General features: G+C 48.8%; 2 protein-coding genes across 2 annotated transcripts; one reads left to right on the plus strand and one right to left on the minus strand.

Moving 5' to 3' along the window:
* Positions 1-31,378: 31,378 nt before the first annotated feature.
* On the plus strand, positions 31,379-32,377 carry NPBWR2 (neuropeptides B and W receptor 2; the record flags this gene model as incomplete). Its single annotated transcript, XM_082325570.1, has 1 exon — positions 31,379-32,377. One exon carries the CDS (start codon positions 31,379-31,381, stop codon positions 32,375-32,377), a length of 999 nt encoding a protein of 332 aa, XP_082181696.1.
* Positions 32,378-45,661: 13,284 nt separating this feature from the next.
* On the minus strand, positions 45,662-56,261 carry OPRL1 (opioid related nociceptin receptor 1; the record flags this gene model as incomplete). Its single annotated transcript, XM_082325588.1, has 3 exons — positions 45,662-46,185; positions 46,466-46,821; positions 56,035-56,261. The coding sequence occupies 3 exons, from the start codon at positions 56,259-56,261 to the stop codon at positions 45,662-45,664; spliced, it is 1,107 nt and encodes a 368-aa protein (XP_082181714.1).
* Positions 56,262-71,849: the final 15,588 nt, after the last annotated feature.

Raw genomic sequence — 71,849 nt, forward strand, 5'->3', positions numbered from 1 at the left:
CTTGTTTTATGGCTCTAAAATACCCCAAAACCTTTTTCTGATGCTTTCAAGTAATTAGTTTTAGCCTCTTTTTAGTATTCACAGGGACATGAAGGGGACTAGCAGGAATGAACCAAACTGAAGACATACCCAAAACCAAATAGATCAGTCTCGTGAAACTGATAAGGAAGAAATTATTTTACATTGTAATTACAGCTGTAGGTGCCTGGGCAATACAAACTTGCTTAACTTCAAGTATCTGGGCAGCTCCTGAGAGGGGGAAAGGACTGACCACATTTTTTTAAATTAAGCACGCGCCTGCCAAGTCACAAAATCAGGGCCAAAAAACAGAAAAAGCCTCAAAGTTTCATATAGTAACAAACCCCACTGAAAGCTACAGAGATGTTCCTGATGTACAGGTCAGTGTAATTAAGAAGAACAAAAACCCAAGAATGCATTTTTTAGCTTCAGATTTCCGGAGTGCAATGGTGAAGGAGCAAAAAAAGAGAAAACATCCCAGCACATCGTCTTGCAAGGGGAGGAAATAACGCAGCGAGAAAGGGCTGATATGAGGAGATTGATTTTCCACATCACCTCTTGGCACCACATCCCTGCAGACTCGTTGCCCTTTTCTGCACCATTCCTGGATGGAAAGGCACTGCAGGGACACGAGGTCCATGCTTGGGAGCACCAAATCCGAGTGCTCAGCCTCCATGGAGCCGGCTCTGTGCTCCCAGCTGCTGCCTGCACATCTTCTGAGTCATCGCCCCCCGTTACCTTGGCGAATGTAGTCGCGGGTACTGTTAGAGGAGCTTCAACGCCAAGAGAACATGCTGTTTCGTGTTTCTCCACCAGCACAATTCTGATTCCAGAATCTCAACCTGCTGCTAATTAATCAAATATAATCAGGAGCACAGTAGCGGTTGCAGAGGGGACTCACCAGGTGGGACATGCTGCAGGAGCACAGGCAGGGTGCTGCCTCCAGCCCCTCCACAGCATCCCTGTGGAACTGAGCTCTTGCCCTCAGCGTTGCTCGGCTGGGGGTTCCCCCCCATTTTCTCCTGTTTCTGGCAGAAAGCACAACGAGCAGTTCCTTGCATTGGGAGGGGATGGGGTCTGGGCTGATTTTGGATGGGAAACTGCCAGGTGGGACTGAGGTGCCATAGGGGACCTCCTGCCCCTCTCCATGATGTCCCCAGGTGCTGCACCCTGGATCAGAGCATCTGCACCCTCTCCTCTGCCAAAACACATTAAATCCTCCACTTTCACCTTACATAACCACAGCCGCTAATTATCTCCTTGCAGGGCCTTTGATGCTGCTGAATAATTCATTGGATTCCCTCTAACCTGTCACAGCTTTGAATGAAAGGGGATGGAGGCCTCTCAGACGTCGGTGCACCGCGCGAGCCGCATCGGTGCCACCGCACAGGCAGTAAACGCGTGGCAGGATGGTCTCATCAAGGATGCCGTCCACAGGGATGCAAAGGGAACGGAAAACACCATCAAACAGCCTTGTAGCAACACGCTGTAAAATCAGGCAGAGAAATTGTCCTTGACCAGCCATCTCTCTGGGCCCTGCTTCGTGGAGCCGGCGTTAGCAAATGGGCTCTTGCGTGAACAGAGCTGTCAAAATCCATGGCTTTGCTTAGCGGTGTGAGTGATTCCCACCCCAGCCCTGCCTACTCATCAGTGACATTATTTTGGTACCTGACTACTTAAAAGGTGCAAGCATATTCTCTCTAATTTGCTAAATTGACAAATTCACTCCTCTCAGGAGACAACCTCATCTCCACCTTCACCCTCTTCAGCCTTGTACACTCAGTTCGTAACATGAAAAGGTTTTCCCTTAATTCCTTCTCCAGGAAAGAAGGAATTGATCATTTATTTGTAGCTGTTTAAATTGACATGTTGACTGCAAAAATCCACTGCTCAGCACATCAAAGGCTGATCCAATAGTGCCTATTACTCCAGTAATGGAGGTTTTCTCAGGGATGAGTGGATTACTACAAAGGGAAGCACGGGTGGGAGAGATGAAGTGACAGGACTGAAATGGATGGGTCTTCTCACTAGAGCTGTGCATCAGTGCACGGAGGCAGAGGAAGAAGCAGAAGCCGAGAAGACAGCGCTGATTTAAATTGGGATATCTGCTGTACAGGGCAAGGCAAAACATGACACATTTCTCATCTTGTCAATGGATGCAATTCAACCCACTCATCTCCAGCTGTGAAAACGTGGTGCAGAGTCTAGTCCTCACTTGCCTGGTAAATGACACAGCTGATCTAGGCTCAGCCTGGAATCCTCTGCATTGACTTCACAGACTTGTACAAGATGTAACTTGTGTGTTTGCCACGAGCACAGCATCAACCGATGGCCAGTGGCAGGTTTGCCTCTTCATCCTTCCCACTCTCCAGGTATTTGTCTAGTCAAATGTGCTCTGCTCTGTGGACCAAAGCAGTAGAGATGTAAGGTTTTGTGTGCTCCAACAAACCAGCAGCTGATTCATCCCATGGCTCTGCTGCTCATGACCATCAGCTCTGCACAGAGCAGGCAGCAAACCGGTCACTGTTTGCATTGCCCATGGTTTTGGAGTGGGAACCGTTGATCACCATCAAGCTTCAAGTATTTTCTAGTGTTAAGTGCTTCACATAGTCCCATCCAGATTTTGGGTTTGGGCCAGTCCAACACTGGGTTTTGGGAGTGTCCATCAGTGCTTAGGTCAGCAGGGTCTCAGCAGCCTGGAGTGGGGGCCTGTGCCCTCCCTCCAACTTAGAGCACTTTAAAAAAAAAAATCTGTGAGGTCACAATGAAAAATCCTGTGCTAGGCCTTCTTTAAACTGTCTTAACTCATAATTCTGATTGTGAAATGCTAGTTAGGAGACCAGATTGATCAAAAGCAGGACATTTCTGTGGATTTTTGTAAAATTTTTTTTGAAGGTTTAAGATGAAGGAGAGATTTTCACTGAACACGGTGCCTTTCTCACAATTTTTTCAGCATCCTGTTATTTTGAAGTTTCCACTTTTATCTCCTGCCAACTTTTACCTGCCCAGAGTAACTCATTTTGCTGGCAGCTGTCATCTCCATGTACCATCAAGCTGCCTGAAGACTCAGGTGCTCACTAAGGGAGAGCTCACTTCTTGCTTGCTCAGTTGAGAAGTGAGATAGTTTGCTTCTCAAACCTACTCCATATGGCATCACTGATGTATTTTTGTCTCTAAGAAATCTGCTTATTGTCTGCTTTTAAATAAAGAGCGGCTCCTGCGAGTGACACCATGGCGCAGGAAACGCAAATAGGCTGTTACTTAAACACCATTTCTGAAGGGATTGTGCTCTGCTTTTCAGATAAGATTAAGAGCTCAATTACAGTACAGAAAGGGTCTTTCATTAAAAATTCTTTCATTAAATCACACATAGAACATAATAAGGACAAATTATAAAGCTCTTCAGAAGCACATCTGTGCCAAACTGCTAGATGGGGGGCCCATCATGGGAAGCATCAGCTGTGTCTCCTATCCTTCTGAAGAAATGAGTCCCACATACCTCATCTAACCACGTTTTTGAGGAAAACGCATAACCAGATACCTATGGGGCACCCAGTTCTTTGAATGCATCTCTTCCAGTGGTGGAGAGGACCAGTGTAAGCAACCATCCACTTGTTTTTGTAATGAGCAGGATGAAGCCTCAAGTTATAACTGATGTGCACAGTTTAGCTGTTCAATAGCATGTTCAGCTAACTCAAGAAAAGCCCAGAAGCTCCGTGTGTTCACTATAGAGTTTAAAGAGCTTTTAAGCCCAGCAGCTAAGGGATGAATCAACTACCTAAAAGCCAATCACGGCACATCACACCAAAAAATGAGCCCGGTTCATTCTAGCAATCCTGCCATGCTTTCCTGTCTGCAAAGGCTTCCACCAAGGAACCTTCAGATGAGGGGGAAAACCAGGTGAAGAAGGAACAGATGCAAGCACCTCTTGCAGAGGAGAGCCCAAAGGCTCTCAGCCAGAGAGCTCTGTGCCCTAGCAGCCAGGCTGGCCAGATTTTCAAAAGAAAAGATGCTGTGTGCAAAGCCCAGGCACATGAACCACAGGCAGGAACACCCACTGGCCTCTCTGGGTTTGCAGGTGGTTGCACACATGTGAGCCTGGAGCAGAGTGATAGGACAAGTTTTCCCCCCCCACCAGCATTTCAAGGCACTGCATGGCAGAGCTCAAAGGAGATGGCAGTGAGTTACAGGGCTGTTCAGCATCCCACACCTGGGAAAGGGTCAAGACTCTCACAGAGTTGTTACTACTTGATTTTGCCCTGTTGTTATTCTGCTCTCCTGAAACACATTATGGTTAATTACCAAAGGCAGTTAGCTAATTGGATTGTAAGCAGATGCTGGTGAAAACACACCATTCCCCTTTGAAACCCAAAACAGAGACTCATTGAAATTCTCTTTGACAAGAAATCTCCAAAGCTCATAATCTGTTGATAAAGAGAGTCACCTGAAAGGAAAGAAACATAATTTTTCAGCAGGTTTCACAACTCAGGCAACTGCAACCCCCATCAAGCATTAGGATTGTCATTCCCGCACCAGAAAACCCTTCAAAGACTCAAAAAAACCTTCCTTGGGAAACAGCACCAGCATGCACAAACCGGAAAAATTATCTATGGAGGCCTAATATTTCCATCAAGGACAGGATGAGATGAGTAGGAGAGCATGACTGGGGCTCTTCAAAAGCCAGACCTCAGAGCTGAGAGGGGATTAAATCCTGACATCACTCTGTTTAGTCTGGAAAAGGAGATGAGAGAGCACTCAGAAAGCAAGAGCGCTCGTAACAAAACATTAGCATGTACATAGAGGGAGGAAGAGAAAATATGGCCGAATACATCCTAATGCTATTCTTCAGACTCACCTGATGTCTAGCACACAGTGCAGTGAGTCAGACACCTCGCCCAAAACGTGGGTGGCAGAACTGAAAAGTCCACCGATAAGCAATAGAAATAATTAAAAGCATATAGGAGTGAGCATACTGATGAGGACTCAGAGAAGAAAGAACCTAAAAAGGCTAGACATCATATAATAATGTGTATAATGAGGGTAAAATAGATGCTGCTATTCATTATGTATCAAAAGAATGACAGACTGTTCAAAGAAACAGAAAAACAATACATTAACTGTCAGGGAAAGCTATATTGAAAGCAACCTAGAATTAGAACCAAAACAGTAACTTATTTTTGATCTAAACATTTGTCAATATACAGATCAAGGCATAGATATTCATATAGGTAGCATGATATCTACATTGAGCTGGGGCAGAGAAGGACGCAAGCCTACGCCTTCCAGGCTGTTGCAATCAGCAACCGAGTAAGAGAGGGACAGTCGAGAGCCTGAGCTCAGCCCAGAGGTCCCCGTGCACAGCTCTGCTCAGGCTCCTTTGCAAGGCAGGGGGAGATGAGCACAAACACCAGTTTGCTACTGCATGGCCATGTCTCCTCAACTTCTGAGCCTGCCCTGCTCAAAATAGCTGCTAAAATTACTTGGCATACCTATTCTTTAACACTGACTGCTTTACTTGCTAGTCATCAGACCCCCTTATCCAGCACCCTCTTTGCACGTGCTCCTCTCCATCAGCTCACCTGGCAGCTTTGATATCCACAGTAGAGTCCAGAGTGGCTGGGAGGGATAGGGCAATACCTGCACTCGAGGGGACAACCGGCCCTTCCACATCATGAGCCCCTTTGCCTGTGTTATGTTGTGCCCCAGACAAGAAAATCAGCATCAGTTCCCCTGCCCGGAGCATCCTGCAGCCCCCCGGCTGCCTCGCTTAATTACCCCCGCACAGATGGCCGATGGCTTTGTCCTCTCCTCACTGATGAGCTGGGAAGGGTTGTACAAGTTTGCTTGTTAGCAGCATGACCATTCAGGCTGCCTCGTGCAAAAGAAAGGAAGCTCCAAGCACTCCAGCAATGCAAAAAAAAAAAAGTGGACACTTCCCAAAGACATCACTTTTGGGAGCAGCCAGGGCACAGTGGGTCTCCATGGGTCATCACTGGGGCTCTGCATCCATCTCCTGTTTGTTAACACTCCCTCCACTGCCTTATTTGTGATATGAATATGCTGTCCGGCACCAAGGGAAACACTAAACCAAAATCCCACCACTCTGGTTTTCCCATGCCATGCTACTGGACGTCTCCCTGCTCACCAGCTCCTGCAGAAACATTGGACTTTGTGATGCGACCCCAACGTGGCTGCATCTGGGCACACACATGTGAAACACCACCTCAGAAAGAGTGCATCACCACGTCTAAAAATAAGGCAGTTTCTACCTGAACATCCAGCAGCACTAAAATTCTCTGGAAAACTCTGGGTGCAGGATAACCAGGGACAGAAAAGGGATGTCTCTGTGGAGCCATGGTCTGGTTTAAATTCTCATTAGGTCGTTAACTGCTGGTTTCATTAGGCTGCCTACAGACAAAACATAATTGCTTAGTGGCTACTGCACAGTGAATAGCCATTTTGGTTCATTAATGTTCTCACAGCCGTAAACCTGTCAGTGAAATTATTTTAAGTATGCCTTGTAAAGTTTGTTCCTTCTCAAAGAACAGATCAGGTTGATAGACTGGTGTTTGAAATTAATTCCCCCATAAAAAGGGGTTTTAATGCAGTTCAATAGCACTTGAAAGTGTTCTGCTCTGAGATCCTGTCCCCAAAATCCAGGTGGACCTTTCTCCATTGGAGCTCTTAGAAGTCTGTGGAAGTTTAACTTCGGTGTTCATTTTATGGGAGCGTTTACAGACCAATGCCATAAAATTCTGCTCAAGCCCTGAGCTTTCTCAAACCACAGGAAAACTTGGATCTAGAGGTCTGTTTGGAGCCCAGGTCTACTAAGTCCTCCTTAGTAGAGATCTGTTTTAAAGCTTAGCTTGCAATGAAGACAGACCTTTAGCTTAATTTAGTTAATGCTCCCCCTGAGCTGGCATAAATTATAGTTGCTCTGCTAAAACTCAAACTCATGGCTTGTCCACTCCTAATTTACTCTGCCTACTTGTATGAGAGCTAGTTATCCTAGCCCTAAGCACCATCCTTACTCCTACAACAGTTTGATGGCTCCCACTTAACTTATTAATCCAACATAGGTCTGTATAGTAAAGTTTACCTGAACAAGAGCTTTATCCAGTTCCTGCCAGAGCTAATGGGGAGATATTTCAGGATACACAATGCGGCTATTATCTCAGAAAAAGGATCTTGCTTAAATTAGAATAAAAGTTCTGCCAAAATCAGTATTCCTTTGTTTCACCCAAACATTCACTAAAAGCCCTCACTCACCTAAGAGATTTTTATATCGTTTCTAGCACTCACTACATAGTCAATTAGTAAAAGAGCCACGGATCTGCAGTGCAATTTTTTTTCCTCTCCATGTTTTTTCAACAATAGCTAACCAGGTGCCCTCCCCCTTTTTATCTCCTGTTTAATCCATTTACTATCACCTTTCATGGCACAGCACATCATGTTTCCACAGCACCTCCTGAGCCTGCACCAGCCACTATTTCATGATTCACCCATAAAAGCCACCCCCCAGCCTTTATACTCCCACCTCTTCATCTTCCCATCTGTGGAGGAGAGTCAAGGTCAGCCAGATGCAAATGAGGTATTTGAAGCCGAAGCGTGACGGGGCGATGATTGCTTGATGAGTGTAAGAGGAGCAAAAGGTCTTGGCTGTACCTCATTTAATAAATCACCATCAGTTGCGCAAGGAAAATTAAGGCCAGAGCAGTGACACTGCTCTGCCCAGCTTCCCCATGTCATCGTTCCTGTCGCCAAGACAAAGACAGGCAGGTTACAGACACCCTTTTACTCCGACTCCTGCTGTGATGAAAACATTGGGAAAAGAAAAAAAATAATCAGGGATTTTCATCACATAAGCTCTAGATTTCCAGCTTTCTTACAAAAGGGGAAGATTTGGCAGGCAAAGAATATGAGAAGGAGCCTCAAATTCCCCAAAATATCAGTAAAAATATTTTTTCCTATGCAAGCCTTAGCAATCTAAGCGAAGCAGGTCAGCTTTTCAGACCCTTTTGCACACCCCATTTCCTTACGTGCATCTCACGGGGGGGTGCGTTCCCACTGCCCCAGCATCCCAACACAAAACCTTAGGGTGCCGCATAGACACGGCCCCGAGGAGCTGCTGCTGACCCTCAAAAGCTTGGGGACCTGCAACAGGCACCTCTGTGCTGATCTAAGCCAGTTCCTCCCCAAAACGAGATGGTCGATTTGTCCCTGAAAAGCTGGATAATAGCATTCTTGCCCTCTCAAGAAGAGTCATTGCTTCACACCTATGATCTCTGCACTGAGATATATCCCACTAAAGTTGTGCAAGGACATAGGCAGCATCAAGGAAGGCATTTAAGTGAGATGAGTTTAACTCAAGAGAGCTACTCACCTCCTTGCGAAAGCCAAGTCAAGCAGTAGAGAAAGAATTAAATACTCACATAACTGGCACCTAACAACCACAGGGCAAGTGAAAAGCTGAATTCAGAGAATGAAGAGAATACAGAGAAAACACTAAGTAATAAAAGGTAAGAAAAATCCATCGCTCCAACAGGTAAACAACAGGTAAATGAAGGTAAACAATTTAAAGAAACACATAGGTAGCTGGGGGGGGGGAGGCAGCCTAAAGAAGGAAAAAAATGCCTCTGCACTCTTCCTAAGCATCTAATCCATTCCTTGCCCACTAGTTTGTTTTTTTTTTTTTTTAACCCATAGTTTCTCATATCATGCCATAGAAATCCAGAAACATGAGAGTAAAGGTTAAGAGAAGCGTGGCTTATTGAGATACTCCTGCATAGTAGACAACATACAACCTCGTGCAACAGTAGGGTTGCGTCTGAGTAGTGCAACATATCAGAGAGATCAAGAAAGCAGCAAAGCGAAAGAAAAAAAGGTCTGAGAAAACACAAGAGTTCCCTCCCTCGCTCCTCCATGGGCAATTTTAGACCCACGCTTTCCTCTGGCTCAGCCTGCAACGAGCCGGGACGGCGGCTGCGCTGCCCGGTGGTGACGGCAGGTCAGGGACATGCTGTGAGCTGGGGAGCTCAAGATAGCTGCCTCATTTGCAAACGCTGAGGCTAATGATGCAAATGATTCCATGCAGCGCTCACATCTTTAATTGCTTCTTTTCCTCTTCCCGGGGAAGCCAAGTTGCCCTAGTTACTACAAGCAATATTTTCTTCCTCCTCCCTGCCAAATAACAAGCCCCCCTCTTGGCAAGTGCTCCCAGGGTTACCTAATGCTCATCACACCCGTGCTAAGGGGAAGGGAACAGGTTCATTTATCACTAATTACACTGATTAACTTCCCCAGCCGCTGAGTTCAAGAGCCCCGGCGTGCCTCAGGTTACAAACGATCACAGAATGAAAGAGCTCTGCTGAATTAAGCTACAGAGGCACCAGTCCTCTTTGCCTGCCAAATACATGCGGCTGCTCTTCTGCTGCCTTGTGCAAATCCCCCCTAAAACGCAAGTTATGAAATCCCTCAGCACCCAGGGGAGAGCACAGCAGGGTGCTGCTTAGGTCTACGTTACAAAGCTACGTGGGATATTTGTGATCTCCCCTTGCAAAGGCAACATCTCAAGAAAACAGATTGTTTGTCCTGTTCCTCCCAGACCTAAAACCATACCAAACTTATCAACAGCCTCAGAGATACATTTCTATTAAATATCTACTTTTTTCCTGAGGAACGGAATATAGCAAGTCCTCTTTTGTTTGCATCCAGCCCTTCAAAAATCAACACGAGCTCTTCAGAGAGGGCTGCCGCCCCCTTTTCTTATTTTTCCCCATTTGGTGGAACATTTTCTTTCTGTTGTTGTTTGCAGCAGTCTATTTATGTATCTGGCTGAGGCTGCTTAAAATAATACAACGAGATACCAGGGTGCTAGGAATGGAAAACTCTGCTCTTGCACATCTAGTGTTTCTGTTGTTGGAAGCCTTAAATCCCACCTCTCTGGTGGGATGAAATAGATGCTACTAATCCAATTTCTAAAATATCAGGCATCAAGCTGACACTATTTTAAGACTGAAAAAAGCCAATTTAATGAAACCTCTGCTATTTTCCCTTTTCTCTGTTCCACAGTTTATGACAGAAGACAGGAGAGGGAGATTGTTTTGGGAACAAAGTTTTCAAACCTCTAAAAATAATATAAAACTGCTCTGCCACATTCTGGGCTGTTACAGCCCCAGCCCCAAACTGGGCTAGCCGTGTTTGCTCAAGGAGGTGCAGTAGTTGTGGTGGGTCTCCTACCCAAAGGTACCGACCTGGTGGCAGCAACTGCGTGCCCACCTCCCCTATAACATTGAAGGGAACAGAGCAAAAATTGCCTCACCTTTCAGATTTCAACCCCCAAAATCTCCCAGAGGCACACGTGGAGTCAAGAACCAATCTTCAAACCTCTGCTGAAATATTTGTCATCCTGTGCTGTAGACTCCCACTCCATCACCACCGTACTCCTCTTTGCACGGAGCATTGCAAAATCAGGTTTGTCCCTTCATGTTTATTTGGCCATGGCACACTGTTCATATATCTGCAGGGATAGAAGGCAACTGGAAGCCAGATACAAGCTAGGAGTAAAGCAGAAAAGTTGTGAGTAGTGAGTAATTATTTAATAGCCGATTTCATTGCTGACAATGAGAAAATGCAACGGGGCTCCTGATGCGATAACCAGGATCTTTGTTGTACTTCATGCAGATACCACTGAGGTTGGGAGCAAAACAGCCACTGGTCTGAAAGAGCTGAGATTTGTCACAATAAACATATGGAAGAGAAACCAATTAATTCTGACTAGATGTAAAGTCACAGCCCCCTGGCCCAGGAGCAGCCTTCAAAGCAGCCCAGGGAGGCAAGCCTAGCACCTTCTGGCAGCGGTCCATCAATATCCAGGTCAGAGCACCCCTTTCCCTCCCAACAATCTATTTTTAAAGCAATTTTGTTGTATTAATGTTGGGCCACAAAAGCAATGATGGGAGCAGATGGGGAGCGGTGTCAGAGGGTGCAGAGCCACGCCACGTGTGATGGGCTGTCGCCATGCAGCTGCTTGCACTGGCTGGATGCTGCGTGGTCTGGGGCACTCGGGAACATCAACGGGGAAATGCACGGCCTCATGTGTGGCTGTGCATAAATTCCTCCTGACCTTTGCAGCTTTTGGGACTGGGATTTGTCTCAGAGATGGTAGAAGGGGAGGGCGTCCAGTGGCCACACTACCAGATTTTGCAGAGCAGGAAAGGTAACGCCATCATCCTCAGGTCTGGGTGCACAGCCAAGAGCCTGCGCTGAGCTTCACCATCCCAAAGAGGAGCTGTAACCTCAGGGGGGTGGCAAGAGTCCCTGAAAACCGGGGGTGAGCACTGGGGAATTTCTACAAGGCAAGGAGGGACTGCAGCAATTCCTGATGGTTTACCTTGTTCTCATGCACTCATCCAAACAGCAAACTCACGGAAAAAAGTTTGCTTTGAAATAAACTTTTCCAAGACGACCTAGATTTTGGGGGCTGGGTTGAGGTAGGGACGAAACACTTACTGAACAGGAGGAGAAAAAAAAAAAAAAGAGACTTTGGCAGCCCCAATTCTCACTTACCAGGGCCCAGCATCACTCCGTGGCAGCGATGCAGCCACTGTGATTTACACTCGTTGGCAGCCGCAGTCAGCTGGGGTCCTCTGTGTCCCCAGAAATGTCTGGGTGCTGTGTGACCACGCAGGTTATCTGTACACGGGAGATTACTACCAGAGCTCCCACGGGACAGACATTTATTGTTCTCCTGTGACTAACTGTAGCACTTCTGTGTGGCAAAGCAAACACGGGGCTATTTTAATGGCCCTTGAAATTGGATGCGTGAAGTGAGGTACACGAAATCAGAGGCCAGCTGAACCTGTGATCTGTGAAAGGAGTCTTCACATTCCTCCCGGGAAGATGAATTGGAATCACTGTTTTGCCAGTGAAACCGCATCAGCTGGGAATGTGGTTTAGAAAATGTGTTTCTGCTCCTTGCTGAGCCAAAATTCCTACAGATTTCTTGCCTGGTTAAATGAGGACCATGTTCATCTGAGTGACAGTGAAGTAAAATGACAATCCACCGATATATTTTTCTACACGCAGCATAATCCATATGCATGACTGATTACTCACAGGCACATGTGAATAAGGGAAGGAACCCAAACACGTCACTGTACATAAATAAAATCGTGTTTGTTGAGGGAAGAAAAAGCCTTGCAGACAGACTGGAAACCTCCTGTGAAGATCTGATTCAGGGAGAGCCTGAGCTGTCTCAAGGTTCTGGGGGTGAAGATGCTCAGGACCTTCCACGGATGCTCACAGCCAGCAGGATTGTGCCTGAATCCAGCTCTGGAAATACCAGCAGCTCAACCAAGAGCTGTGAGAATGATTTATATCACACTGAGAGGGGCCAAGGTCATGCGAGAGTCTTTCATCAGGAGCAAACAGCAGTCTGGGGGGTGGGCAGCACTGGATCTGGCCCACCCCATGCCCATCCTTCATCTTAACGCGGAGCCACCGCAGCTGGGGCTGCCGGTCGCCCCCAAAGTCACCATGTATCACTTTTTATATTTCTCCTGTCGCATTTATTTGAGCAGCTGGTATATATGGCTTTTCACGATCCTGCAGGAAGCAGCCCTTTGCAGGCTGTGATACCCACACCACTAATACCAACACTAATTCCTTTTTTTTTTTTTCTCAAAAAAAAAAAAAAAAAAAGACTGGTAAGGTTTACAATACCAAACTCAAGAAAATGTAAGCCAGGCCTGACTTACCAGAAATGACTTTTGACTGGGTTTAGCTGCATCCCCAGGTATAGCTGGGCTCAGGATCACCAATATATTTGCAGGTTTTGCTCTACAGCATCAGCCTGCCCAGGCTCTGTGTGCTCGGTGCTGCAAAAGGGAGAGGAAGACGGACACTGCACCAAGCTCCTTTTCAAATGGCAAGACCTGGGTCAGCACAACAGACAAAAGCAGGTACAAAAATAAGACAATATTAATCAGCTCAGAGCAGAGAGATCACCCCACCACCTGCCCCTCTACTTTTATTAATTTTAGACATTTAGAGACAAACCTGGGTCTAACACTACCATTTCTCCTTTCAGTTTCTGATACTATTTGCTACCCTCCAGTGTTTTCCACTGATCTAAGTCACTGCTCTCCATAGGGTGCGGAGGGGAAAAGCACCACCAGGTCCTACATGGACAGAGTTTCCCTTTGAGACCACCTCTGTCACTAGACTCTACTACAAGCATAACACCACTTGATCCTCCTAGTTAAAGGTGTGAAGTTAATTGGCATGAATTTGCTCCTTGGACTTTATACCACAGCAAATGTCAGCACTTGTAATCCCTGTTCTGCAGTCCCTGCTCAGGCACCAAAACAGATGAACCGCCGGCACATCTTTAATTAGCACCTACCTGCAGACAGCGCGGGGGGGAGAGCGTACCACCAGCAACAACACAGAGAAATGAAATACTTGGCTTTGATAGTCTGGGTCGTAGCTGAAACCAAGGAGAGAGTATTTTAACACCAAGGAGGGAGGGTTTTTTTAATGCCGAATTCATTCTTCTCCAAGAGCAATCAACTTAATGAAAGCTTTAGGTCTCCTCATCTGCCACAAATGCGTGTTGCAAAGGTTTGCTCCTGGATTACGACTGACTTTTATTAGTAGGTTCAGGACTCAATGTTGCTCCTGGTTAAGACACAGAGATAATATTTCAGAACAAGATGAGCTCAGCTCAGCTTCTGCAACATGCAACGTGAATCTTCAGATCCAGACATTTTGGCCATGCGAACTGATACTTTTTCACCCCTGTGTAAAAATAATTATTAGTACGTCACCAATGTGCCATGCGCTTCTCAGAGCTGTCCCTTCTGCCCAGCCCTCCCAAGTCCCTTCGCATTTTATTGATAACATTAAGTAGGACACAGCATTTCATCCTGGCTTCCCTTCGCCTTCTCTTCCCAAGCCATCTTCAGACACGCTGTGGGCACTGCCTGACAAGCTGATAGCAGCAGCATTAAAGCGTCACCTTATTGACACCGAGATCCATGTCACAACTTTTCGCCAAGAGCAGTGGACAAACGCTTCACGCTGGGTCCCACACAGCCCCACGGGGATCTTGGCGTGGATGCAACTCCAGCACAAGACCTAGTATGTAGATGAAACCCAGCCACGAGCACCCAAGAGACGAGGTGGGGCCTGGCCTGAGCACGATGCTGCTGGGATGAGGCTTCCACAGGTAACGCAGCCACTCCGCAGCGCGGAGCCGGAGGAGCTGGGCATCTCCTGTGGGAAACAGCCGCAATGCAAAGCTCTGCTGGAGTTTGGCAGGACCTGCATCTTGCATGCTTTTATACTGTTTTACCTACTTTTTAGCAAACAAACAAAAACCTTATCAGAAAATAGATGAATAAAATTAGGTTTTGGAGAGACAAAGATGCATATTTAAAAAAATGCTTAGAATGACCGGCTGACCCAATTGTCTTTTCTTGGTTTATGACCCAGAGGGCTCTGCCAAGACCCAAGGAACCAACCCAACTTGACGAGAAGTACAATTACGAGCCCCTGATCTCACAGAGGCAGATGTGACAGAGCAGCTGGAATTAACATCAGTGCTGGACTGCTGCTTTACACTGCATGACACTCCAAGGGCACTTCTGCCAAATAGCTTCACTATGGCCCAGTGATCCTCCTTCAGTGCTGGGCTCTGGCATGGGTCCCTGCTTGGCAGCAGTGGTTTTCCTTGCTCTGTTGTCACCTCTCCTCCTGCCTGGAACCCCAGGAGCTGCTCCCGGGCTTCTCCCAGGAAATATTACTTTTGAGCAGCAGAAGAGAAACCAGTTGGCATGCGAGTAGTTTGTGAACATATAGAAAGAGACCAAATCCACAACAGTTTTTCATCATTAATTATTTGCCCAAGCAGAGATGCTCCTTAACGAGGCCCCTGCAGCACCACAGCTCCGAGCTTGGTGCACGAGCCAAAACCCAGGGCAGCGCATCCACATGATGCTGTGCCTAAACCCAGATCCATGGCAAGGAGATGAGTCCAATTACAGCACTCTTCAGATCTGAGCTAACATCTGAGCAGAGTTCCTCTGCACGACATGCAGCAGTTCAGGCAGAGCTAGCTCAGAGCTCCCCAACACCGCAACTTACACCCATCCCAGGTCCTGAGGACTTGGAAATAAGTCAGCAGCAAGGGGCAATAGCAGGGACCCCCTTGGGACCCTGGTACAAGGTCCCAGAGCATTGCCTGCTTCCAGAAGAAGGATGACAGGAGTCCAAGACTGGCAATATTTTCACTAGGAAGAAAAAGTTATGCCAAAAATGTCAAGTAACTCTTCATCTGCAGAAAAAGAGCCAAACTTGCTCTGGAATAATTCACAGGATGAGCTGAAAACAGCCCAGGTATTTTTACCCATTTAATGTTTAGACATTTCAACTGCTTTCCAGAAGGAAGGATGTGTTAAAGGCACAAGGGCAAGGCCAAGAAAGTGATAGTCTTTAAACACACCTGGCTCAGGAGATGCTCCCCCATGCCAGCAGGATTTCATTCTCATGCCAGGCTGGGAACATCTGCTCCCGGTCACCTTCGGGCACAGGGCAGGGACAGGCCGTGCTGTTCATCAGGCTCACTTCACCACCTGCGATAACACATTCGCATCCCATTGGCATTTACGTAGGAACTTCAGGAGGAGACAACACAGGAGTCATCAATTCCCAAAGAAAAGCATTCATTTACTCGGTCCAAATCCCCACAGTGGTGCAGACTGCAGTAAGCCAGACACTGCATTTACGCTTTTGCCTGGGTACCTTATTTTCCCCCTCTCTAAAGTCACCACCAGCTCCCCCATGCTCAGATTCCCAAGATAATTAAAAGCAGCATGAGGAGCAGGGATGGGCAATATGTGCAAGTCCAAGTCTCAGCAAAATTTCTCATCTCAGGGTTGACATTTCCAGGCAAGGAGGGAGGAAAAGTCTGCATGAAAGAGGTGTGAAGTCAAAGCAATAATCAAATTCAAGTATAATGAGAGAAGCTGGAGAGGTTTACAACGTTCAGAACAAGATTAGCAGCTCCGGGCACAGAAGGAATGTGGCATTTCTCCCCCTTTAACAAGTCTGCGGTGCAAATTGCATCTGAAATCCTCCTCCCCAGTTCTGGGGCCCATTCAGCTGCCAACATGGTGCTGAATTTTTAAAGCAAAGTGCAGGCTCGTAGGAGAGATGGTTTGCAAATAAAATCAAAGGACAGCTTGGAAGCACCAGCCAGTGCAAAGAGCAGCAGAGCCTGGGCCCTAGGGTGCAGCGCAGCCACCCAACACATGCCTGAAGCTCCAAGAAATTAAGGGCTTTACCACTTGTTTCCCCCTGACAAGAGATACAGAAGGCGCTTTACAGAATCCCTGCCTCCTTCAGGCTGCATCAGCATGCAGGAGAGCACAAGGATGAAGGGTTATACCATCTTCTGCTGCTTCCATGTCCTGCCTCAAATGTCTCCAAAATCTGACACCGCTGGGTCTTCCCAGAGCCCCACATTTGCTTGGTCCTTGCAGGATTTCACTGCTGGGGAGCATGAAGGGAGATGGAGGTGCTTGCAGAGACCAGAGATGCAATTGCTGCCTCAGGTGCATTTCACTGACCTTCAAGTGAATGCCTCTCAAATCATTAAAATCAACCCCTTTGACAGCATCAAGCCAACATCAGAGCCCACAAATGGTTGGAAATGCCACTTCTTAATATTTCTATCCCAGTCTCCTATTTCGTGGTGCCATTGCAGGGGCTTATCCCATTGCTCAGCAGCCACAGCAGGGCTTGGCAATCGGCTTCTGATGGATTTTTAGTGCTGAACAAATATGAGGCAATTTTACTCAGTCCACAATAAAAGAGATTTCAGCTAAATCAGATAACCTCTGTGCTTGAAGCTGGCCAGGCAGAAACCGCTGCCAGGTCCCCATGCCAAAGCCACCTGGATGTCAAACTGCCATAATTTCAACATAAAGTGGAGCTGATGGTGTCACTTAACAGCCTGAGCCAAGTGCTGGGCTCTGGGGGAGAAGGTAGCCATCTCCCAGGGCACAGCTCCTGCCGCAAGGGGTGACCACAGCAGGAACAGCCCCAGACCTGCCAGCATCCCTCTCCTCCTGCAAATAATTGCTCAGCAAATTGCAAATCCTTCCTTTTCTCTCCATGGAAGGAGCAATTCATTCCTCCAGCCTCCCTCAGATTAAGCCCTGCCTCCAAGGATGGTGGGGACATGCCAGGTGGAAGAGTGATTAAGAAGCCTGGCCCGAGTGGGACGGGGGCAACAAGGATCCAGCTGTGTTCACTATCGATCACATCCAGCGGCAGCACGTTCACAGCCCAGAGGGCAGGGATGGTCCAGCAGAAGGACAGCTGATGCCAGGGCATCTCAGCAGGCCGCTGGGGTCCCAGGCAGCAAGCAGGCACTATGCCATTTAAACCAAGCCAGGGAGTGCTTCCCCAATCTTTTTGTCTCCTTCCTCTGCCACCAAATTATTTCTTTTCTAGATGACTTTCATGCATGGAGAGTTCCCTTCCAGCAAGTTAGACACTTTGTGTATCGGCAGGTTTGTTTGATCCTCAGGACATGCTGATATCTCCTCAATCCCTTATCTTGCCAACAAACAGGAGATAACACACACAATAGGGGCTTGAAAGCTTAAAAACAAGCATCAAAAGAAAAGTCATTCACTTAAATTCTGTCCACTCCAACAGCTCACAGAGTGGGCGATCTTCCCATAAATATTATTCCCACCTGGATCCCCTTCTTTAACATGCTTGTTCCTTCCTCTGCCCTCCATCCATGTCTGTTGGGCTAGAAAAAAATATTTGGAGAAGGGGAAAAACCCAAAGAACACAGCTCAGCTGTTGGTCCTATGGTATAGGGAACAATGAATGAGTTACCTTACACCACACTTCTCTTCCACGTTGTTGCTGCAGGGTGACCCCCGAGTGATAAATGCCCACTCGGAAGAGAAAAGCATCCATTCATTGCTGAGCCCTGCAAGTCTGTTATAAAGAACAAATTAGAGGGCAAAGGTTTATAGCCTCAGAAGGATGATGGGCAATGCCTCATCTTCCATCATTTTGTGCCAGGGAAGGATCTGCTGGGCACAGTAGTTTTTGTTTGTTTAAATAAGTGACAACAAGGCCACGAAGCAGGAATGGAAACTTGCCCAGTTAAAACTGGGCAATCCCAAACTTTAAGTTTTAAAAGCGACTTCAAAATGCTGAAAGGTTAAATTTGTTTGATTTTATGTATAAGATTCTTCCGTGTGAATATAATTGGGAGCCATAGAATTGCATTTCCAAATTCATGTAACTGCACTTCTAAATTCAGACCAGCCACAAAGACCACAAGCACAGAGGCATAACGAGCAGGCAGGAGAAGAAAGACAGCAGACATTTTCAAGGAGATGGCAATCAAAGGCTGGGTTTTCCAGCCATTGTAGAAAGTCCCACAAATTATCACCTGCCAACTCCTTCCCTTCACTTGTGGGGCCATCACAGAATACACTCACAGATAAGAAAACGTCTGTCCAGCTGAAAACTGGGGCTGGAAGTAGAAAAAGTTGCACATGTCTGAATTAAAGGACAACATAATTAAATGAGCTGCCTTATGATAAAAAGGTACGATGGGCAGCAGGAACGGCTGAAGCCAACAGATGAGTACATGAACTATTCATGCCACAAAGAGTTCTGACAAAACCCCTAATAACCCAAAGGCAACAATTTGTCCAGCGGAGCTGGTAGTAACCGTGTGCTGTAATTCAGTCATTGACAGCAAATGAACATCAGCTTGAAGCTCCTTTGGCCCACTACATTTTTTGTTTTTTCATCCAGAAAATGTAATTACATCTACTCTCTGGAAAAATATTGCTTTGAGTGGTTCGAGGTAGAGTTTCTTCCCATACCCACTTGTAATCGGTAACCCAGAGAAATATTTTCCTAGAAAATATCTTCAAAAATTTGGAGTTTTTTAGCATAAATAACTTTGTTATTTTGTTCCAAATGATAAGGGAATTCAGTTTGGCTTCATTAGCTTTAAAAATTGTTTCTTCCCGCTCCTTCCAAGAGAAGAGCAAAATGTTTTGTTGCAGAAGAATGAAGGGAGGAAGATGTTTCTTTCCCCCGGAGCTGCACAATAGCAAGAGGCAGCAAAACCCATCCAAGTTTCAGCTCTTGTAGTTTAAGGGGAAAACTCAGAGGATCAGAGCTGTGGGAAAGACGGAGTGGGAGGAGCAGGGGGTCTGCTGGGGTTTTTTGGGGGGATAAGTTGGAGAAATACCACTGTATTCTAGCAAAACCAGTGAGAACTCAAGACTCCATCCCTCAAAGAAGAAATGCATCAATTTGACCCGGATGCCTTTCAAATCCAAGCAAGTCAGAGGCTGGGGTGTTTCCCAAGCTCTGCTGAGCCACCAGGTACAAACCAAATCACCCCTGTGGGACCAGACCTGCTGCCGGCCAGGCAGCGGCTCCAGGGCAGGGATGCTCCCCCTGGGAAGATGCCTGCATTGGCCATGGGACTTGAGATCTGCCTCTACAGCCCCCACATCCACAAAGCTCCACCTTAAAAGTCTTCAGTTTGGGATTTCGCTTCTCTATCTGCCTGTTGTCACCGGGCAGCCGGTCCATGTCTGCACCCTTCTGCCAGGCACAAAGTTTCTCCTCATTTCCAGCCTAAATGGCAAGCTATTTCCATTCTTCTTCTGCAAATACTGGTTTTTGTACCTCATTTGCTCTTCCGCTCCCTGGTGTGCATTTCTACACATAGGACGCCAAGGCAGAGAGCATTTAACTGCTTAAATTATGCCATTTCTCCATATTATTTTCTTCCCAGATCGTTGCATAGATTTGGAGCTGGCTTGACACTCAGAGTCTTGACACCATGAAGTCAACAACAGTTTTCCTACCTATCTTCCAAGGCTTTGGATCAAGCCCGTAAAGAAGAAAATACAGCAAAGAAATTCCAGACAGAGGCCCTAGAAAAGCCTAATAAAATGCCACGTGCCCGTGTTTGCTGCGAGGAAGGATCAGCTTCCCTGTTTAGTGCTGCTTATTAAGTCTTTACAAACAATTAAAGCAGCGGAGAGGAGGATGACGGAGCTGTCGTTTCCAGCTCCCCAGCCTGCCTCTCTGCCCCCCGGCATGAATTTCATAAAGCACAAATCTCCCAGCGGGAATCCCTCAGCAATTGATTTCCTACTCATGAAATACAACAGGCAGACATCCTGGCTTTCCTGGTGAGAAAGGGAGATGAAAGGGGAAAATTTGCCTCGACGTTTTTTCCAAGCCACATGGCTGCAATGTCAAATCCCCCCCTGCCAGGAGGTTCCTGCAGGAACAGGTTTCCATGGGGTGACAACCCTCTGTAGATGCACAGAGAGCATCAGTGACCCCCACCAGAGCAGATCCCCATTCAGGCTCCATCTTTGCTCACGAGCAGGTCCCAGAAGAAAATCTGCAGTGACTGCATTTGCCCAGAACAGGTAATTTCCAGCCCGTTTTTCTCTTCAGCTATTCTGCCTCCCACAAAAGCAGCGTGCCTTCAGAGCAAATAGCTCCATCACCGGTAGGAACGCCAGGAAGCAGTGAAACGCCTAACAGCCAAGACAATACAAACCCACTTACCAGCCCATCCCCACATCTCCTGGACTCACTTGAATGCTCAAGAGAGTTAAAAAAGCCAACCTGTTTTCTAAGAATCAGCTGTGCAATCGAAACATAAACGACAGGCACAATCAGCCGCAACGCAAGAGCCTCTCGGCAGGCGAAGGAGCAGGCACGGTGGCAGAGATCCCAGCCGGCAGAGATCGGAGATGCTCCATTACTGACAATGATGCCAGCTCAATTGATGCTCAATCGCTATTTGGGTCGTTTTTGTTGCTTTTACATTAACGACACATCTCGCACACTGCAATTGTGTTTTCCCTCCCTGCAGCCACATGAAAAAGATCCACTGATCACCACTCTTTTCCCACTGCTTTCTGCCCAATATCATTTTTGCCTTATATAACGGGCACAATAGAGCTTGTTTTCACACTGGAAACAAGTCCGTAAACTCTTCTACTGATTTCAATACAGACAACAAAACTACAAAACCTCCATTATTCAGGTGTCCCAGGGCAGTGAGGAAGGGAAAAACTGCGAGCAGAGGTGGGAACACCAGCCCCAAGTAAGAGCATCATGTTCTGCCTCTCTCATGGATGGTTTTCTTTCCAACCCAGAAAAATCCCCTGTCCCTTGCAGGGCTGTAGAAGGATCCTGGCTGCCCCACACGATGAGGAGCAAGCCAAGCAGGAGTGCTGCAGAGCTGCATGGGGAAAACAGGGGAGATGCTACTACAGCCCAAAAGCTCTTCTCACCTTAAATCCTGGCCAGATAACAGGGAGATTCAAAGTCTCAAAACCAAAATGGACCTCAATTCCTGCACAACCTGGGTGTGAGCACGGTGTATTCTGCTGAGCCCATAAACACCCAAGAGAACGGGCACTGCCAGTGCCTGATTGCAGAGTAAGGAGTTCATCACATCCTCCATGTAAATTAGGAGGAATTGGAGATGTATAATTGATTGCCAAGTAACCTGCAGAGAGACACAGCCACTCTGCAGTTATCTGGGACTCGCTCAGCAGCCCAAGGTTATGATGCAGTTGGGGAGTGTTTCGGTACAGCTTGTGCTCCTGTACCTCCTGACATCCGAGGCGGGAAAACACATCACTTAGCATTTACAAGAAAGCAATTCTTGTTACAAAAAAAAAAAATCAACTTCGCAGCAAGGAGCCTCGGTGAGAGTCCGCAGAAGCCAGTGGAAACCGGCCGTTTACAAGGAAATCATTTTCCTCCACCTTCAAGTGGAACTGAGAAGCAGGTGGAGATGGAGAGGTCTCACAGCCCAAGTGTGCTCCTTAGTGATAAAATGACACTGATATTACCGAGGATCACTGGTATTAGAAATGGAACGACTTATCTGGTCGTAACTCCATCTGCCAACACAAAACACCTTCTCCTGCTCAGTCAGCTCTTGTCTGAAATTACTGACCTGGCAGGAGGCCCTGCATGGCCCAGGGAGTTTTGTGCTTCAGAAATTATTCCCAGTAGAAAACACAGAGGTATATTTTTATTTCTTTTCTTTTTCTGTTTCTCCTCCACAAGCATCTGAAACATCTTCGCTATGGTGTGGTTGTCTATAATTAAATTTGCATCAATAGGATTTCTGATGGGGACCTCATTTTCCCTGGCACACTGTGAACACCCCAGTCAGTGACCTGGCAGCTTCGGTTCCCCAGGGAATTAGATTTCGGGGCTTTGCTTTGGGGTCCAAATTCGATTTTAAAGAGAGAAGAGCCAGGTTCTACTGACTGTTGCTGCTCTTTTGGTTATTTCTGGAGCACACGCTGAATCCACTCCCTCGTTTGCTCAGAGCCAAATGTCCCCACTATATCCACGACCACAGGGTGCAGATGAGCAGACAGCACCAGCCGTAAGCCTCACTTTGCAGCAACGCCTTCCCTTTATTTTTTGCTTCGTGTTTCATAGCACACCATTTCCTAAGTTCACCTCAGTTATCCAACTTTCATTTTCCCCATTACGCTGACACATCCAACAAGTACCATGTTCTCAAAACTGAATTTTCATTAGCAAATATTTGGCCACATGAATTACGACAACCTATTTAAGTCAGTCAGGCTGGTATTAATTGTAAAGTGAGCTGTAACAAGTGATTGCAGTCCAAAGTCAAGTTTCACTAAGCTCAAATCAGACCTCCTGCTTTTCCCTTTTTTCCTTAGAATAATCAACAGTATCGTAAACCTTGTACTCCGCTCTTTGTTGGCTTGAAGAGCACATGAAGAAAGGTGCCAGCTCTGTATAACTGCACTGGAAAACGTTGTGCCAGAAGACAGATTTCATGTGTTGGGGTTTTTTTTTAAGCAATGAACACTGTACAAAATATTAAAAGTTTTTCTAAAACATGATATTAAGGTGAAGAAGAGTCATTTCGCTGTCATAACACAGGCAGGGAGGGAAAACTGGAGTGAACAAAGCAGCAAATTCATTCAGCAGCAATTTGCACTCCATAACCGTCCGATGATTAGGCTTTTAGGCCAGAGGAGCTCTGCTACTTAAGCAGATGAGGTGACACATTTAGCTGTTGCTTAGAGATATTGGAATATATTGCACAGCGCCTGCTCCCCGACGAGCATCCCTGAAGGTGCTCCGTGCTGGTTTTCCAGGGATGCACTATAACCCTATTGCAACGCCGCTGTTTGTGAAGCCGCATAGCTTTCAAGGGGGGGTCAAGCAAAGACAGAAAGGGCAGCTTTTCAGAAGCAACAGTTCAGATGTCATTAAGAAAGTCAAAGCGGCAACTCGTATCACCTGGAAGTGGCACAGATACCAAGGGCTCTTAGCAGCTGTATAATAACCAGCTTAATAGCAACTAAACAACATACAGTTCCTGCATGGAATGCCAATGGGTTGCAGTGCTAGACAGCACCCGTGTCCTGCACAACCCTCGTCTGCCGGCAGCACAGCACTAGAAAGCACAGTGCAGATGGGGACCCAGGAGAGGAGCAGATCTCTACCTGCCGACTCACACCCATTTCTCTTCCACCCAATCAGGGCAACTAACATCCTTTTATTTCTCTTTTACTCTGGTCCTTTTAAACTAGGACTCCTCCTTACGTCTTGCTTGTTACCTCTGCAGTCCAGCAACTGTGCTGGAGAACCCCCTCACAGACATGCCACACACATCTGCTAAAGGCAACCAGCAGGAAAACAGAATCCTGTTAACATTTCAATGGTCATTGATAGTTTCAAGAGTTAACAGCATTCCAAAACAGCTGCAAGTAAGCAATTAACTGTACCCTAGAGTACTGCAGCACAAGATACTGTCACATACGATGCTTTTTCCGCACAGGTCCCATAGTCAAATTACACAAAAGCCATGATTCCCATGGGTGGACAGAAGAAACCCAAGATAAGGAACAGCAAAAACTGAGAACCCAAAAGGCAAATGACTCCATTGATTGATCCAAAGGTTGATCCAGCAGATCGATTCCCCCGATTCCAGATACAGTTAAGGAGGACGAGGCAGCAGCATCCCCGCAGCAGACAGAGCCATGGCAGGACACACTGTGGACAGCCTTTGCCCACTGCTCGTGGCAGCACCGACACAACAAGGGGAGCCCCAGGCTGCTGCCCGGCACCTCCAGCAGCTGCCCTAAGCCCCACAAACCCCGCAAAGGAGATGGGCAGCACTGAAAAGGGTGGCAGCCCCCTTCCAGAAACCTTCCTGTCCCAAAGGGCTCTGTCTGGACAGACTCAACTGGCTCAGGGCAGAAAAAGTACAGACTCACTTCCAGTCCTAGGGAAAAGCAGGAAAAAGTACTGGAGAATAAAAGCATCCTGGAATGGAAGCTTATTTTAATTTCTCTCTGGAACAAAGCTGTTTGAAAGCAGACCAAGGTGTGGGGGGGAAATTAAAGTGTTTAAAGCTGTGTAGTGTTTTGCCTGCACTCTTTAAATCCTCACAGATACATATAAATTGCAGCAAGACTGGCCCCATGTCCTTGCTGGTACGGCCGTGGGTACGCTGCCAGAGCTCTGTTAGCTAACACACCGCTGCCAGGACAGCGGAGGCACTCTGACAGCACGGGCTCCTTGCTGGGAGCCAGGCAGCCTCTCGCAATGCCTCTCGCTCCGTGGCTGGATCGCACCTCTGGGAACATGCCCAGACCAGGGCTGTGCCAGCACCAGGGTCTCCAAAAGCTGCTGGGAATGAGGGATGACCCATTGCAGGAGCTTCACAGCCTCCTTCCTGGCTTGCAGGAAGGGAGCAAACAGCTCCAGCCATCCACCCACCACCTCCCAGGGCTACAGCTTTTATTCCCCATCACCTCTGGTCTGAGGAAATTACTCACACAGCATTTGTCTTGATTGCTCCCCTGCAGAGGCAGAGATGGGGCAGTTATTGATACATCCCTTGCTTGACAAAACAGGCCATTTATAAGTAAGACTCATTACTCTTATTTTCTTTAAAGCACTTCCAGTACCACTTTGCCTTCGCTCCAGCTTGTGGCGGGTTGGATGTGTCACTGGCTGCGGGATCCATTGCAATTGTTATTACCATTCAAAGGCATTTTCTTCACCCACAATTCACCACTTCACTGATGGAGAAGTCTGCTCTATCTTCATCCCCCAGAAAAATCAGCACCTACACTGCTCGCCTGGTTCCCGGGGCGTCCCACAAGGTGAGCACCAGCATCTGCCTGAGCCAACCTGGCTCGCTTTGGCTGGGAAGGGTTAGGAAGCAGGAGGACGTGTCCCAGCTTGTGGCAAAGGGGGAAGCACCCAGCACAGGGGTGAGGAATAAGCTCAGGTTTCTCCTTTCCAGCTCACCCCAACACCCACCAACTGCTCCTTTGCTGAGCCAGCACCACACCGAGGAGGAGTAGATGGTTCCTGGGGGATGCAGTGGCCAACCTCTACGCATCCCCCAGGCTGGGACCAGAGCAGCCCAGGGGAGACTCAGCCCCAAGGCAAAGATTACAGCACAGGGACAGTTATCCTACAATAAATAGCCTGACCAGGCACACTGGCTTCACTCGCCAGAAGCCACCACTTACAGACCGTTTGGCATAATCGATTCTGGATATTAACCTGCAGTGCTGTACCATCTTTTGAAAAGTCTGAACACATCATACAAATAAATCACCCTAATAACCAGCGACTGCAAGGTAGTCAGCCAAGAACATTTTGTTTTGGTGAGCAAAGAGTATTGATCGTGTATCTGTGTCCTTGAGATGAACTTGACTCTTTGACAGCAGCCGGAGCCCAAGATTATCTCCCCTGCTAATCCCTCAAGGGGCAGGGGTGGGAAGCAAAGCAGTTTTATCAAACTGGACCCAGTCACAGGACTTCTCTGGGGCTGCAGGAGCTCCATGGTCATGCCCAGGGCCTGTGAAGCAGAGGGCTGCTGGGAGGGATGCTGAGCCCAGCACTGCACAACCCCTTCCTCCAACGCTGGGAAGTGAAGCAAAGTGGGAAACAATCCCTTCAGGTGTTTGGGAAAGCTGGAGTCCTACAACAGCAATCCCAATCCAGATCTGACCTGTTCACATGACTACGCCCTCCTCCAAGCCCCAGCTTTTCAGACAAACCTCCGCTCTGTCTCTGCAAGTCATCGCTGGCTCTTCCCAGGAAGACTGTCACAGACATGGAGGTGAGGCTCAAAGCCTGACCCAGAAAAGGACAAGGACTACCAGCACTGTGACCAGGGGGAGATAATCATACCTTATCCCCAAAGAGAGAACGCCAAAAGCAAGGCATTTATTTAGCAGCTCCCCTTGAACTCTGCTCCAAAGACAAGAATTTCACCCCCTTTAAAAGGTATAAAGCCCTGGAAAGCTCCTGCCTGATCAGCAGGTGATCTGTGACTTTAGGCAGCAGTAGCACAGGTGCATTAGAAGTTTCCAACTTTACCACCCCCCAGTAGAGCAGAGCATAATCAGTTCTCAGTTTTCTTTCCCACAGTCAATTAATTTCATTTTAAATGGCTGAATATGTCTCCTGTCCCCATGAGCCCTTGCAGGAAGGACAACACTCATTCCCCTCCCCGGTGAAGTCACCCCTCCAGCAAGCCTGGTTTCATCTCCCCTCATGCTCCTGCATGGAATAAAAACCAGCCTTAATTCAACAAAGTTTCAAAATTCAATCCGGACAAGATTCCTGTGACTTTCATAGAATCATTTAGGTTAGAAGAGACCTTTAAGATCGAGTCCAACTGTTAACCTAGCACTGCCAAGACCACCACTAAACCATGTCCCTAAGCACCATGTCTACCCATCTTTTTAATCCCCCCAGGGAGGGGGACTCAGCCCCTGCCCCGGGCAGCCTGGGCCAGGCCCTGACAGCCCTTTGGTGAAGAAGTTTTTCCCAATACCCAACCCAAACCTGCCCTGGCGCAGCTTGAGGCCGTTCCCTCTCGTCCCATCGCTTGTTCCTGGGGAGCAGAGACCGACCCCCCCGGCTCCAGCCTCCTTTCAGGCCGTTGCAGAGAGCAATGAGGGCTCCCCTCAGCCTCCTCTTCTCCAGGCTGAGCACCCCCAGCTGCTCCTCATATGACTTGTGCTCTAGAAAAAGGAGAAGGAAAAAGGGACCATCTCAGGGGCTGGTCCAAAGTAACTTATCCTCTTTAATTGCCCCTGGGGATTAACAAAGGGGGTGAGGTAGGCTTCACTCCTAGTGACCTGGAGAGGTTCTCCTTGAAAGGACTAAACCCTGGTTAGAGGGAGCAGCCTTCTGCCTTAGGCAACCACCTTTTAGACAACATGCCCTCACTGGAGGGCTGAAGCATCTCAGAGGGCTCAGACAGCATCACTCACACTGTTGGTGGGGAAATAATCCCATCATTCGAGCAGGTATTTTGCTGTTCTCTCCAAAAGCAACCCAGGCAAAGAAAGCTTCTGCCCTGCCTGTCCCCAGTGGGGTGTGAGCTGCTGCTGCGGCTCAGCCCTGCCACTGCTGGGCACTCCTGATGCCCCCCAGGCACGGGGGACAGCACAGTTCCCCATAACTCCAAAGTGATGGATGGCCTTTGTCCGGAGTCAGCAGCAGGTCAGCTTTATGAAGGTAATAAAGCACCATTGATTTAGCATTGCAAGGGATTTCTCCCTCCCTAATTTACTGCCTTTTCTTTCCGTTTGCACAGCTGACTCGAGCCGCATAGCGTGAACGTGGGTTTCAAGAGGCAAAGTCCATCTCTGGGGCATGGATTTGCCAGGGGTAGAAACTTTGTCCCTCTTGCACTGTGCTGGCAATGGAGCCACCCGCACAAGAATGGGTCCAAGTGGCTCAGAGGGAAAATACAGCTCGTGTCCTTCATAATAGCAACTTGAACTAGTGCTTGATTTTTCAGGGCTTTGTGCCACCGTAACATTTATAATCAAGCAGAAGGGACACCCAGCCAGAGAAAACAAGATGAATAAAACATCCCCTCAGCCTTCCCTCCAGGCACTCCCCGTTTCACATCGTGCCAATACACACAGTGTGCCTCCTCTGTGCTCAGCCACCGGCTCTGGCTGGATCCAGAGCCGACACAAGGGAAAGATTTTCTCTTTGTTGATAGGGGTGCTCCTGCTGCAATAAAATTTCATGCGTGCATTTAGATCCATTTGCAATTGCTCTCCCCACAGCAGGTGGGTTTTGCTGCAAATCTGTTAGAGGAACTAGGCAAGGAGTACAGCTCAGAAAGCAGGCACCATGCATTTGCTGGGGGATATAAAAGAAACAAAAGCCCCTCTACTCACACCAGACAACGAGATTAAATTCTTAGTCTCCATCTCATCTCATCTCTGACAAAGTTATTTTAATCAAACACATCCTAACCAAGGCACGCAGGAGACCGCGCTCACTATGGGTGGGAGAAGGAAGGCGGCACAGGCAGCGGGGAGGGCTGCAGCCCCGGTACAGGGCACAGCCCACGCGTGATCCGCAGGAGCGCAGCCACCCCTGCAGCCCTCCCCAGCCCCCAAACTCCCATTCCTTTCAGAGTTTGTCCCAAAACACCCAGCACCTGGGCACACAGCCACCCGCCAAGGCAGCATGGCAGCCAGTTCCAAGGTAACATAGCTTAGGGAGTGAAAGGACAGCCTTTAAGCTCTCCCATAGACCCAAGAGATGCACTTTATGCTGAAAAACAGAAAGTCACAACGGAAGCATTTTCAACGCAAAATAATTTTACACCCTTTTTTCCTGGGGAATAGTTACTGATCAGTAAATTTAACATTGTCTTCTCCTGAAATTCTCTATCTTCCAGTACTTTCTTCTCTTTGACAAAGACAACAGCAATTCCTGGCAAACTGCCTTCCCCCTGCAGACCTATCAAACCCTTGCTTCCCCTACAATGACTTACAAACTGTGCCAGCTTTCCCAAATCAGGCAAGAGGAGGGCTCTGGGGGTCTTTCATCTGAAAAAATGTCATCCATATCATTCCTATGGATCTTTTGGGCAGTCTTTAATTTCTGTTTAATTTTGCTTAGGCCTAATGGCTGGTCAGATTTGGGCTGAGATACAGAAAGTACCTGTAAGAGTAGTACACTGGGCATAAAAAAATGACCATCTGCTGGAAAGGCAGTTATACCCATGGCCTTAAGGACTTACCTTCCTGAGTGCGATGAAGTGTTTTGTTCCCACCCAGTTACCAGTGCACAGTAATCTTGCCAGAAAAGGGTAAACAGCCCTAGAAGAGGAGCAAAGTCAGCCACAGCTCTTAGCTACGTGGCTCATGTAAACGAGCTGCCCTGCTTGGTTAAATGGCGCTGCACACTGCCAGGCGTCGCACTGATGGATGCCTGCGTTTTCAGTCACTCGGTATCAAAACAAAGGTCAGGCAGCCTGCAGGTGGACAATACATTTACAAGACTCAAGGAGAATCAAAAGACTTGATATCATTTTTCCTCTTTTTATAGGGACATGAAGGTAAAGTGATCTTACATTGCTGCTGGTTTTGCTATATAACCTGGGGTGCATTTCTGCCAAGCTTCACAGGACTTCTGCATCTTGTGATGCACATCTGAAGGATTTAGCTGCATTTCCAAAGCTGGACCAGAGACCCTGCTGGGGAAAAATCAGCTGAGCTCCCCCAAAGCAGCCGAAACCAGCACAAATCTGGCAAGGTACCTCTGTTTATTTGTTCATTTTGAGCTCTGTAATGTTGTGTACCCTCCTCCCACTCCCCCCGCCATTTGTGCATCTTCCTTTGTTAAAGCCAGCCAGGGCTCCCTATTGAAGCAGTTTAACCCCCCCTCCCGCTTCCCACCATTTCACACATCCCTCCCTCAGCCAGCCACAGCTTGCCAGCCCTGGGTGCTGCCTGTGCCCCTCGACACCTCCCTCATTCCTGAAGAGAGCAGCCCTGCAGCATCAGCCGCTCACCAGCACCTACCTTATTTACTATTTAAATAGCCCTGCAGAGAGAAAACTTTTTTCCCTCCCTTCCCTGGTGTGAACAAGTGCTAATTGCTCAGACATGCAACACACACACAGAGCAACCATGTTGATATGATTGCAAAGCCGGGTAACGTCAGCATCCCAGAGACCCTCCTCCAACTCGGATCAGAGAGAAGAGGCTCAACAGTGCCGAGCAGCAGGTGCCGGAGGAGGCAGCCGGAGCCGCTCACCAGGTAAGGGGCACTTCAACCCTCGACTCCCGATACCGGCTTTCCTGCTTGCTTCATTGCTGTGCAACAACAAAATGCAAGTGAAGTGAGGCACTTCTCTTTGCAGAGGCTGGGGACCAGTTGCCAAATCTTTGATCTTCATGGGGGGTCAGTCGGTCATTTGCTTCCCTGCGGAGGAATTCTTGGAAGTATGGGTCAGGCAATAGCGATGGATGCAGCAGCTGTTAGAGATGTAAACAGATGGGGTAGTTCTTGCTTCGACTCTAAAGTGGATTTGCTTTCAGGGTACTTCTCCGTCCCTCCCCCCCCCTTCCCTGAATAATCCTGAACTTTTGAGATTTACAGGTTTGTCTGTCCATCTGTGCCAAGTTTTGTGTGCTGCCACAGTTGTTTGCAGTGGGGATGGTCTTCATATTGAAGAAGATCATAACCTACCCTTGGTTAAAGAGTTACTTTAATTGTGGGTTAAGCCCCCTTTAACCCTTAGTTTTGGAAATACCCCTTGAACTCTATTTCCCCCCCCTCCTTCTTTTGCTAGGGGACCCTGGGAGCGGGGAGCTGCCATGTCGGAAACTTCTTCATTGTTTGTGAAATCTCACTCAGTGAAGAGACTCTGAACTCCAACACAAAGAAAGGCACTAATTACACACTGCAACGCTTCTGCTCCGGCATGGAAAAGCAAGCGCTGTGCGAGTGAAACAGCAGCCATCCCTCCAGCCCCCCGAGGGCTGGGAATAGCCGACCAGGCACAAAGCTTCCTCTGCCCTCCCTGTTCCTGCCAGCCCTGAGAAGGACTCTTGCTGCAGAGAGCTGAACCAGAGCCAGTTGACTTTGCCTGCAGAGAAAAGCCACAGCTCACCAGGATGCTCTCAGAGAGAAGAGTTCCTTGACTTACATAGGGAGATATAATTCTTGTTTGCTTTGTTCATGGAACCTTATGTCTTCCCCCCCCCCGCCCCCAGTCACTTCAAAAATCTAATTTCCCCAATGGTAGGGGACAGGAGAGGTAAGTCAGATGGTCCATGCTGCCTCACAACCCACTCTTTGGCAATAACTCACTTCTAAATGAGATAGCAGCTGCTGCTTCTCAAACAGAAAAAAGGCACTCTCTCCTGGGCTAGCAAGGCTTTCAGTGACATCTGAGGGTAGTCTGTGATCAGTAGGCATGGGAAATAGCTCTCTTTGGGATGATCTGAACAGCACCTGCAGCAATGCAGGCAACAGCTGCTACCTGGACAACAGTATGAGGTTCAACTTAACCTTCCAAGAGCAGGCAGCCGATTTCTACATTGTGCTCCCCGTGATTTACTCTGTGATTTGTGCTGTTGGGCTCACAGGCAACACCGCCGTCATCTATGTGATCCTCAAGGCCCCCAAGATGAAGACTGTGACAAACATGTTCATCCTGAACCTTGCTATAGCTGATGACTTATTCACACTTGTCTTGCCCATTAATATTGCTGAACACCTCCTCCACTACTGGCCCTTTGGAGAAGTCCTCTGCAAGGTTATCTTGTCCATAGACCACTACAATATCTTCTCCAGCATTTATTTCCTAACAGTGATGAGCATAGACAGGTATCTGGTAGTACTGGCTACAGTCAGGTCCAAGAGGATGCCACATCGTACGTACCGAGCAGCCAGGATTGTCAGTTTGTGCATCTGGATCCTAGTCACCATCATAGTTCTCCCTTTCATCATCTTTGCCAATGTCTACATAGATGACCTGGAGATCAAGAGTTGTGGTCTCAATTTCCCCAAGCCTGAAAGGTTTTGGTTCAAAGCCAGCAGGATCTATACCCTCATTCTTGGCTTTGCCATTCCAGTATCCACCATCTGCATCCTCTACACCATGATGCTCTACAAGCTAAGGAACATGCACTTGAACTCTAATGCTAAAGCCCTGGACAAAGCCAAGAAGAAAGTGACTATTATGGTCTTCATAGTCCTAGCTGTGTGTCTCTTCTGTTGGACCCCCTTCCACTTGGCCACCATTGTGGCTTTGACCACTGACTTGCCCCAGACCTCCATGGTCATTGGTATATCCTACTTCATCACCAGCCTAAGCTATGCCAATTCATGCTTGAATCCTTTCTTATATGCTTTCCTGGATGACAGTTTTCGGAAAAGCTTCCGGAAGATGCTGGAATGCAGAACTTCTTGAGCAGTGGGTTGGGGCTCGCAGATCCCACGGCTCTGCAGGGGCACCTCTGCAGACTGAAGGGGTGGCTAATGAATGCACAACGTTCTTTGGTTTACATGTAATGTATGTCTCTGGTTATCATCATCGTTCACATGGTTTGTCCTGCTTACTTGCGAGTCTTGCATTTTCCCCTCTCTGCGCCTCCCCACTTCTCAAAGTTGCATTTCTGTATTCTTGTTTTTAATCACACACCCTGAACCATCAAGGACATAAAACTTTTTCCGAGGTGTACTTCTGCTACATAGTGGTCCTTTATTGCCATCTGCTGTACAGCACAGACAAGCTGGAGCCCAGCTTTCAGACTAATGTAATGCTCAGTTCTTTATAGCTATGTTGTGTGGAGGACTGTTTCATGGAGCAGAGCTAACAAGCACTTTCAATAACATATCAATAAAATGGACAGAGGCTGCAATATGAGCATTTGGAAGAGAAAACTAACCATTTTCATGTCCATGTATGTGCATATGTGTGCTATGGCTTTGTTTTTGATTTTGAGGGATGTCTAGTTTCCACCCCAGATTCCCACTTTCCTGAACCATTAACACAAGTTGAATTTAAACCAAAAGCAAGATTTGGGTCTCAAAAATAGTGTTAAATGACACACCATACAAATACTATGGCAAGTGTGGGAATTTGTGTTAGAAATTATTTTTAACTAATTGTTCCTGTTAGGTGTCAAATATATATTTATTTAAGAGCCATTAATGAAATAAACCTCATGGGAAAAAAGAGAGACTGGTCCTTCTTTCACCAGAGAAAACATATGCTACTTATCCCATGTCTTTGCTATATATATTGCATTTTACCTACTGTAAAATAAAATATTGTAGATTTATAGCAAAATTAAAGTGTTTCATAAGCCACAAGAAAAGCCCTAACAAGCACCGCAGATAAAATTCCTTCTTTAACAGGTAAATAGTAAAGCAAAGTATTTCAACAGAACCAGGGCCTGAGAGGAAGAGTCTGGAAATCAGAAATACAGTGCTGAAAGCTTCAAGAACTACCATAAACACGTTGAAACCCCATCCTCCCTCTCCCAGCAAGGGAACCTCTCCCGCACTGGTAGGCAGTGGGATGAGCACAGCACAGGGCTTTTCACAGCCATGGAAAAGGCTCACCTCCACCATCCGCCTGTGGAGGTGAGCGGGGCTCGTTGCCACATTCAGTCCTTAGTAGTGACCTACCACAGCCAGGATACTGCATGTGCCACAGCTCCCTTATGTTGGCTCCATATCAGCCACCAAAGCACCCTGTTAAATGTGAGTGGACTTTTTTTTGCCAAAGCAATGCCAGAGACTGCCTCCCCTCATCACCTCTGCAAAAACCAAACTGCTCCCTCCCTGTCCTAGAGGGCAATGCCCAGCTGCATACAGCAGCAAGCTGTCTTGTAGGGCTCTGTAAATGGGAGTTCTGTGAAAAGCTCATTCTCACACCCTTTAATCCCTGTAGGGCATAGATATTACTGATTTAATAGAGGCTGCCTCAGTTAATGTTTTCCTCTCTAGCTTTCCCCACTTCCACAAGCACCAAGCTGGGCTCTTGCCTCTCCAAACTCGGCTCTTACCTCTCCAAACTCCACCAGGAAAGTACAGAACAGGTAAAACAAAGGAAGACAGGACTGGAGACCAGCTATATCGCACATACCAGGAGACAAGCTACCTACAGCGGTCATCCAAGGTCTATCCAGAAAATGGGGCTGGAGACAAGGCTGCAACAAGTCCAAGGTCCATCCAGGAGGCAGGACTGGAAACAGGTATCCCTCCAAAAAGCGGGGAGGGAGGTTGTAGGGCTCAGCTTAAATGGGGTCCTGGAGCAATGGGCAAGGGTGTGGGTGGAGGCCGCAGGTGAGGCCACTCAGGGCAATTCAGTCCTATCAGTGCTCTCAGGGCTCTGACACCAAAATCAACAACCTTCAATACATCATGATGGCAATTTCATTTTTCCCTGTTAGAAAACTGAAAGAAATATGTGAATACAAGATCACTTGTGTTGCTTTCGCCGTATTAAAGGTGTGAACTTTGGAAAAACAATGAAGGGGAACACATTCTTCCAGGTGAAACTTGTCTAGGAACTTTTTTTTTTATACCAACTCTAACATTAACCTGCTGTAAAGATCAAAAGCTGAATCCCCTGTCTCAGCCAGCCTGATGAGGAACAGACCACAGTGATGGGTCCTTAATCCCACAATCTTAAAACCCCCATACTCAGTGCCCACAGGGTTCCCAGAGCCAAGTTTCATGGCTCGTCTCTATTTCACATTAGCTGCACTTTGCGACTATCAGCAAACACGAGGATTTTTCAAAACCCGGTCCTGACAGTGTGTGTGTGTTGGCACGTGCAGGAGTGTGGGGTGATCACTTAGCAAGCCCCCGTCACAAGAGGAGGAACAGGGAGGCACCTGGAGAAGAGATCAGCTCCACTTAGAAGGTGCTGATGGCTCTCAAGAGGTACCAAATGACTCAAAGAATTTGGAGAAGAGTGGAAAGACCTGGCAGATGGAGGCCTGGGGACCATACAGGAGGCCAGTTCTGGAAGGACAGCTGGGTGCTGCGGTCCTGACCAGCCTTCACGGGGAAGGAGGCAGGTGCCACCAGCAGATGAGGGAGTGCCGAGGTGTTGCATGACCCCTTGGAGCAGCCCAGGCAAGGCCAGGGCGCAGAGCCAGCCTGCGCAGGCTGGCATCATGGGCACCCACTGCATTAGCATGGTTGCCACCTGCTGGCAATGGGCTCCCCAGGTGGAAAAAACCTCCCTGAATGCAGAAAACTGACTCAAATGATGCCACTTCACACACAAATTGTCTAGTTAGCTGCAACACGGCTCTTCATTGGCATTAGGGCTGTAGGAAAGGCGATATATTAGGTGCAAAACCTAAAATATTTCATTAGGTGGAAAGGACCTTTCGAGTGTAAGTCACCCACTTTCAGACCCGACAGCGTCATTGCTGGAGCTTTTCCCCTCCGCATCAAATGTCATGATTGTCATGGAATCACAGAGAGGCTGAGGTTGGAGGCCCCGCTGGAGATCGCCCAGTCCGACCCCCCTGCTCAAGCAGGGCCACCTACAGCAGGTTGCCCAGGACCATGTCCACATGGTTTTGAATGTCTCCAAGGATGGAGATGCCAAAACATCTTTGGGCAACCCATTCCGGTACTTCACCACTCTCCCAGTAAAAGTTTTTTCCTATGTTTAAGTGGAATTCCCCATATTTCAGTTTGTGCCTCCTGTCCTGCCACTGGACACCACTGAGAAGACTCTGGCTCCCTCTTCTCTGCACCCTCCATCAGGCATTTACAGATATTGCTCAGATCCCCCCGAGCCCTCTGTCCCCAAGGATGAGCTGCTCCATCTCTCAGCATCTCCTCTTACGACAGCACCCTGCCTGCCTCTGTGCTTTTCTCTGTGTAAAATGCTTAAAACACAGGAGTGCCGGCTCCTCTTTACTCTCATGGGGTGCAAGGCTACAAGGGGAGAAGGGGCTTGCTCTGGCCAAGGTCTCCTCCCATGCTTAGGAGGGGCTCGGGCTGCCATCGGTGCACCGAGCTGGCCGGTGTGCCGGCCGGTGAGGCGTCCGGCGGGGCCCTGTGTTTCAGCCCGGCAGCACTAAGCGGCACTCTCTGCTTTCAGCTCAGCATCGCTGCGTCTCCCGCAGTGCTGCTCAGCCTCACACGCAAGCTGGTACCGTGCTTCGGCGGGGAAGGCTGCAAACTCAGGCTGTCCATGCCCGGGCAGAGCCTCTGAGCACGGCACCGGAGGCCAAGCTGCTATGGCTGTTTCTGGGAGAGCAGAAACCACCTTCCAGGAGACCCTTGCCCACTCGTTGCACAATTTCACCCCAGGGAAAACCTGCACGCCTGCTCATTTGTTTGAATTTCATCAGGCTGCTGGGGCTGGCTTGCTGCGGATCCCACCAGCCCACATTAGCCACAAATTGAAGGCTGGAAGTGCGGAAATAAATAGCCTTAACAACTCACCAAATAAATCCCCTTCTAAACCAAACATCCCTTCCAGGGTCTGCAGGGTCACGGGAGACTGAATCAGTGACCCACACGGTTCCCTCCTGTCCTAACCCCCTTCCCAGCCAGCCGTGCATCGAGCCGGGAAGCCAGCTCAGCCCCGAAGCTGGGGAAATTTCCTTCCAGGACAGTCTGGGATGTCTTAATGAGTGCAAAGGTGCCGGGTAACCTCGCAGCTCCCTGGTTACAGCAGGAGCTGAAGGCTTTCTGCTTGCTCCTGCCCACTACAGCAGCACGGAAGCAGCATCACCTTCCCCGCTCCAGCTGCACCCATGAGGACAGACAGACCTGGAGGGCTCTGCTGCATCACCCCTGGGAGAGGGAGAGGAAGCTGCTTTCCACCCCAGAAACAGGAATTAGGGCTCATACAGGGCTCATATTCCCACCGCAGGCTTTAAACGCAGGCATCTGAGATAAGAGGCAGGGATCGGAAATTACTATTGCTTTTTAAGTCTTTGTGCTGCAGCAAGGAATAATGGCTGTTTCAATCAATTGTCCTCATCCGAGCTGTGCTGCAGCTTGTTCCCCCGCGAAGCCATAATCCCTCGGTACTTACGCAGTCTCACACTGTCTCCTACTGCTGGTCACGATTTCGGGTGAGAAAAGAAATAATACCCCACTGAGGGATGAAGGCCTGGCTCTCAGAAGCATCTTTAGATGGGGAAAACAAGAAAAGAGATTAAAAATGGATGAGCAAAAACTTGGAATATAGAAGATATGAAGCAGAAGCATCTCTAGAGGATACTGTTGAAAGCAAACTGAGAGAGAGAATTTGTTCCTTTTCCATACAGCGTGACTTATTCATAGCACTCACCTTGTCGCCTGCGGGGTGCTGGGAGCCCCTGGGTGTCATGTGCTAATGTGCTACTGATGCTCCCACTGCAAACCCGAGGAAACGGTGACTCTCCGGCTTTACTGCTCGTTTGAGGAGAAACGATCCCAGTTTGGTGCCTTCAGAGGGTCTCAGCACCTCGAGGTTTGACATTCCCACCCACTGCTGAAGAGAAGGGGACCCCCCCAGGCTGGGGTCCCTTTCACGGTGGGTCAGGAGGTCATCTGAGGACCCTCTGTGGGCCATGGGGACACAGCGCTGGCAGTTCCCTGTCCCATGCCTTGGGCAGACCATGTTGGGTCTTACCCCGTCTACACCACCACTGCAGCCGAGGCTGTGCCTGGAGGTGGTTTTGGGGTGATAAACCCTTCATCCAGGGCAGCTCTGAGGCCTCCAGAGGAGCTCCACGCTTGCTGTCATCATGGAGTGACAGGACACCAGGCACCCTCCAAGAAAAATCAGCTTTCCAAAGAAAGCCGTCTTGAAAAGCCACTTGCCCCATTTCTCTTCCCCCACCTCCCTTTTGCCGGATGGGAGGAAAAGGAGTTAACCTAAAGGCAAACGCCAAGCATAGTGACAGTAAATATTGCCAAGAGGCTCTCACTGGCATTTGGTTTTGGTAAGTGAAGATGCAGAGGGAAAGATCAAAGCTGTCTGAATAGCTTTTAATTACGAGCCTCAATTGCTCTATTTTCTCTCAGAAAAGTATTACAATTATCTAACAAAGCTCTTTGAGTGGAATTAGACACTAGCCTGAAGCTTCAAGGGCTGTTTAGTGGCTATTTTCCCTTTTAAAAAAAAATAATATTTGATGTCTAGATGAAAAACAGGCACTCCCATAAGTGCCTACAGCCAAGTCCGGTGCTTGCTGGATAAACAGAGCGAGGTTGGAAAGCTTTTCCCGGGAGGAGGTGAGCAGCCCGGGCTGCACCGAAGGCTGAGGGTGGCTCTGCTAAAGCACCCCGCCACAGGGTCCCCTCGCTGGGCATGGGGGGCTCTGGGTGCTGCCACCAGCATCCCACGTGGGAAGGGGGAATTCCCAGAGAGGGGAAAATAAACTATAGTTTGGGAGTAAGACAGCAGGCAACTGTCCCCATTTTCAGTTTTCCTGAGATGTAATTTCTTTCTCTGTCTTTCGCCAGGACTTCTGCACGCCTCCGCCATCTCCCCTTGCTCCGCCGCTTCCCCTCACAGCTCGTGCCTGAAGAACAAGACACCTTGGGAGTTTCTAAGGTCCAAACCATCCACTGCACAAAACTCAATAAGGCAGCTGTATAAGGAAAGCAGAGAAATAAGGATTCGGTTTCATAAACTTAACCCTCAAATGAGATCAGAGGCTGGTAATTAATAAAGTCAGATTTCAGTGCAATGAAAAACCTCCCCTGAGACTCAGCCTGCTGCTGCTCGGTGTTGCTGGAAATGCTACGGATGTAATTACATTTCTCTTAGCCGTGCGATGGAGACAGCGGGCTCCTCTGCGCCTGGGCGGCTCTCGGCCGAGCTTCTTCCTTCCAAGCTGATCAGAAGCCAGGGAGATGAGGCTAATAGCCACCGCTTCACCGTGGACAGGACAGGTCAGAGCCGGGCAGCTCATCGTACACCATCCTGGCGGATAGCCCCGAGGCAGAAGGGCTCGGTGGCATCGCTAACACACACTCATCAAAAGACAAGAGGCAGTTTTCCAGCCGAGCGCATTCAAACGAAACCCCAGCGCAGGTGCCAAAGCAAACTGCGGGGAGAGCAGCCCTGGTCGGCTTTCCATACCCACCTCTGAGCCGCCGCAGGAATGCCGGGAGCAAGGATAAACACCAGCACCAGAGGTTGGGCTCATTTTCTGCTCTTTTATGCTTAAACCCTGGAGGCAAGTGATTATCTCCAGGAATTTTTTCTGTGGTTAAGCAAAGCAAGAGCTGTGCAAGGCTGAGATGAGGGAAAGTCCGAAATACGTGAACAAATGACCTATGCACGCAGAGAAGCTGCTATTAATGCCTAACATTGAACAAACATTAAATAGCCAAATCACAACACAGGATTCGTTTCACACAGAGGAAATCAAGCCGAAAAGTCATTAATCTTCATTTCATATTGACCACATAACTTGTGTTTTTATTCCCCGTCACTGAATGAATCAGCATGGCATGAGCTTTTCGGAGCACTCACTGCACATGGCAGACTGAAAACACACAGAGAAATCAATGTTTATAGGATGACAGAGCCAGTTCAAACTTTGCCTGTCTCCTTTCTGTGGCCAGGAGAAAGAAAAAAGAAAACCAGACTGTGGGAAGATGTTAATTCTGTCAGTGGTTTCCTTGGAAAAAATCAAGTTTCCTGCTTGATTTCTTGCAGATTCATCCTTCACTTCACTACACTGAAAATCTGCTGTTTGGCAGGGCTGGTGCTGCTCGGCTCTTGGCTCCGGCCCATCCTGCCTGGCTGCAGGCCCGGAGGGGAGGGAAGCGGCGGATGCTCTCCCTGACCGCTGCAGGCAGGAGGACTCCATCCGCACAGGAGCTACCTCCCCTTGCAGCAATAACATATACTGGGGGAAAAATACCTTTTGCTGCAAGAGTGGGCTGGTTGCATAGGTTACGAGATCTCCCAGTAACAGCTGCCTGCATGGGCTCTGCAGGTAGGATTTCCCACCCAGCACCTATATGCGGCAAAAGGCACAAGGATTTGAGAGCACAGCAGGAGCAAGAGGTAAGGATGTGTATAACACCATGCTATACGGATCCAGAAATAATCCAACCTGCTCATTACTCAGGAAGATCCCAAGTGATGCCACGTGCCAGCACGGAGCGATGAGGCTTGTTCCCGGAGGCCCTTACAGCAGCTTAACCACGGGGGGGCCAAATTCCCAAGAATCTGAACATAAGAGATGTTCTCCAGGGAGGGTGAAGGTGATCCCAGCTGGTGTTGGATATTATTGTGCACTTTCTACCCCAGGGAGTGTTTAGTGAGTTTTTTGGGTTGCTGAAGCAGAAAGCTTGTGTGTAGTAGGAGAGGCAGGAGGGGCAAAGGGCTGTCTGCGTCCCCCAGCACTGCAGAGAGCCAGCATCACTCCTTTACTGCAGACAGCTGGGATTTCACTGCATTAAGGGAGAGAGAGAGAGCAAAGTCGGTTTACATGGTTGATTAGCATCATCGTTGCCAAGATACATAACCATGTTGCTCTATTTATTGATTATTTCATTCTGTCACGCAATTTATCCAGGCTTCACGGTACTGAAAAAAAGAACAAAGGGAGTTCATGAGCCATGACCTAAAGTGCACCCACCCCAACAGCAGTCCCTTTGCTTGAAAAAAATCCTAAAATTCCTGCTTTCAAAATGAGTTATGGCCTTAACATATCTGTTATCACATATTTTAAGCAAAAGTGGCATGTAGCCCCAATTTAAATGGTCAAGAGGGCAGATGCACACAGCCACTGTGGACTGCTCAAAGTAGATGTGCATCAGCTCAGCCATGGCAAGGAAGGGCTACAGATCCTGTAACATCACATCCCCATCCCCCAAAAAGCCCTGTGCCAAACACCCATTGGCATGACACAGCATATGCTCTACTTTCTCATAGTCCGTCTCTGTCCCTCATGCAGCACCACGACGCTTGGGTTATGGGCTGATGCTGAAGCCTCAGGTCCACCTTCCATTTTCTCTCCCTTCTTCCAGCCTCACCACCTCACAAGCCTTTTTCATCACGAAGCTGAGACACTTTTCCCTCCTGCAACCCTCCATCCCTCCCATCTCAGCTGCGTGGTCCTCCTCAACACAGCAGAAGGCCAGGGAGTAAGAACTGGTCCTTCAGCCAGCGCTGGGCAGGGCCTGGGAGGTGGAGATCAGGGATATGAATTACCAGCCGATTCTGCAAAGTCACGGCGATGAAGCTCTGCCACCACAAAGATTCACATGGAAACACGGCGTGAAGCCATGAATGCACAATCAGGGCTACAGCTCAGGATCTGTCCAAAGGAGGTTCTCCTTGTTGAAGGAAGGAGAAATTTGTTTGTGCATAAATATCCACCAAAATAGCTGAAGGAAAGCACAGGGAAATGAGTGGGAAAGCAAACTGGAGTTTTTCTGGCAGAGCCCGCTTTGCTGCCTGTCTAAGAGTCCCTCTTCTGAGCAGGCAGCAAAGGCTGCACCAGTACCAGCTGCTTCTGGAGATCCTTTTCATTTAAACAAAGAGGCTGTAGCTATGGAAGGCACCCACTTTCCCTACAAAGCATTCCAAGGGTGAGAGGCATCCCTCTCTGGGCACACATTGACCTACCCAGCAATGATATTCCTAAGTACCCAGAGAGAGATGAGAGTCCAGTTACAGCTCTTTAAGGAGTTAACAAATCCTCCCCTGGGTGAAAAAAAAAAAAGAAAGGGGGGGGGGGGGAGAAGAAGATGTATTTACAGTCTAGCTCCTCATGAAAACACCTTGGAAAAACAGCCATAGCAAGTGCTCAGCATGAGATAGTGTCTTCATCAGGGTAAGTCCCGAGCAATGGGCACCACGTGGGGCAAATGCAGCTTTTGCCTTTCTGCAGTCGGGGTTTCCTCCACCTGCTAAAATTGTCTTCAGCACTGGGGGCCAGAGGCATTCGGAGCGGGTGAAAGGCTTTGCGTGGCTCCTACGAGCAGTGGGCATGAGGAGGGTGATTTCAACTGAACACTCGCCCAAACCAACTGACCTCAGTCTGACCTGTAGCTCGGTAAAGGATATCTCAGCACCTCCCTGGGTAAGTTCTTCCCATGGTGTAAAACTGTCCAAACTTCACTGAGGGTGCAAATTCTGCACCTTATTTCTGCTTTTAGAAATTGTGATTTGTGTTGGGGGAAAGGTGTTGGCTGAACAGCCTGGGCGGGGGGCGCGGAAGGGAGATGCAGCACCAGCAGAGCAAAGCACCCTTCAAAAGAGCTTTGCTCAGATGTGCCAGCGCCGTGAGCCGAGGAGCTCCCCGGGGGAGAGCTCAGCCCCCGGCTCATCCATTCCTCAGCCTTTTGCAGCACTTGACTCCAGCCAGCAGCAGCAGGGAGAACACTTAGTCATTAATAAATCCCATAATACTGAATAAAGCCCTTTGGTTTATGGTTTTGATATAAGAACTCACGCCTGGATACTTCTAATTAACTGAACTATGAAAGAACTAAAGATTTTAATTTTTTCCCACCGATTTTCTTTCTCTTTTTTTCAAAAAAGAAGAAAATCACTACTGTTAATAAAAAAAACTCTCCTTATATTTACCTGCCTGGGTAAGAACATTGATCTCTGTGCAGAGAGAAGGCGCTTTCCTTATTGCACATCTCCCTGGCTAATCCATCTTTCCTGGCTACAGAATATGGCTTTGGCTTTATTTTCAGAGCAGGTCTGTAATTCATTGCTTTCCATGATCACGCCTAACCCTGTAACTCCTGGGAAATATGCAGGGAGTAAGCGGGAAGAGCTCGGTTTTGTCCTGCATCATTCTCCTCTAATAGCAGGCAGCTGCCGGCATCACTGCCCTGCCTGCACATGAGAGCTGCCTGTTCCGAGACCCAGAGCAGCTGCAGAGGCTGGCGGGGTGCGGGCAGCTCGTGCTCATCTCCAACCGCCGATTTCTTAGCATTTTCACATCTTCTGGTTCCAGGTTGCCTGCAGACAGTTACCTGCATAACAGAAGCTCCCACCGCCCTCAGTAAAATGGGATCAGATGCTTCGGTGTTATTGCACGCACTCAGCAGTGGTTTCAGCTGGAAAAATAAGCCCACATGCAAAAATCCCGGCAACGCCAGAGTTGAAACAAGCCCCTGATCCACGCAGCTAAGTCTTTCAGACTCCACATCATTCAAAGTACAGGGGTTTTTATTTTCCTTTATTAAAGCACACGAGTAGCCACCTAGGAAATTGTCATTTACACTGCGGCAATTGTAAAATCATACCAACACGACCATTTCAGAAGAGAATTAAAGAGCTTGCGCTTCAGCCGGCCAGCCGATCGCGAGCCTTTAAATCCATAGGCACGGTACAATAAAGCTTTTGCTTTCAGGTTTTTGTTGCTCCTCTTATAGCAAACTCCACTGAGCATCGAACAGAATGCCTAAACACATTCACTGCAAGGGCCACAGAATTACCCAAAAGCTTAGTAAACACACATTTATTGAGTACTTGATTATGTAAGATCATTGCAGCATAGTCATTATAACAAAATCCGTATTAAAAAAATGCCAAACACTGGTATACTTTTCAGAGGACATAAATCTATTTAAAAACCCAACCAAGGACTACAAAGGGAGGGTGGCTGTTCCTCAGCCAGCCACTAACGAACGCTCTCCTGCTCCCGAATGGCACTGCAAGCAAAGCCCGGCAGTCGCTTCCCAGCGTCGCACAGCACCGTCCCCAGCACCATCAGACCGTACGCCAGCTGATGGGCTGAGAAGACTCAAGGTTGCTCACTGACTAACGCTGCTGTTGTATCCACGAACACAACAGCCCACCAAACTCACTTTTTCAAGGGCATGGGTACAGCTTGCCAGCAGCGCGGTTCTCGGGGAGTTGTTCTTCGCATGCTTGGGGGTTGTATGAGATTTCCTAGTGAGTGCTTGGGGATGAACATCCATTGCAAAGTGCTTAAAGTGCCCAGATTTCCTCCTCCCCCTACATTATTCAGGGGAAGCGCTAATTGCAAAGTTTGCTCTGGTATCCCTCCAGATTCCCAATCAAATGCTAATCAGCATGAAAATCTTCCCAGCTTGAGCAGTTTACAAGGGATCTGGGTCCTATACGTGGGACACTGGAATTGCATCTATATTTTAAGCCCAACCATAAGGGAAACACTTTACATAGAAATATAACATTGGATTCTTTTATACAGCATATATAAAGAACATGAAAGCATTAAAATATTGGCAAATCAATACATTAAAAATACAGTATCTCATAGACCAGAGCACAAGAAATATATTCACATGAAATCTGTACAGCCCGGACGACGCTGCCGGTTCTCACGTTGGAGCTGACCTCCCATCTCCAACTGGAGGTCGTTGCTTTGCTTCCCCATCAGCACCACTGGCCACCACTGCCCAGATTTCCCTGGGGTTTTGTGCTACAGGGAGAATACAAGCCTGCTGTCCCTGCTAGCACAGAGGGCACTCAGTGGTTAAGCTCTTCGATAATACTTTCATCATCAAATGAAATGACAGGGCATTTCAATTTACACAAAGCTCTGGCCTACTGGGAGAGGAAAATCAATCTATGGTTGGCAGGAGGGGTGGTACCTCGGCAGCATTTCCTAAGTGCTCTCAGCATCATGGATCTCATTTCATTAAAAAAAAAAAATAAACCACCTTTTGTATGGTTTGTGCACCACTTATCTCACCTGGAGCAGGTGGGCCTGTTTTGGGCTGCCCCTCCTGCCAGAAATGTCCATGTCTTCTGGAGAAGCTGCTGTTCTGACTTCTCCAAAATGGCTTTCCCCCATACATAAATACATGTATACATAGGCCACTTCATTCCTTCCTCCTCTCGCTGAGGAGGATCCCCAAGGCATGCTTGGCAAGATGAAATCCTACATTACAGCTGTACCTATAGCACTATAGGGATGTGTATATACAGACACATTCTGTCCATTATTACAATGGAAATACAGGGTTAAAAAAAAAGCAATAGCAGCATGTAAACAAGGATTTGTGTTCATTTCATCCATCTTTTCTTCTTCTTCTGAGCTACATTCACCAGTTTTGAGAGTCCCTTCTCACCACCTCGCTCCCCTCTGGAGGGTTTCGCTGCAGACCCCGTCCGCGTTGCCCTCCCCAGGCTCGTGGCCCCGGCTGCCTGGCTCGGGGCGGTTTGAATTTCCCTTTCCACCAGCTCCCGCATCCTTCCCTTTGCGATGACTCATCCTGGAGATGATCTTGGGTTTTTGTCTGACAGCTGCTGCCCACTTTGGCTTCAGCAATGTCTAATTTCAGAGCGATACCGCAGGAATAAAACCTGCACCCAAGCGCCCAATGAGCCACATGAGCTGTTAACATCTTAAACAACTCAGGGAGGAAAGGAGAAATGGAATAGTTCGCATTTTGTCTGTCTCCCAGCAGCAAAAGTGTAAGTCCAAGGAGCAATGCCTGTTTTAAACCCTTAATTCCTGAATTCTCAATAATGTTGCAAACCACCAGGGTTTCGCAGGAATTAAAGAGCTGATTTTAAACGTGTTCCTTAGTGCAGGGTGCACTGGAATTAAAAAGGCATCAAGTGGGCTCACTTTTTCTGCATGCTCTTGCAGTATCCTGTTTTCCCAACCCCCAAAATTGTTTCCTCGGTTTCTTGCCTCTCAGTTTTGAGGTCCTGCTAAAGAGCCGTTATCTGAGTTAGCTCTGACGTGGGGGTGGTTGGACTCTGCTGGGCGACAGCCGCCATGGGAATTTCCATGCCTAGTCAGGCCGGATTGTTAGTCCCCTCCGAGTTCTTGCAGGCATAGGCCACATCCTTGGCGATGCTGCACATCCTGTTGGACATCTGGAGCTCGGTCCTGAAGGCGGTGGGGAAGCAGAACTTCTTGAAGCACGCCTTGAAGTTCTCGTCTAAGAAGGCGTAGAGCACGGGGTTCAGGCTGCTGTTGGCGTACCCCAGCGCGGTGCAGAAGCAGGAGATGGCCAGCTCGAGCTCGCTTTCTGCCTTGGCACCCAAGCACTGGACCAGCACAAAAATCTGGATGGGAGTCCAGCAAATGATGAAGACGGCCACCACCACCAGGACCATTCGGGTGATGCGCCTCAGGTTTCGGTCCTTCTCCTTGGAGCCTGAAAGGACACGGACGTTCTTGAGTCTTCTGATCATGAGACTGTAGCAAACGGTGATGATTAACACAGGGATCATAAAGGAGAAGAGAAAGACACAGATGCCAAACACTGGATCCCAGTAATCCACGGGTGAAGGGAGTTTAATTAGACAATCAATTTCTGCAAGTCAAAAAAAAAATAAAGAGGAAGGGAAAAATCAGCAAACCCATACCAAGAAGAAAAGCATTTGCATATTCAGTTTAGTTTAGGCATGTTTAATACTGGAAAAGCAGTAGCAGTGATGCAGAGAGGCAAGGCCAGCAAGGAAAGAGTTAAGAGGGCTTTACAGCAGAGAGCTCACCACACTGATGAAACTGGTACCCCTCCCCAATGGCTCCCCAAGCCCACGGGCTCTCCTGGCCACCAACACCTCCCACCGCTTGGATGCATTTTTACTGACCGTTGTTTTCGTTCTCTGCAGATCCCATCACCATTGCTGGGATGCCAAAGACAGAAGCCAGCGCCCAGATGCAGACGTTCACCACCTTGGCCTTGTGGGGAGTGCGGATGTCTAGCGCTTTGATAGGGTGGCAGATGGCAATGTAGCGGTCCACGCTCATCATTGTCAGGGTGAAGGTGCTTGTGAACATATTGTAGTAGTCTATAGAGATGGCAATCTTGCAGAGGACATTGCCGAAGGGCCAGAAGCCCAGGAACGTGTCTGTACCCTGGAAGGGTAAGGTCATCAGACACAAGGTATCAGCCAGAGCGAGGTTAAAGATGTAAATGTTGGTTGCTGTCTTCATCTTGGTGAATCTGAAATGTAGGAATGAGCTATGGTTAGAGCTTCACCTGGCCATGATGGGCAAGACATTGAAGTCTACTGAAGAGGGCATTCTGCCACTTTAGAAAGGAGATACTGTATTTTTCTTACATAACAAGAGATTGAACACTTTCTACCTCCCACACGTTTATCAACACACAGCTCAACCCAGCTCCTACAACAGTACAAATGGTGCCTTCACCTTCAGTTTCATGAGTAGAAGCTTATTGCCTTAGACTGCAAGTGAGGTCCATGAAAGCCTGAGGCTGTCAACTCAGATCGTGCTTTTTGAAAAATGACTTCAGTAAGGCTAATCTAGGATTTCATCACATATGGCTTCATTATTATAAATATTGGTGAGAGCTTTACCCAGTAAGCTGATTTGAAAGGCATCATATGGTCCAGGGGTAAGTTGATTAGCCATTTTTTATGGGCTCATAACCAAAGACTGTGGCTAATGTGAGCTATCAGATCAGAATGGGCAAGATGACCAGCCCTGGCCAGTGGCAGCTAAAAACTGGTGAGGAATGAGGTTTGTATCAGAAGTCAAAATATCACAATGGATCTTTCTAAAGAAATGGGTCGTTTGCAGATAAAGTCATGAGCCAACTCTGCTTCAAAGGGTTTTTGTCATTTCTGTATTACTTTTATCGCATGAACTGACTGCCCCAAAAGAAGATTCACCTTGCTCTAATGATAATCACCTCCTTTTTACACATGGGAAATGATGCAAAGAAAGATATGATCACCTACCAAGGATACATGCAAAGTCTGCAGAAATGGAAGCTCAACGGTCACTCTGACAGCATCTAACATTTCAGCTCCAGGATGTTCCTCTCACGGGCAAAATAAGAGCTCAAATAGGTATAATTTTAAAACTACAGCTCATGTGTCATTTACTATACTAATGGCCTTTGGAGAAATGTTGCCAGAAACGGCAACGATGTGTGTTATTAACAGAGGGCAACTTCATTTGAGGGCAACACTTAAACCTATAAACTACTGTACTATTTGCAGTTTGATATGTGTTGGAATATTACGGGGTCTGATTTGACCTAAAAAGCTTTTTGTCAAATTGATTCAGAACAGCAAACCCACAACTGCACTCCTCAGCACTGTACCCCCGTGACGATCTGAGCTTCAGCTCTTAGAATCACAGAATCGTTAAGGTTGGAAAAGACCCTTAAGATCATCGAGTCCAACCGTTAACCCAGCACTGCCAAGGGCCACCACTAAACCATGTCCCTGAGCACCACATCTCCCCGGCTTTTAAATACCTCCAGGGATGGGGACTCAACCGCTTCCCTGGGCAGCCTGGGCCAGGGCCTGACAGCCCTTTGGGGGAAGTTTGAAAGCTTGGAGGAACATTATCACTGCCATCCTCTGAATTCTGTTGATGCACATGGTGACTTAGCCAGGGGATCCACAACCCAGAATATAAAGTCTATTTTTTTACCCTCTTAGGGCTCTAAGGTGTGCTTGTATTAGAAGTCAAGTGTTTGAAAGTGGCTTCAGAAAGCAAGAACAAACAATCCTACATTTGACCTTGAAAGCCAAAGGAAGCTTTTGGAGCAGGTGAACATTGATGGAAGCACTTGAGGTCCCCACATACGCCGAGCCAGGCTCCTCCTGGCCCAGAAATCACAGCACCTGAGCAAGACAGGGGGTTCTTAGAAAGCCAGCCCAGATCAGATAAACTTATATAAGCAAAAGCAGTAGAGGAAAAATACCAGTGTCTTTCCTATTGTGAAGGGATGAACAAGCAAAACACTTCGCAAATCCAACGCAGCCAGGCAGCTCCCAGGGCTTTAAAGCTTTGGGACTTCCTAAGCAGGATCGCACAGAAACAGACTGCAGCGCTGTGAACCCCAGAGCAGCAGCATCTCAGGGTGGGAGAGTTTTGCTTTTTTGTTTGAATTCTTGCAGTTGGCATAAATGAGGCAATGCACACAGGGAGCACGAGACGGGTCTGCGAATGGATTCAGCCACTTTCCCCTCTAAGTCAGTGGGGGGGTAATTAAAATTAAGAAATTAAATCACTGTTCTTCATCAGCCCACACAAAAATGAAATATTGTCAGCTTAGGCTTCAGGAAATCATTCAGTCACCTAAGACTGTGTTAGCAAAGGTCTCCTGGGAGCTGGCGTTTTCCTCCACATACCACAGACCTGGCTGGGCTCACCCAGGCTTCCCAAAGGTCAAGCTTGTTCCAGTCCATCCTTCCAGGAGGGCTGGACTTGGAGGCAACTCATCGACATGTCTCTAACCCTGATTTTATTGATGTTATAACTCAAGGGAATAGCAACTGCATTTTTGAACCATGATGGGCAGCTAAACCACTGTGAAACAGAAAAAAATTAAAGGTGTTTTTTTTTTTTTTTACCAGTGGGAGAAAAGCAGCAATCCACCCACCTCTGCCACCCATCCAGCATCCACGGGGGACAACGTTGCCTCCATGCACACTCCTGTGTCACCAGCACAGTGAGAAGTTTGGGGCATCTCAGCTAACCCTGAGCCTGGGGTGCGCAGATTGCAAACCTTCAGCTCCCTCTTGCTCCCCTCTACCCCAGGGGACCTCGCTGGTCCCTCTCCTCCAGGATACTTCTCAGCAAGCATCAAGAGTCCAGGTGCAATTGCTCAGCCTAGCCCTGCAAAATCCGCTCTCCCCCGATGCACGGATCCCTCCCTGCTGCCCCTTCCCTCACTCCCTGCGAGGTGACGGCAGAGCTGCCTTGGTCACTCCCTCCGACGCAGGGCCATGCTGGGGTGCCTGGCCCACCGCTCACCTCCACCAACCCACCTTCAAGTGGATTTTAAGGCTGATTATGTGCTCTTGAAAGGTGGGGAAATTAATTTACACCTAACTAATTACTTCTAGCTCCACTTTCTCCGCACACTGAGAGCAGCCATTATCCCAACCAAACAATGTTCCCAAACATTTCCAGAATGTTCAGCACAAACAAAAAATCAATTAATCACTTATCTGTGGATTAACCTCTTTTTCTTTTCCTCCAGGAACTGAGAGTTTTCGCTTTCTTAATCTGCACAAAAGAGACCATTTAAACTCTCAGGCTCTAGGAGACACCTAAGGTCCCCCCCACGGCACAGCTCCGATGCGGATAAGTCTGTGGCCTCCATGGAGGACATTAGCTCCCCGCTGAGCCACTTTCTTGCACTCCATCACAGAGGCAATTTCCTAATGGAGCATCTCCCACAGGGCAGTTCTCAGCTCTCCATCCAGCTCCACCTTTGTCACAAAAGTAATTGCTTTGCTCTGCTCCCCTGGCTGCTGAAGCCTAAGAGGAAAAATGTCTGGATATCAGCTCAGCACTCAGCTTCCCCCTCCTTTTTGCTAAGTGGACCTCGAGCAGCATTACCTGGAACAAAGCTGAGCTTCAGCAAGGGGAACCCACAGTTTGGGAGAGGAGATGGGTAGGAAACAGCTCTTCCATATACCTGGCTTTGAGGTCCTGTTTTTCACAAGGACGGATTCTGTCCCTGGTTGAGCCTCAGGGTGAGCTGCAAACCTGTTGATTTAGCATCTCTCCCTCCTTTCCCCCCAGCCACCATGAGGCTGCAGGGCAGCAAGCAGCTCCAGATGCCCCAGGGCTGAGGACCAGCCGGCTGCAGCAAACCAACAACCCAAAATGGAGCTGCAGACACCAGGGGCAGAGGGAGCAGAGCAAAGCCTTCAGCCCTGGGGAACCGTGAGCGTTATCTCCAGGAGTTCTCTGCCTCTTGGAGCCTCTTGATTTTTATATTCATAGCTCCAGCTAATTGGGATGCAGACAGTGCTGTTCACCTTGAGCAGCTCCCTCCATTCCCACCCCATGCCCTGGCATCAGTGACAGCCTTTGCTGCCCTCCCCAGACATGCACAGGGAAGCAAAATAGAGCCAAAAAGGCTCAGGAAGGATTTTTGCTGAGCTGCTCCCACCCTCTGACGGTGGAAATCGGCACCGGTTCACTGACATCACTGCTCCCAACCTGCTCTTAGCTCACAGGTTGTATGAAGCTGATATTTGATCTGGCACGTACCATCGTGATTTGTGTCCTCCCAGCCATACACCCACACCATGCTCTCCGTGTCCCTGCTGCTCCAATCACCTTTTCAGAGCCCCCTCATCCTGAAATTACCCAATTCAAGCCAGTTTATTCTTAATGGCTCAACAGGCCACAAAAAAAAAAGCAACAAGACAATTTAAGACAGAAATTTAAATCACTTTGGACCATGAAGCCAGATGCTACAGCAAAAGCAGCCAGCAAGGCCGGCACGTAAAAGCCTATTAATTCCCTGGCAGGACGGTGACTGGCTAGCAGGGGCTAAGGAATCTGCCGCCAGCCAGGGCAAGCAGCAATGCTCTGGGACAGATGATTTTCTTGCCCTTTGAGTCTCACTGCCGTGTCTGGGTAACACTGGTGCCCTCCCTCCTCAAGGTGCTCTCTGGGGACCAGCGCAGACAAGGACATTGCATGGCCGCGATGGCTGCCATGCCGAGGGCAGAGGCTGGGTGGCCGCTGCTGCAAAAGCCTCCACAGCTCGCCCGGGGGCTCGCAGGGATGCTTATGCAACCCCGAGCGGGCACATGGCCACCAAGAACAGTGCTTCAGTCTAAGGAGGGTGTTCGTCAGCATCCGTCCTGCAGCAAGATGCTCTCAGCCCTGTTCATGTGCAGGATCTGCCTCTGCTGAACTGCTCGTGTCCTAAATGCTGCTGGGAATTGCCCAGTCCCTGAAAAGCACTGGGAACCAAGTCCCACATTAACCATCACAGTTACTGCTGCACATGGGTAATTCCACTCATCCCACAGAAGCCAGAAACCAAGAGCCCTCCAGCACACGTTGCCGTTGCAGGAACTGTGTTAGCAGGGGCCACACATGGCTGCTATGAGCCATGTGGCTGAGCCCAGCTCACCTGGGCTCATGAGGGCCTGGAAACTGGGGACCTGCAGACCTGCCCTTTGCAGCAGGTCCCCCTCCTGCTCACCTTGCCATCCTCCCCTGGCTCCAATCACTCTGCACGGCACAGAGCCCTTGGCATGGGTTTCCCTTCTCTACAAATTGCAACAATTGTCTTTTTTTTTGGCCAGGAAAAAACTAAAAGACAGGGATCTGGAGAGAGCTGAGGTCTCAGATGGCCCCGCCAGTGCCCACTGGGTCCACACCGCATTAAACACTCACTCGATTTCAGCTCCGACACACACAGCTTGTTGAGGCTCTTCCCTTAGAAAGCTTTCTATTAAGAAATCAGCATCTCTGCAATGTCATAATTAACTTCATTTTCCCTGTCTCATCACAGCCAGCTGCCCTCACCCTGTTCTCAGGGATCGATGCAGTTTTCCAGCAGAATAACAGCTGGCACAGCCATCCGCAAGCAGCCGCCCAGTGCAGGCACCTCCCCATCCCAGCCCTCCTCCTAAAGCTTCACCTGGAAGCAGCGAATAAAAGCAGAGGGGCCTAACAGCCCTAATCTGCCTAAACAGCTGCTTAAAATGCTCTGAAATAGTGTTCTTCTATAGGGAGAGCTGAGCACCGCCAGTATTTTGCCAGGCTCCCAACAGAGAGCTGCCGTGGCAAAGAGAAGCGCCCTAGGAACCAGGCATCATTCCCATGGGGGCTGGATCCAGGCAAGCAGAGTCGACACTGAGGAAGGGAGTCCTCCGGATCATCGCTGCTGAGCATCACAGCATCGTGATGGAGCAGGGGACAACAGAGGACTTCCCGGGCCAGAAGCTGCATGTTGTCCCCGGTCCCTTCCCTGGCACGGTGGAGCATTAGGGGTCTGTCACACCCCATGCAGCAACACTTCGGTTGCTCTCATGTATGGGTCAGCATCACCTCCAGCCCCGTGGGTCATCCAACCCCATGGCCATTGCAAGAACCATACATTCCCCTGTTTTCTTCCTAAAAACAAAGCGCTCAGGCATCCAGCCTTGCAGCATTCAGCATAGATAAGAGGGACCTCAGCAGCCTGCTCTCCCCCGCTCTCCCCACAAACCCTCCCTGCCTCGTGCTGTTCAACTCCTTGTTTCACATTCATTAGAAAGCAGTACAGGCAATATATGCAGAAGAGAGCAAACAGCAGAAGGAGGAGGGAGGGGAGGCATTATCTGCACTGGCAAGGAACTCCACAATGAGCAAGCAGAACAAAGCCGCAGACAAGGCAGGTTTCCACAACAGGCCCTTTGCTGTCCAGGAAAGCACGCTCCCGACAAGAGCCCTTCTCGGTCTTATCCAATTAGTGCTGCTCAGCACTAGAAGGGGACTGAGAGTCACATGATGACTGTCTCTAAATTAATCATTCCAAATGTTAAATCACTCCAAATATAATAGAGATGTAGGCTGGGTTCTACAACAGAGGGGAAAATCCAGAGGAGGCTTTGAATTTGTATTTTTGTGTGAAATACCAGGAGATTTTAAACTTTTCCCTCAGCGCTGCAAAAAACTCATTCAAGAGGAATAAAAAACAAGCCTTCCTGAAGCCTCCAATTTCCTCGAGTGCCGATATTAGAGTCTCTGTATTTCCCAACTCCCTCTTAAACAGGAAACAATTACTGTCTACGTCACTGCACCGTTCTTTTTCTGGAAGATAATACACCAGTTCCTCATCGGTTGTGTAGCATGCTGAAGTCTGGTTATCCCTGGTGAAATATAAGCATAGAAGAAAAACAGCTTTTGTAGGGTGCAGCGTACCTATAGATGACAGGAGTGCAGCACAGAGGGTTTGCTAGTCTTTTTTCCATTAACGGAAGAGATATATCATCAAGAGTCCCAAAGCCCCATGTTGACTTACCAGCAACCAACATTCAGCCTACTGAAAAAAGATGCTCTTTCAGGCCTGAAGCCCAGCAGCACCAATGCTCCCATCTGGGGAAAAAAAACCTGTGCCTGAGAAGTCATCAGCATCCTCCTTGCACGGCCACTAATTTGGCAGCTCTGCCTGAATCTGCATAGATGGCCAGGGTCAAGAGTTTGAGATACCGGGTCCAGTTTATCACCCAACCTGCTCCTGACCTTAACAGACAGGGCAAGGAGAGAAAAATCCCGGGCAGGAATAACCAGATGTTGCCGTTTCTCACTGAACCAAGAAGGGTCATGTCCCTGGGTATAACTCGGCTTTAGTCTCAGCTGGTACTGAGCTCCTGGGGACACTGATGGAGACAAACAGCAGCTTCTTCTACATGTGTCCTAGCTCAGTTACAACTTCCCCAGCACACATTATTCAAGCGGCCCCTCCAGGCTCACATAAAAGTTTTTTGGGAAAAACAGAGGTGAATCTCCAAAAAGGAGTACCCAAATAATTAAAACTTCTATTAGCTCTTTTGTATGTACAGGGATTTACTGGATAAAAGGGGAACAGAAGTGGAAAAGGCCTCGGGGAGATGGAGGTGACACATTTCTTCAGTTTTCCATTGTTTAGAACCAATAAAACCAGAGGACACAAAAAAAGGCAAGTTCCAGGGGAAATGCCAGTGCTAAATCCCACTTTTTTTGGGTCCCATTTATCCAGCTGGAAGGTATCAAAGCCAAAAAGGAGCAGAACAGAAGCCACCATTTTGAAAGCGTGGCCCCGCATAGCCACGGCACACGCCCACCCTGACCAGGGTGCCGGTTTGGGACGTTTGTATTCTTGGTGGTACACCGCTCACAGCCGCGGGCAGGGGCCGGCAGGGTCCTGCTGTCCACATCCCACGAGACCTTTGCAGACAGGGAGAAGATTTCTGCCAAGGCTTCTCCTTCTTACACACACCTAAGGCTCCCTGCCATTCCCAGGGAGCTGCATCGCCATGGGACAAGGACTTCTCACTCCCAGAGCCTCACTACCCACCACGCTTACATGCGCCCACCGACACCGTGCCTACTCAAATGATTGCTACTACGCTGAACAGAAAGGCGAGCTCTCCAAACGCGAGCTCTCCCTGCGCTGCAAACCTCCTCTCTCCATCCCCGGGCTCCCCAGGGCTAACGAGAGCCCTTCGCCCTGCCAGAAGCTCCTCGGCAGGAAGAGCACGGACAGGCAGCCTGATGAACAGTCACGTCGCTTTGCCCTTGTAGCAGAGATTTAGCCACCGTTCACCGGCCTGTGATACCAAAAACTTCATTTTGCAGCATCTCCCCCAGCTGGGTTGTGTGTATTCAAGGGAAAGATGCTTTGGAAGCTGCAAGGCTCCTGGCAGGAGCAAGACTAAATCTCATCAGTGTCTGAATACCTGCTAAATATTTTTGTCCTCTGCTGGAGGAGAAAACAAATTGATCCTGTCTTTTCTGTGCTGGTAGCATCCACCTGCACCAGGATTCTGCTCCGAGACATGTATAAAATGGAAGCTCGCTCCTAAAATACAGGGTACAGAGATCAGAAGGGGGTTGCTGGCGTTTGACACAGAATCACAGCCCTAATGGTTGCATAAACTTATTTTGCACTTACAGGGGGGAACAGGGTTTCTGAGTCCGAGAGAGGGTGGTTTGAACCACAGCAGAACCAGACAGGGACACTTAAAATGCCAGGAAGGTGCAGATAAGCTGGACAGTGCTGCTGGAGTGGCGCGGGCTCCATGCCCTGTCCCTCTGCAAAGGTCTCCCTGCTCTCCCCACTTCAGCCTGAGGCGCCAGAGAAGCTGCCCTCATCTCTGCAGCATCCTCTCACATCTTATCGATGCCTATAGTTTCCAAAGAGTTGGAAGAGCTGCATTCGTGATTTTTTCCCCTGTAAAAGTAAGACTGAGCCTCCCAGCAGGCTCTTTCCCTTGCGACCGGATTCAGCTTTGGAAAGCGCCAGCTCCCAGATGGAGCAGCACCTGCAGCCACAGCTGGGGTGCCGGACGCAGCACAGGAGGGAGACGTCCTGCGAGATCCAGCACACCCTGGCAGCAGGATGCTCCCAGCGCTTCGCCCTCCCCAGGGACACCCAGCTCCCTGCAAAAAAAGCCTCATTTTTTGAGCAGATCTGATCGCTCTGATCCATTCTCTGGGTTAAACTTTAGGAGGCACCAGAGGGCAGCTGAAAGCTGGTGGGAACCTACATCACAGCCTAGGAAGGGAGAAAAACAAATAAACCCCAAACGATAAAACGAAATGCCACATCGTTACCTCTAGCGCACATCGCAATTACCAGGGAAGCACCTGCCTGCCTCACCCGCAGCAGGGAGTTGGGGGGAGGTCTGCCCCGCTCACAGCCCTCCCTGCCCGCAGCCCTGCCTGCGTGTCCTACCTGACGATCACATACATGACGGAGCAGTTGCCCACCAGCCCCACAATGCACACAATGGAGTAGACGACCACGATGGTGATCTTGATGCTCAGCGGCAGGAAGCTGTCCCCCGTGCCGTTGTTGAACCAGTTACTGGGGAGAAAGCTGAGGTTCAGCATGGAGGAGTCGTTCAGCAGCTTTCTCAGGTCAGGGTCTTCCAAAATATGGGCAGGGAAGAGCGGGTCCATCCTGAAGCACCAGCCTGTGCCAAGGACCTGGGGTGCCAAAGAGACAGTTTTAAGATCTGCTGATCAATCGAGTAGCATGGGACTGTAGCAAAGCATGTGCGTGAGAAACGCTGGCGGAGAAGGATGATTTATTGCTGGGGAGAGCACGGCCCCCCTCAAAACCTCCCCAAGAGCATTTTAATGGGATGCAACCCTGCGAGCTTGGTGCATCCCCAGCACACAGGGAGCTCGCGCGTATCTCCACACCGCCAGCGCAGGGGACATGCGGGCTGCACAACGCCATCCCTCCCAAGGGCTGGATGCTCCTACCTGCCTCTGCCAGCCCTGCCGGGTCGGTGAGTCCTCACAGGCGGCTTTGTACCCCCAGACCTCCCCCCCAGTGCCCCCCGAGAGCCGCCGCAGCCTCCCAGCGGGGCTGGGGCACGACCCCTCCCCAGCCCCTGCCCCGATCCAGCCCAGGGAAAAGGGCAGGAAAAGCCTAAAGTTGAAAATAAGCCCCCGCCGCTCCTTACCTGCCTGCGGGTTTCCCCTCTAACGCGGCTCCCAGCCCCGCGGCTCCGGGCGAGGCTGCGCACCCCGGGGCCGCATCCAGGCACCCCCGGGCGGGGGGGCGCAGAGCCGGGCTGCGGGCACGGCCGGAGGCTCCGCTCCGGAGGCAGGCGGTGGAGGGGGGGTTAAGGGGCTGCTCCTCGCAGGTACGGATGCTGCCAGCGCAGGGGGCTGCACCCCGGAGCCCACGTTTTTAACGAAAAGGGAGGGATGGGGAGAGGGAGGGAGGACGGACGGCGGCTGGGCAGAGCCAGCCCCGGCTGCCTGGCTTCTCCCACTGCGTAAGAGAAAAGCGGGGGGGGGGGGAAGGAGGGAAAAGGGGGAGGATAATAAATAACCTAAGGCACCAAATGGAAAACGAGCCCACACCTGCGAGCCCAAGGGCAGCGTCCTCCTCCCCCCGGGGCGGGGAGGGGGGTCCAGCCCCGTTCCCCCCCAGGCCCCGCGGCAGCCCCCGGCTGCGGAGGGGACCCGCAGCCTGCCTGGGGTGCCCCCGCGCCGCTGGGGAGGGGCAGGAGCGGGGTGCTGGGGGGATCCGGCTTGGGAAGCGAATTCCTCCCTCCTCTGCAATTGTGCAGCCTGAACGCTGGGCTAGCGCAGGAGAAGCGGAATGGGGGATTTGACCTAGAAACTGGCAAAAATACAAGGAGGACTGAGAACCGAGGGGGGAGAAAATTGTCGTTCTTGAGTGTTCTTATAGTGGCACTTGCTAAAGGTCATTTTTGTAACCCAAAACATCCTGCATTTCGGATCAGAGTTAGAGCAGAACATTTATTTTAAGAAGCTGCAGTGGTAAATTCATTACCTTAGGGTGGGTGATCCATGCAGACCCCCCAGGTCCCTGCCCTCCCCAGTCCGGCCGTGGGGCACTGACCCTGAGAGACCCAGTGCCCAAGAGCTGCAGAGCCCCCCAGCTACGCCACCCCCCCAAACAGGGTGCAAAGCAGTCTTTGGGGTCCATCCCCAGCTTGATCCCAGATTGGGGGGGGATCGACTGCTGAGAACGAGAGCCTCATGGCCCGGTGCCTCTCGCCATCTCTGGTGTTTCCCCAAAAAAGCCATTTTCCAACAGTTTGTGCTGGGGACACAAGCAGACACACGGATACGATCCAATTTGGGGCACATTGCTATTTCCCAGGAGATGGAGAAAAGGAAAATAAGTTCTTAGGCAGCAAATGCTGCTTCTCTTCCAGAGCCAGCCCAAGGCAGAGCTGCTTGGGCCCAGCAGACACATTCAGGGCTGGCCCCTTCTGCTCTAGTTCAGCTTTAATGGATATCTGGGGACATTTAGCACAGAAGCTGCACCTTCTTTACAACAAATGTAACAGTATAGTATGGTAATGCATGGTAATTTTCCTGAATGCTTCCATAAGAGCAGATCTCAGCTCTAACAGGGAACAAAGCATGACCCAGAGATACAGCCCTCTTGTGAAATACAACAGTCTTGGTGCTTGAAAAAGTTTTCTTTGGTCAGTCCATTAACGAGAGAGTGTGAAATAAATACTAGACAGACTAGACATTACTTTAATTGTTAATGGATTGATTTTCAAAGGCTGAAGGAAGGACAGCAGTAAATCAGCGCGAGCGCGCCTGGCTGGACAGCCCAGGAGTCTACAGGAAAAAGAGCGTTTGCAAATTCAGCTCTGCTCCTCTCTGCTGGCTCCCACCTCAATAAATGCACTTAGAGCCCTTCCCATACTCATTTTATGTTAATTCAGTGCAGCAAATACAGCGTGTTCACCTATTTATCTTGTTGCGGTTCTTGTTTTGACTCGACACAGCCTAGTGTTTTGGAATGACTGCTGTAGAAGGGGATCAGGGTTGCCACCTTGAACTACTGACAGCCAAGACATGTTTTATGTCTGGGACAAAAACTCTTCCAAAAATTCTCCTCCTCCTCCCTCTATCTATCCAGCATCTTCACACTTTTCAGCCCTGCCCTCTTGCACAGGAAAAAGCCCAAGATGTCCATGCTGCACCCTCAGTCCCAAACCCACTGTTCGACATGATTTGACCCCAATCCTAACTCAACCATGAAGAGATCTGTCCTCCCAGAACATCTCATGGTATCTTACCTTCTGCTCTTCTAAGGATCCCTGGGATGAGAAGACGACAGTCAGCTCAAGAGCAGGACACTGGCCAGATTTCTTCCTCATCGCAAGTCTTCCCCATGTCCATTGGGGTCTATGCATCAAGGCTGAGAAGGAAGGCCACCAAGATTTTTTCATCTGCATGATCCAAAAGGACTTTTCCCAGCTTATTTCTTCAAAAAACAGATCAACTCTTCTGCTTGAAGCTTTCTATGCAGGCAGCAAGGTAAACAAAGCCAAAAAAACCCAAACCAAAAACGCCACCCTTCTTCCAGGCGATGATTGCCCAGAAAGCACGCATGAAGGCAGCAGGTGACACACCATGAATAGATGCTGGATTTACAAGAAAGTTTCCAGACCATCAACACGCAAGTCAAAAACACATTCATGGCGCAAATATCTTTGTCAACCCCACTTTTAATTAAATATTTGCAAAATAAGATTCAAAAGGATACAACAGGGTTTTGATGAATTGGGTAAATAATTAGAATATCCATCAAAAATATTAAAACTTGACTGAAAATGAGCTTTGTGCATATTTGGAGTTTGTCTGCAAATTTTCAGAGGCTTATAATATAAAGAACCACAGCTGGAGCCCAAGCAGCCTTGTTCTCTGCTTGGTTATGGATATATCTTGGCAGAGGCAGGACGCCGGGCTTTCCCCACGCACCTATAGCATATCCATCTCCAAACTGCTGGAGCATCAGTACAGTCTATCCAGCTGTGGATGAACAAACCTTATCTATTTCAAGCTAATCTAGTGCTAGTAATTACATCTACCATTGTTTCAACCAGGTTAACTTTACAGACACTGTTCCTAAACATGAAGAATTTTTGCTGCTTTTGCAGAAAGCAGCCCACAGCCACCTGCATTTCCTAACAGCAACAGCCCACGGTTTTTTGCCTTTCCTTTCAGGAGGAGAAGACGTCTGCATGTCAGAGCTGTTTTGCCACCTTTAGCACAGTTTGCCAATCTGTTTAAACAATCGAGGCCATCATGAGCAGAGAATTAATTTTGCAAGATGTGAAATCATTTCTCACCCAGGGAACGAGCGCCTGGCCTGGAGAGGAGGAGGAGGAGGAGGAGGAGGGTGATGCAGAGTGCACCGGAGAGGCTGGAAAGCAAAGGTTCAAAAGTGCAGCCATCACTCCTGGGATGATGGGCACCTGCCAACCACATGCCAAAGGCTAATTAGCTAAGTTTGTACCACAACCACTGATGGTGGGTAAAATTTGTTCTTTAGACATTAATCATCACACAAATTCAGCAACCAAGAACAAGAGGCACAGGCAGAGAGACACACAGCCTTATTTCTCCCACCACTGTCCATACCATAAACACTGAAAATATCTCTGCTTAGTACACACATCCTCCACTCGTCAAAACTGATGACACTGGCAGCGCATTACCATTGGTGAATCCGTTCATTTCAAGTATCATAAAACTGGGCTCAAGCTGTTTGGTAGAATGAGAAACAGATGCGACAGGCAGGTAGAATTGTTATTTGCTGTTAAATGTTTATGCAAAAAAGCACAAAAGGTCTTGTTTTCCTGATCAACTGTTCACACTTTTCAATAGTCAGCTGTTGGCTGCTCAACCCCCTTCCCATTCACCCCCCCCCAGCAAGAATTGCATCCTGAAAGCATTCCCGCTGGCTCCCCATCTCACCCTCTTCAGCCTTGGCCTTGCAAGTGCTTCCCTGAGCTCTCTGCTCACTCTCTCCCAGCTCTCTGGTTTTGCTAAGCACATGTACAAGTCAAGGGAAGTCCAGCAGTGGCTTGGGCTAGTCATAGCCTCCCCAAGGCCAGCATTGCCAGTGAGCACTGGGAGGTCCTTGAGCATCGCTGCTCCCTTCAGTGCTGAGCAGGGACATTAACTGTGTCTGCAGCTGAGCAAGCAGAACAGCACCGGCAGGCACTGCATCTTTTAGCAAACCATTAAACACTAAGGAAACAACCAGAGCAGCTATTGGGTTTTAGCAAAAAAAAAAAAAAAAGAAACAAAACTGCATTCTAGCTAGAGAAGTTAGAGCAAGAGCTCTTTTCCAGAGCTGGAAAACCTGCAAAATAGACATGGAAAATGACATCTAGGATGGTGAAGCTACAGAAGACCACAGGGAAGTCACTGCTCAGCCCTGCACCAGCTCCAGAAGAGCAAGAGATGTTGGGTTCAGTATATGAACACTGACTGCTTTACATCACAGATCTATGGCAAACGAGAGCATCAGAGAAACTGGCAGGAAGCTATGAATGAAAAATCATAACAAAATAAAAAAAAAAGTCTCTTGAGCCCCAAAAACCACTTCCCCAGAGTCCTCTCTACAGGGGGATTCAGCCGTCCGTCACACAGACAGTGGGGACAAATCCTGTTGCTTGTGTGATGTTATAAATCATGTAACACAAGGCGAGAGAGATTCAGAAGCGGACTATCTGCCCGCCATCACCGATGGACTTGTTCAAAGAATGAGAAATAACATCTATTAAGAAGAGGGACATCGGCTTCTTCAATATTTGCAATAATACATATTCATTGCAGCTTCTGTGTTTACTCCATCAGACTCCTTTTCGAGATGGCAGAAATCTCTGCAGACCCTCTTTTGCAATGCTAAGCAACAGAACAAAGAAAGAAAAATGGAATAACTTTCACAAGGAACAAACAGGGGCCTGGGAACAAACACGCTGCGGAAAAAAAGGTTCCTGCTGGCTTCGGCTTGCATTGGGACACTACTTAAAACTCGGACCCACCAAGGGGAACGGGGTCAGCAGGACATCACAGGCCATGTCCCCACCTCTTTCAAAGTCCCCGTTTCCCCTCCGTCATCATTGAACTTCTCAGGGAGAGCACATTTGAGACAAGGTCTCAGGATGCACGTGGCAGGGTGATGGAGAGGGTCCAGTTCACATCACAGGTGATGGACCCCAGTACATCCCACCTACTCTTGGACCTAGCCATACATATAAGCCCAGACACTTGCACACAGCCTTTAGCTCAAGCCAGCAGAGAAAGGCAGTGAGATCATCCATCCCCATGTCCCTGAAAGGCAGCTCCACCTGCCTGCTCTCGATGCTTGCTGTGCCAGAGCCACGGGGTCAGTGCCTGCTACCCTCCGTACCCCAAAAACCCAACATTGCTGCTGGCTGGGCACCTCCCTGCCCATTCCTGAGGTTGCAAGCAAGGAACTGATCCATAGGAACAGACGTATTATACAATAAAACAATTTCCCTGCAAGAGACAGCCTATCCCCAGGGGCACCTAGCTAACAGAGCTGGAGTCAATTGATGCCTCTTTCTGAAATAGCACGACAGCAAAACAAGTATAATTCATGCCCATTTCAAGCACAAATACAAAGAAAATCTCTCCACTTCTAAACATCTTTTTCCATCCATTTGCTCTCCAGCTCCCAAAGCCACGGAGTTACCATGCTAAGAAATCCATCAGCTCCTGCTACGTTCCCTGGGACCATGCAATGGGAGAAGAAAGAGGCACTTAGCTCCCAAAACCTGAGCACGAACTCACAGGAAAAGTTGCTTCAGTCCTATTCCAGTCTCTCCCATGTTTCCATGACTTCCTCACACCCCCTTCGGTCACATCGAAAGGACAGCAGCCACCAAGATCAGAGGTCCCACACCCTCTTAAGCTACAAGGTCCATGGTAAGGAGAATAACCAGATGCACTTGATGCCAGCAGCTGCCTGCATTTTGAAGAATACCATGTGCAGTGGTGAGCCTGATCCTCACTACTTGCAAATAATTAGAGTGGATCCTGCTTGCACCAAAAATTCATTTAGAGCAAAATCCCTTAAGCTCTAACAGGGAAAAGAGAGCACACGATGCTACCCGATTCACTGATATTTTATTGTTTGCCATCATTATTTGCAATTTTCCAGGGACTGATCATTTCAGGTGATTGTGGATGACGCCATTAACAATCCTCTCTGCAACATTATATTCTTTTTTACAGTTTTATTCTCAACTCAAACCCATCGACCTTAAAGTGAGCAAACCCCTCCACTCTTGCAAGACAGAAACCCTCCTTCTCCCCTATCCCCATCACCCAGGACACTGGGGGGTTTTCCACCATTTTGGGAGCGGGCACCCAGCATCCAGGGCTCACTATTTGGGCGTCCCCACAGCCCAGATGCTGAGAGAGGAAAAGTCTCTGATTTAGGGAAAGGCAATGATGGTTGCATGATTTACACAGGTACTCAGTAAGAAACAGAAGCAGATGCTGAATTCAGACCCTCCAAGCTCCATCCCAGCACTTTAACCTTTTATCCCTTAGGGAGGAAAACACCTCTGTGCTCAGATGTCAATTTTCACAGAAGTCCATCAAAGTAAGGATCTGCTTGTCACCTCTGTACTGCAGTCATTTTATATAGTGAACAGCTCTGAGAGCAACAAATTCACTGCAAAAAAAAGTCTAGCACCAAGATATTCAGCATCCATTTGCTGTTTGCTTTCCCCTAAGCTTGCTTTCCCCAAAGAGGTGTCACTCAAGATCTTGCTGTTATTTGGATCAATAGCAGCTGATGCCTGATAACTTGCTTTTGGGCAGTTTGTTTTCACAGTTTTAACCCACCTAAATGCAGTCTCAGAAGCCTTCCCTTCTTCCCTTTTCTAGCAAGAGGAAACAATAGATGTTTACTGCAAAATCCAAGCAACTGCAGAGGGAAATATATTCCCATCACTTTTTCAAAGGCTTGAATATCTGCCTTGAAAAGACTCCAGTCTTTAACAAATCTATAACTAGGAAGAACCATCAGCTAGGTAGAGGATATGTATGTAAATAATATGCAACAAGCAGCAGATATGTAATGTCGCCTCACATATGCTATTTATGCGGCTGTCATGCTCACTCTGAAGATGTCATGAAAAGAGCCACGCCAGAAGTATTGTACATACACTCCAGCTCCCCATAATTTTATGTGGGATTGAGAGTCAACAGCCCTGCTGGGATAAGTTCGTTCCAGCAAAGCTGTGCTGCTTCACAGGAGCCAAAAACCAGGGCCTGAATGTTTGACAGAGTAGGAAAACGCTTCTAAATTTGGGTCAGAAAGAGGCCAATGACTGCACCCAGCCATGCCTGCCCACAGGACCATGAGCATGCATGCACTGAGCATGCAGAACTGCACTGGTGACTGTGACAGGGGCTATCCAGCACCCTGGGCTGCTCAGCTGCCACTCCCAGCTGGGGAAATTGTACCATTCCCCTACAAAAATAACATTTAACCTCCATCAAGAACCCCTCCCGCTTCGCTCCAAGCCAAAGCCTTACCTAGAAGCTGCTTGGTCCCACCAGGGCTGATCTGCTTCCACACGCTCCTCACCCTCCACACCACCAAACCTCTTTCTCCAGCCCCACGCAGCCCTTTTATCCCTCGCCCACCCAACCCGCATCAGCTGGGATCATCACAGGATGGAATCCAGTCACCTGGGGCCACTCCTCTCCCTGGGATCTTCCAGTCTCAGCAAAGCTTGGTGCACAAATGGTGAATGGTGGCTTGGGAATTGTGAGAGGTTTTCAGACCTGGTTCAGCAAAAGCACTGATGCTGGGACTGAGTGTGTGTGATTGAGCCAGGCTTTTGAACGTGAAAAATTGTGTGAAAAGTCCCTGAAAAACACATCTCCTACTACAATTTCCTCTTCTGAATGTGATAAATTGTGTGAAAGGTCTTTAAGAAATAGTTACCCTACCACAATTTTCACTACTGGGCTCTCAGAAACACAAAATGAACAAATTTTGGGCTGTTATTTAAGTGTTTTCCAACCAGGAGGCATAAACCTCCTTAGAGGTCCTCTTGTGATGGGGCAGGCCTCAGCACAGCATTGCCCTGCATCCAGTTCACGCTGTGGTTGACTCGAGGGCTGGGATGAGGAGTAAATGAGAGCTGGGCATGGCCGTGGAGCTGGGAAATTATGGGTGGCATGGGAATACCGTGCTTCTGGTACTAGCGAGAGCAGCATTGGTTCTTCACACAGACATCTAACACCGGGCTCCTGGGCATCCTTGAAAAGAGCTCTGGACACTTTGGGGTGTATGTAGGGACCCAGCTCCCAAGTCAAAGGGAATTGGGAACCCCAATTGAAACCCCTCCGTGTGCATGTGCATTATCCCAGATCAGGACTCATAAGCCCGGCTCTGGTCGCTGCCACGGCTCCCTCCATGCTTTCGTGGGCAGCCTGCGCAGGGCGAGCAGCTGCAGGACCGAGGGGGTGCCAGCGCTGAGCACGAACAAGACCAGATGCACTGGCAAAGCTGGTTAACCACCGAGTTAGGGGGTTGAGAGAAGTGGTTGTGCAGAACGGAGAGGAAGGGCTGCAAGGTCCCTGCCTGCGCTCTCGGGTGATTTCTTTGACAGAGGCACTGGGACGAGGGGCAGCTCTGCCCCGGTCAGATCTGTGCATGAGTGTGCCGTGCTGCATGTTAGCGCTGGAGGAAGGAGCGGAGGCAGCAGGAGGGATGAGAACAGTGCTCTGGAAATGTTCCTGGCAGTGGGAAGGGATGGACGAGCCCCTGGCATTGCACCCAGCCCTCCAGCATCAGCCATTTCACACCCTGCTCTGCTCCCCTGTGCTGTCCCCTGCTTCCCCTTCGGCTCAGCCCACGGAGCAGCAAGCAGTTGAGGAAGATGCTGGAGGTGCTGCAGATGTGCCTAATCAGAGCAAGGGAGCCAAGGAGAGGAGTCCTATCAGATGTTTCTCAGAGGTGAAGAGACTGAGGTCTTCCCAAGGAGTGACCCACTGCAGAAATGATCAGATCGCTCTCTAACCATCACATCTCTCAGAAGACACCCCAGGGTGGTCGGCAGGGTACAGCTGCACTTTGGCACCTTGTCCTCTCCCTCAGGCACGGGGAAATGCTCCTGCCAGGCCTGTCCCCAGTTCAGTCCCAGTTTCTGAACCTGTCGTTACTTCCACCAAATTGCCTTCAAGACCATTTTGCTTCATATCTTCTGCGTTTTCCAGACTTGCGCCCTCCATCACCTTCGCTGAGGCAGTGTCGGGTTGAGCCCGTCTCCCAGAGCAGCGTGAGCTCAGCGCCAGGGGCAGGATCAGCCAGCTACACTAATCACAGAAATAAGGATTGACTTTTTACACCGTGCTTCTCCTGCAGAGACCCAGACAGTGCTGCAAACTCTGCAAACTCATTTACGAGATGGCTGGAGGGGGAGAGATACCAGGAGCCTGGGGCTAAAATGCAGGAGGTGAGAGTAAAGGAGCATCCCAGAGAAGTAAAAATGTCTCAGCCTTGCAAAGTGCTGTTGCCGTGCCAGAGGAGGTGCAGTCGTGAGAGCTATCCAAATCGAGGGCACCGACATCTGAAAGCAACGTCCCACCAGTGAGCTGGACAGACGAGGGCACCCACCCCGATGGCTTTCCCACCCACCCCCTCGCCAGCACCAGCGCAGCCGCGAGGATCCCTAGTCCCCTTCCCATTTATCACATCCCCTGCTTGGTTCACGTCACAACCTCTCAAGGCATTTTTATTTTCTCTGCTCCGAACAGTCCATCTCTAATACAAACCAGATCAGATTTCCCCTGGAAACCATCCCAGATTGCTGAGAAATTCTGATAGCATCCGCAAGTGCTAAAGCTTTCTGCGACCACGGACATGCCCAGATATCATGTTGCTCAGATCTCAGCTACATCAAAGGGTGGAATAGCTGTGACACATGAAACTGGGAAATTTCACATGCTTTTGTGTAATCTTACTATTAATTTGGGTTTTTTTGCACTGCCTAGATGTGTCTCAGATTCAATCCAGTAAGTAAGGGAAGTTTTCTAATCGTTCAGCATACTGTGTAGGACAGGCAACCTATTCCCTCCCCAGGTCTCATCTAGGCATCTGAGCACCAAACCTCCACATTTTGGAGTGATAAAGTAGTGACAGAGCTGCCTTGGAGAATGCAGAAACAGTCTTCGACATCTAATTCCTCTGGGATTTCACTGAATTAATTTCTGAGGGAACTTTGGAAGACCTTTGCCATATGTCTTTTATTTTTTATTATTACTATATATGTTGAACGCTTCCAGCTACCACTCCTGATGCGTGATTGAAGCTTTCTAGTTCTAACATAATAAAAATGCTGCACAGGTCAGGGACAATCCTGGGAGCAATTTTTCCTCCCTGCCCCAACACCTTCTGTCTCATGACTTCTGGGTCAGGCAACACGTGCTGCCTGAGCTTTCACTGCACGTTCATATACCAGTATTTCCCCAGGACTAGCTGTTCCTGAAAGATGTTTTTACAAGTTCTTCCTAAGGTTTTCCCATGGCTGAGGTTTGGTGCAGGTGGGTTGGGTCCCCATTCTGCATTGAGGGTCAATCCAGGTAAGAAGACAAACTTGAGAGCAAAAAAACACTCCCAGAGTTTTCAAGGACTCTGTTCTTGAAATGAAAAAAAAAAGTCCAAAAATTATAAAGCTCAGATCTTTGTACGAGATCACCCTACAAGCTGGAGCATCATCTCATGCCATCAATTGATTTCATGAAAACCTGAATGAGGGCTGAGGAAAGGGAAAGGGAAGAAGAAGGGAAACGGCATTTTTAATATTGGTCCCAGAGCTCAGGGGCAATTATACTTTTGGAGGTCTGGATTCGTGCTTTCCTGCAGACTTTGATCTTTCAGACAAGATGGATTAGATTTTACAACATACTTGGAGTTGCTTCTACTAAATTTAAACTAGATACTAAAGCAGTTCAGTGCCACAGTCACCAAGGGTGGTTGTTAAATTTTGCCCAAGGATGCCTTTTATTGCCTCCTCATTGTGAATCTCAGAGTACGACAGTAAAATTTAAATGATTTAGCAAGCCTGCCTTATTACTGTCCTCCTTGCCCTTGTTTTCTTCATGCAAGCCTTCAGGTAGTGAGCCATTACAGAGCAGCTCCCATGCATCCCATTAAAAATCCCAAAGCCTGCAAAATGGGCTGCTTTGCACCTCCTGCCCAGCACCTCCTGAGCTCTTTCATGGGTTTGCAAATCCCGCGGGAACCAGCAGGTGATGCTGAAGCAGAAAACATGGAGTTCATTCTGCCTTCTATTAGGCTTTTATTTTCCTTCCATAAAATTCATAAGTGAGAAAAATACTGTGATCTTGGTGGGGGATTTAGAAAGTGTAGGATATAAATGATGGCATGTAGCATATGGCTTTGTTCTCACTGTCTAGTCAGCTCTTCAATCCCAGCAAATACACATGGGCTTTTTCACACCTAGGATGGAGCGAGGACACCTGAAAGAAGATAGGAATACTTCTCTAGTGGAAGGTTAGTGGGGTCTAAGCTTTCCTTGAGCTGACCTTCTCGCAGCACTTGCAAAGCCCCAGAGCTGCACTTTCCTGACCTCGCTCTGACATTCCCGGGGCGTGACAGACACCACGTGTCCCCTTGCAAGTCTGCAGGTGTGGGAATGAACATTGCGGGAAGCAGCTGTGTTGGGAGAGGAGGCTCACGTTCAGCATCTTCCTAACTTGTAGTGCACTCCTCTGCAAACATAAGGTAGAGCAGTAAATGACCCTGTCTAAAGCAAGAAGAGATGGCTTTTCCTTTCCAAGGCATACGTCAGCAGAAGTTTATGGGAGTCATACTGATTTGCAAGTCTCCCTGGCAAATCATCTTGATGGTCTTCCCTTGAAGCTTGGACATTGCAAGGGTTAGCAGTGCTGCAGATGCACCTCTCTGGCTTGTTTTTTGCTTTTAGTGCTTCAGTTAATTCTGCATCTAAATGTTTCAGCTGAGATGTCTGCCTGTGAGAGAGATCGTACTTATTAGATAAAAAGAAGAAGGAGAAATGGAGATGTCATCACTAAATATCAGCAGAATCCCTTGCTGTTGCCAGTGTTCCCCGAGAGACATCAGTGCTCCACCATCCTTCTCCAGCACCCCACCACTGCGGGGGAGCCCAGATGCCTGCAGAAGCCCCTGCTCACCTCCCACCTCCTACCAACCATGGCACACAGCTGGTCAGTCCCAGCCCCAGCCAGATGTCCAGCTACCACCTCATCCTCCCCATTTCCACACCAGTTGATACCCACCAGCTGCCACCAAGGGCAGGCACAGCCCGGCCGACGTGGTGGCACCCTCTCCCGGCAAACATTCACTCCTATCATTGGGGCAGACCCTGTCCCAATGCCCACTTGTCATTCACCTTCTGTCACTGTCATCCATGTGATGTGCAAAGCGGGATCCCATGGACTAAATGGCTTTTGCCTTCTAGCAATGGTCTACCGATGTAGCCCCAGAGGGATAACTTGTTTTATTCCCCTGACCATTCCTTGGCTTTTCCTTTAACTGGCAGCTCAAGCATGTGATATGTGCTAATTCTGTTCAGACAAAATCTAAAAATCAAATCAGTAGTTTTACCAGAAACATTAAACTGTGGAGAAGAGACACTTGATAGGCAGCCTCCACTCCAGGGGATGGGAAATGCAAAAGATCTTTCTGACAGGCAACGACATTTGCAAGTGTTGCCAAACTTCAGTAGCTGAAGGGGAAACAATAATCTTCGGTATTTCAAGGGAAGAGTTTGACACCTTCAGTCCTGCCCCACTCACCGTGGGGACCAAGACCCAAACGTCCAGGAGAGCATGGAAGCGGACACCAGCAAATCGGCCAGTGGCTCCACAACACCCCAGTTTCTGTATTATGTTTGCTACGCTGCGTGTAAATCGGGAACCGGGGACTGCAACACATTGATCCAAGCATGCAAAGCTTGTGCGCTTGTGCTCAGTGGGTATGAGGAGAGTATATGCACACGCGTTTTCATCCAGTCCTGCTGGATCTGATGGATTTGCACAGGGGACGTTTTAGTCCCTGCATCCCTCATGGCTTTGCCTGCACAAATCCCATACATCCTCTTCTAGGGACATTCACCACTGTACCCGGGTGCCTTCCACATAAAACTAACAGTAAAATCTGGTAGTTTGGGTTCTGTGGGATGCCTTTATTTCCAGCATGGAAATGTACTGGGCTTAAAAGTTTTGCTTGACTAATATTCTTGTAAAAAGATTTTAGTTCCTCTTACTTTCCTTCCCCACAGGATTTAGTTCAGTTGACGTGCACTGCTTTCCCTAAAAACAGAGGCAACATGAGGATCCAAACAGAACAAAGATGACAAGATCAAAGCAAACTTTCATATCCCCTTTTAATTTCTAGCTCAATCCTAGATGAATTTCATCTAAATTTTCATGCAGTTTCAGTCAACCTTGCACGGTATTTTTCCCAGAAATAAATGATGCCACTAACATTTTCTTGAAAGCTCCAGCTGAAGAGCCAAACCCTGGGTAAGAGACACGGTGACCTTGATGGGAAATAAACAAAAGAAATGTGAAACAGAAAAGCTCCAAAGTCCTCCACGGCGTCCTCCCATGACATCGGCTACCTCAGCTGCGGAAAATGTCACCTCTGGCAACCAGATGGCGTGACTGAAAATTAATTTCTAGGAAAAAGGAAGAAACAAAGGAAGAAAGGAAAATATTTGCTTTCATTCTAAGAAATACCAGGTGCAGCTGCCGTCCTCAAGGAGAGTGTTGAAAAATCATTTCCTAGTTAGCTGGGGGGCTGTTGGGTTTTTTGCTCCTTAACAACAAGACACAGCAAAACCTAAGGAGGGAATTGGAGCGGGCACGTGAAGCTCTCCGAAGCTTCTCTCGGCCCCTGAGAAGCGAGGCTGGCAGCTGCCCGCTCTCGGAGCACGCCCGTGCCCATGCGATGCAGCGAAGGGCTCTCAAGAGCCAGCCGCGAATTCGGGGGCACTGAAACTGTTTATGGCAGCTGCAGAAGCCGGCAGTAAACACGTGCTGCTATAAACGTGAGCCCTGCTAGCACTGCCATAAACACGCACAGCAGTGACTTCCAACTTCTTCCCCCTGCAAGCCTACATTCATCCATTTTCTCCTAACCTGTTTGCAGTCCACCATTTGCTTTGGGCAGAAGCATTCTCCCAGTCCCTCCGTGTGAGTCTGCCAGCACCATCCTCTTCCTCCCACCCCAAAATGACACAAGGACCTTTTTCATCCTCAGCAATACCCTCGCCGCTGCCGAGCCTCCACCCTGGCTGCAGTAAAGCACCAGCCAGATCTCTGCTTCATCACCGCCCTAGACGATGAGGTATATTTAAAAAGCACGGGAAAGCCTTTAGGAAGTCATTCAAGAAATCACACTTCTCTGTTCCCAGGTAACTCCTCAGGCCGTGGATCAGTGCCGGGAGCAGGGGCTGTGCCTGGCTCCAAGCAGCATCTTCAGAAGGGTGCAGCTCTCTGCAGATGCCCAGTGAAGCCTGCTCCCTGCTGTGGCAGAGCTTCACGTCTGGGATGAAACACAACCAGTTGTACAACCCTGTAGAAACAGCAAAAGCCTCAGGGGCATCAGGGTCCAGGTAAGCCCCTGTGTGTATATCAGTAACATCAGCCACGCACAACTGCCGGCCCTCACGCTGGGTCAGGCTCACCCCCTGGGACATCCCGAAGCCTGCAATAAGAAGCTGGCTTGGTCCAAGCCTTGGAGCTCCCTTGAAATTTTGCATGGGCAGAACCCAACTCTACCCAGTGCCTTTGCACAGGCCACAAAGGAGCAAGCAAAGACCCGTTCCCCGCCACGTTGTCCTAGACCCAGCTAAGGACCGTGGGATGTACCCACTGATGGCCCTGGCCCCATCCACCGGCTCTGACTTGCTGCCCTGGGAGCTCACTTACCCCTGGAGAAGAGCAGGGCTGTTGTACTGATTTACCTGGGACTCTACCGAGGGATTCAGACAGGGATGAAGATGCCCAAGATCATTTCTCCTGGGATCACGCATTACCCACAACCCTGCTGAGAGACATCGCTGAGCTTTTCCCAACCCAGCTGAGCCACTGCTGCTTTCATTCAGTTTGCAATCCATCCCCTCAAGGGCATTACGCGCTTGAAATGTGCTACATGTCTCTTTTTCTGGTTAACTCCTGGTTTTGTCT

Source organism: Platalea leucorodia, assembly GCF_965183815.1.
Source record: "Platalea leucorodia genome assembly, chromosome: 13".
Classification (NCBI taxonomy): Eukaryota; Metazoa; Chordata; class Aves; order Pelecaniformes; family Threskiornithidae; genus Platalea; species Platalea leucorodia.